Raw genomic sequence first — 64,449 nt, 5'->3', positions numbered from 1 at the left:
AGTTTGTCCTACTGCCAGTCTCATCCCCACCTGACATCATATACAGGGTTGCACCCCATATCTGAGACTGAATCCCACATTCTAATGATTATGTGCATTATGTCCTTCTTTCTCATTGTTTGATTTGCTTCATCTCTCTGAGCCTGTTTTTGTTTCTCTTTGTCTTACTATCCTTGGTCAGTCTTCTTTCTCAATGTCTCTTTCAGCTCTCTCTCTCTCTCTCCTTCCCCCTCTCTCACTGTAAGTCTATGTCTCTCTCCATCTCTCTCTCTCTCTCTGTGTCTCTTTCTTTTCTCTGTTTTTCTGTTTCTGGGTCTCTGTCTTGGTGACTGTCTCTATCTCTGTTTCTGTCTCCTTCTACCCCATTCTACCTACTTCACTGTTTTTCTCTTTCTCAATCTGTTTCTCTTTATATGTCTCTCACTGTTTCTTACTGGTTGGTTCTCTCTCTCTCTCTCTCTCTTCTCTCCTCTCCTCTCCTCTCCTTTCTCTTGTCTGTCTGTTTAGTTCTCTGTCTCTTTCTATCTCTGTTTCTAAACTTCCCCACATTTGTCTCTCACTCCACCCCCTTTTTCTCTCTCTGTGTGTGTCTCCTTCCAGCCCATTCTACCTGTTTTACAGATTTCTCAGTCTTTCTCTCTGTGCCCCTCACTTTTTCTTACTGGTTGACTCTGCCTTTGTTGTTATCTTTCTGATTCTGCCTATTTCTCCTTCAAGGTGTTCCTTTTTCACACTTGGTTTCTCCCATGCCTTATCTCTGTCTTCCTCAACTCAGACTCCCAGGCCCAACTCCCATCTAGGGTGCTGACAGTTGCCTCTTTGGGATGATGGAAAACAGACTCTGCCTCAAGCTATGGTAGGAAGGAGAAGGGAGGGCGAGTCGAACACCAGCTGCTGCCCACCCCAACACTCATCACCACTAGCACCTGCAAGGCTCCCTGGCGCCTCCTAAACTCCACCCCGGGGTGGGGGGGGTGTTCTACAGGCTGGTCTTCACCCTTTAGCCATTGCTCAGGAGTCCCTGGGATCATAATGATTTCATGGGGAACATAATGGATCTGGGAAATGGGACTTGATGAGGGATGGTGAGGCGATTTTCCTTCTTCATGGAATATGCTTGGAGGATAGCTTAAGATCTTGGGACCCTAACCATTTCCCAAGCACAGGTCAGAGAGACACTTGTTCATGTGTGGAACTAGGAAAGGAGCCAGGAGACCTGGGCTATGGTCCAGGCTCTGCCACTTTTGTCGTGTTAACTTGGGAAAGTAATTTCCCCCTCTTTATGATCTATTTCATTTGTAAAGCAAGGGGGTGGAACTTTTCTTAGATTCTTCCAATATTCTTTGGTTCTACTCTTCTTGTGCAGCATTTTGGGGGCAGGCGCTGCATGAGGTATGGGGGAAGAAGTCCCAGATTCTGGGGGTACAATAGTTGTAGATTCTGCTATCTGTGGTAAGTTGCAGGGGGTAGGGAAAGGAGTTCAGTACCAGACCTTAACCTATCACCCTATGCAAATCATCTTCATTTCAGTTAAGGGTGGAGGGGTTGGACAAAGGATGGCTTAATTAGGAATGGATGGGCAAGAAAAACACAAATATCCACCATCCTTCCCCACACTAATGATATATATGTGCCTTTTTCTTCCTTTCCTCTTTTTTCTTTCTCCCTCTATTTTCTCTCTAGTGCTGAATAGGGAGAAGAGATGAGAAATGAGTTTTCTCCAGTATCATTATTGAACTTTTCAACGAACTGACTCTATTCCTTCTCTGATGCTGTCTCTCAGCTTATCTGTATCTCTATCACCATCAATCGAAGTTCTATTTCTTCCCAGTCTCAGACTGAGTCAGGTGGATGCTGTGTGTGGGAGGTGACTCAAGGGAGGGGAGGTAGGAAAGGAAGTAGAGAACAGTACACCATCTCCCTCTGGGCAAGCTCCTGCTTTGGCCATTCTGGGGGAACTGGAAATTGTAATCATTCTCAGGAAACTTTGTTATTCATGGTTCCTGAAAGGTGTGGAGGGAGCTCTCTTCAATGCCCGTGAAGGCCAGTTTACATCTCCCTTTCACATCATTATGGTGGACCTGATGACTCCACGGACAAGTCATCACCATTCCCTGCAGCTGCAGCCTCTGAGATGTGTTGGGGTGGACCCCTCGGTGTGTCTCTGAGTTCCAGCTGTCAGGGAGGGAACTCCAGGGATTAGGAAACAGGAAAATATGACATCCCTCCTTCAGCCTGGGATAGAAGCTGAATTGGTGTTTTTTTTGGGGGGGGGGTTAGCTAGTGGTTACAGATGGCAGCTCAGGTTTTGTTTTCTGAGTTCTCACCAGTATTTCTCTGAGATCATGAGAAGGTTATTTAGATGTTTGATGAGTTCTGACCTCTGTTTGCAGTGTTTGTGTGGCTTGGATTTGAGGACTAATAATGTGAGATCTAAACTGAGATTAGGATCACAGAATTATGGGGTGTCTGGGTGGCCCTGACAGCTCCTGGTCCACTGCTTTCCTCCAATCTGATTTGAAGAGCCTTTCAACTAGACTTTAGGAGGAAAACGTCTCTCAGAATATATGAGGTTTAAAAATGTTGTATAAAAAACAATAAGACAAATTAGTGTGTGACAGGGAAAAGTTCTGCTTTCCTGGTGTGCCGTGGGTCTGTAGGTCCGTAGCTGCCTCTTCCTCCATGACTTTTTTCTATCTGTGCCTCTCTAGTATGTAGAGAGAAGGCTGAGCCAAGGGAGAGAGTTTAGAGCTGGCAGATCAAAGACTTTCCCACCCCTGGCAGCACGTCCGGGGCCCTCTGACACTTGGATCCTCTCCTGTTCCAAGTCCCTCCCCACCCTGGTAGAGGCGGCTGTCTTCTTCCTCCCCCACCAGCTAGCACCTTTCTGCTGAGGTTCCGAGCTGGCCAGGGAGCCCCAGGGTGACTGGCTCCACCTGCGGGTTAACTGCTACCCTCTCCCACAATCAGATGAGCTCCCGGCCACATGGGCTGCCACCCAGGCTGCCACCATCCCGGGACAGGGCTCTGGGAGCCGGGCGGGGCGGGGCGGGCGGGCTCTGGCGTGGGGAGCCGGATAGGAGCCGGATCTCGGGGAACAATCGACCCAGGAGAGAAGAAATTGGGGGCTGAGGGCAGAAGGAGCCCCGAGGGCTACACCGGCGCAGCTGGACAGGTGGGGCTCCGGAGGTGGCCGAGTGACTGGGCGGCGCTGTACTTCGGGGCAATGGTTTGCCCTTTGCTGAGAGGTGCCAGGCTGCGGGCTGGGCCGGGTGCCCAGTGTCCCGGGGGCGCAGACAGGCCGCCTCCGCCTCACGCGAGCCGAACGAACAAAACGTTCAGGTCCGGTTTGTGCGAGGGGCTCGGCGCGGGCCGGGAGCGGAGGGCCCGGGACACTGGCACGGCTCGGGCACGGCCCCTGCTGCGGTACCTCCGGTTGCTGCTGCCGCCGCCGCTGCCGCCGCTGGCCTGAGGGGTCGACTAGGGGCCCGGGAGGGGGGCAAGACGGCGGGTCCGATCGCAGCCTGGGGCCCGGGGCCCGAGGCGCTCGGCTGCTCTCACCTGCGTGGCTCCTGGGGCTGACACGTCGGCGAGCCGCCTGGCAGCCCAGGCAACAGGTGCGCCAGGCCCTGGTCTGCCAGAGCGGCCCCTCCCCGGCAGCCCCTCCCCGCTCCCTCCTCCCGCAGGCCGGCCCAACCGGCCCGGGTCCTTGGCCGGAGTCTGTGTGCCGAGTGCCCCGGCAGGCTCTTATAACACCCCGTCCGCCCCCACCCCCATCCCCCCGGCTCCCACACCCGCCTTCTATTCGGGCCCCCGCCCCCAGCGCGCGCGCGCGCGCACACACACACACACACACACACACACACACACACACACATTCTCTCTCTCACACCTGTCCGGACTGGCGCTGCGTTTACTCGGGGCAAATATTGATTCAGGGGAGGCGGAGCTGCCCCCCCCCCCACTTCTCCGGCAATCTGGGACCCTTCCCTCCTAGGCCCCCCCTACCCCCAGCCCACACGGACCCCCGGGACCCCTGGGACCTGGGGCTTGGGAGCTACCTGCTCGCCTTCCCGGGGGGAGGGGGGAGGAGGACCTGGCGGCCACTGGAACAACACCAGATGTCATTTTTCCACCCACCTGCCGCGCTGAGGGCGGGGAAGGGGGGAGGGAGGGCTGGGAGAGGTTCAAGGGAAGGGGGGAAGGGAGAAGCAGCCAAAGTGCTGGAGCTGGGCAATGCTGGGGCTGGACTGGGGTGGCGGCGTTGGGGGGCTTGGGCAGGGAAGCTCTCCCAGGCTTTGGGACCCCGAATTCAAGGACAGGTGTGGGCACCTTCGGCACCGCAGCCGATCTAGCAGTGGCATCTTTTATTCAAGCAACTTCCCTACGCGTCTGGGCCGAGTGCCTCAGTTTCCCCGGGATGGTCAGAAGGGAGAATCGGCGGCCGGAGCGTCCAGGGCCGGCGAGCGAAGGAAGCCCCCTCCAGCCCCGTCCTGCCACGCACAGTCTCGGGGGGCAGCTGGCGCTCGGGGCTGACCGGAGCGCCGGGCAGACCCCCGCCCCCTCTCCGCGGGCAGCTGGCCAGCCAGGCTGCATTCAAGGCTGCGAGAGGCCCTTAGCCCGGCGTCGGGCCGACACGTAGCGGCACCTGCCGGCAACGCCAGGAGGACCCGGGCTCCAGGGGCAGAGGCAGTGTCCCCCGCGCATGCGCCCCAGACTGCTCTCAGCCTTGAGTTTGGTTTCCCTTTGCCTTTTCCTCACCCCCAGCTCGCCTCTCTTCAAACTCTCCAAACTGCACCCTGCATTTATCAATCACCATCATCAATCAGTGGACACTCTCCAATCCCACTCTCCCAGGGGGACCTAGGAACCAGAAGGGCCAATTGTCGAGACACGAGGCAGCTGAATTCGAGGTGCAATTTTACTGAAAGGGCTAGAGGACCGATGAAGCTGGGTGGAAGCCTGGGGCTGGGGAGTGGCTCTGGAAATCCTTTCTCGGGAGAGCACACGACCCCCTCCCTGCTGCCGGACAGACGTGAAGACAGGTTGTCGGTCCTGGCTTTGGGGGAGCCTAGAGTACTAGCTCCCTGTCATTGGAGATGGATGTCTTCATAGAGATGTTGATCTGGGGTGTCACTGAGACAAAACTTCATTAACTGCTCCAAGGTCACTCCAAGGCCGAGTCCGGCCCACTGGAAGAAATAAAGTACCAGGGGCAGGTGAGTGTAGGGCTCTACTCCCTGATTCCTGTCATATGTGCCAGTGCCAGTCCTCTCACCTGGGCAAGTTCTGAACGGGGGGCTGTGGAGGAGGAGGGAGGGCGATGACTCGAGGCTTCGTGGTCAGCACTACTTCTCCACGGCTGGCCTCAATCATGATGTTCTGGATCATGTTTTCCAACACTGACTCTCGAAGATTCAGGAAGATGGGCAGCCTAAGAGTGAGTGACATAGGTTCAGATCACTGTGGCCAGGACATGGGGAAGGGGCTATTTATCAGAGGAAAGACTGATATAGTTCAGCTAAGGACAGAAAGAGTCTGCAGAGTGGACAGGGGACAGACAGCTAAAGAAGGCAGAAAGGCTCTCATTCTAATAAATGTAATGTGCATATCATGTCATCATGTATGTAACAACAATGTCCTCTTCAATTATGAAGGATGAACATCATCGATCAAGTTGACTTTCTAAGTCTCTAAGACATTTTAAGAAAAGCAGTATCCTTTAATGGAGAGGAACCTAGTTGCTCAGCATTAAGAGAGACTGTTTGGACAGGGGAAGTTTCTCCACTGTTGAAATTAAAGGCCTAGGATCCCCTTCCCAAACCTATGCTTCCCCTTGAAAACAATTAAAAATAATAACAAAAAAAAGTCCATTTGTTTTTTACATTAAGCTTGCAGGGGCTAGACAGACTTTGACTTGTCCCTTTGGTCTCTGGCAGGACATGCCTTCCTTCCCTCCTTTTGGAACCATCCTCTAATTACCCCTTCCTCATCACTCCCAAACTCACCTGGAAATAACCTCCTTTTCCCACTGGGATTTCTCTTCCGTCAGTATGCCTTTCAATTCTTCTGACAGCAACTGATCCAGAGTCTTCTTCTGTAGGCCACTTGGAGACAGACTTTTTTCCAGGGATTCCAACAACTTTCCCTTGTCCCAGGATTCTTCTTCTTCTTCTCCCCTCTCCTCCTTGATTTCATCTTGATTGGCATTCTCCTCTTCTCTCTCATATGAGGTGGAAACATCAGACACGTGACCTAGGCTACACTTCTGGTTTAGCATCTGAGTTGATTCCTCACTCCAGAACTGACTGAAGTAAGGAATGGGTTCCACCAGGGCATTTTCCACATCTTCATGGAACTTCCTGTCTTCCAGCAAGTCTCTAACAGGAAGACCAGAGTTATGGGATGGATCTGGCTGGGCCACTGCCTATCTACCCCCATATTCCCCTCTGGCCCTAGGGTCTATCTGAGGGTAACACCATACCTGGTGCTTCTAGAAAAGGAATAGAATAAAACTGAGGTTGGTCAGAGGCTCTTTTCTGCATTAGTTCCAGTCAAGTTTCTACACAGATCCTAGCCAAGATAGCTAAGAACTCATTCTGGTGAAGAGATCATATAGAGATTTTAGAGAAGAAAACATAGGTTTAGGATCCAAGGGGACAAGAACAAGTTTCCTGTGATAGCTTCCTGGAATCACTTAACAAAATTAAAAGAGTAGTTTTAGTGGCTACCAAACTGGCTTAGTTAATGGGATCCTTAGGTAGGAGGAGAAGCAATGGTCTTCATTGTTGGCACCCTCAAAGGCATGGGTTAGTCGCCCCCTAGGGGTGGGATTAGAGAGTGACTGGTTAAATTACTCTCGACAGTCTCTCTAAAGTTGTTTGGGGACAGAGACCCCATGAGGAAGAGGAGCAATGGAGATAGAGAATGACTTTATGAGCTGAATGTTGCTAATAGTTTAGGGTTCAATACCTGATAACTATGGTCAGAATATCTGTCACGATCTGCATCACCTGCTTAGGAAATATACTCTGGTCGGGTTCTTCTTCCACTATCATGGATTCTTGCTCATTTTTCTTCTCTTTGAGTGTCCTGAAAATAAGTGTGGTAATTTATGTAGCTTAGGTCCAGCCCATCCCTCTACTCAACCTCAACCTTAAGGAGTCTCTCACTACACTGGAGAGGAGGCAGATCTGGCCCTTTTTAGTTTCGTATCTCAATTCTGGCTGTCTTTAATCTGTTTTATACTGAGTAAAACTCTGATACCTAATCAAATTCCCCAAAGTAGTTATTCTGAAGCTCTTCCTCTCTCAAGCCACAAACCACACTTCAAATCCCTTTATACCCAACAGATAACCTCTTTTTTTCTCCTCTCACTTTGCTAGGTTGCTGGTCTCCATAACTTACATGTTTCACTCAATCCTTTTCTTGCCTCCTGCCACTCCTTGGCAAGGTAAATAATCCCATCTGTGTTTTTGAACCACTCCCCTTCTACTTCTTCCAGGACCTTGCTACAATAATCAATCCTTCCCTCTCTTGAATCTTCACTCTTTCCCCTCTCCACTGGCTCTTTCTTTTTCACCTAAAATATAGTCAGGTCTCCTCTAACTAAAAGACAAAAACAAAAAAACAGACTTCCTTGGCTGTTCAACAGATTCCATCTACTGGTCCATCTTCTTTTTCCTCTTCATCCCTAAAGTTTTATAAAGAGCAATCCAAACTCTTTTAACAATTTCTTTATTCTTTAAACCCTTAATATGTCACTGGTATCTGTCCCCATTGCTCTCTCAAATGCCACCCATGACTATCATTGACTTATTCAATGCAATTTTCTCCCAGTTCTTGTCTTAAATAACCTCCATCCTTTCTGCTTCCATGACAATGCACACACCTGGTTCTCCTCCGTCTCTGTCTGCTCCTCTAAATCACACAGTTTCCTTAAAGTTCTCAATTCCAAAGTTTGTTTCTTTAGCCATTTTCTCCTCTGTTTCTTAGTGATCTCTTCTACTCCTGTGGTTCCATTTGTCATACCTGTGAAATCTTTCTCTCCTGAGGTCTTTATCCAAGTTTCAACCTACCTATTGCCTTGGATTTTGGCAAGCACCTAATATTAAAATATACCTAATGGAACTCATCAATTTTATCCCCAACTTGCTTTTTCCCTTGATTTTCCATTTTTTTCAATTAATAGTACCACCATTTCCCCCATACTTAAAACCTTAGACCCCCTCCCCAACCTCTGATACCACATGCTGCAGTTTCAGGTCCTAAATATTTCTCTCATAAATACCATTCTTCACCTTCTCAGGTTACTAGGTACACTATAATCCAGGTCCTCACTATCTCTTTTCTGGGCTTTATTAGTCTTTAATATTTCTGTCTCCAACTGGTTTCTTCCCTAATCAATCCATCTCTCACACATGTTTTTGATCTTTGCAAAGCAATGGGATTAAATGACTTGTCCAAGGTCACATAGAAAGTAATTTATCACATGTCTGAGGTTGAATTTGAACTCAGGCTCTCCTGACTCCAGGGCTAGTGCCCTATGCACTGTGCCACCAACTTCTCCCATCCTTCACACTCTTGCCAAATTAATCTTTCTTATGCACAGGTGATGAGATCATACTAAAATAACAAAACTCAAAATTTCAAGGGTTCCCAGATGTCTATTGAGTAAAGTCTAGTCTTCTCAGTGTGATGTAACTACATACTCAAACCACAATGAACCTCCTGCTTTCCCTAACTCTGTGACTTTTTTTTCTTCCTTTTGAACTTGATTCTTCTTTCACAACACATTCAATCTATGCTTATCCTAGATGCAAATGTAAAGCCTGTATCAGAGTGTCTTCTGTTAGGGGAGAGGGGAGGGAAGGGAGGGAAGGAGGAAAATTGTAAAACTCAAAAATGATTGCAAAAAAATAAGATTGTTAGAAACTACCACTGAATTGGAAAACAGATAAAATATCTATAAAATATTCCCTTTGCTCATGATCTTTTCTATTTCCCCATCTCCAGGATCTCTCCCTCACCCCCAAACTCTCATACTTTTCTGTACATAACAAGCATGCATTTCTGAAGTGCTTGCTCTGTGTAAAGCTCTGATTCCTTATTGTGATGTTTTGGTTTATAACTCTTGTATATGTCCTAGCACTCCAACCCACTTCCCACTCCGCCCCTGGTGCTGCAGTTAACAACTTGAGAAGAGAGGCCACAGCTTCTCCTTGTATCTCCTTCAACACCTGCCATGGAATCACAACTGGAAAGAACTTCATGGTCATCTGGTTCAAACTTCTCAGTGTACAGATAAGTGAGGTTTCTTATTTTTTTAGTGGATATTTCTAAACTTCCTTCCCCCAGTGTAAGGGAGGGCCCCTGGCTCCTTTTTCATCCTCCCTAGGTAAGGGGGACAGAGCAGTGGCAAGACAACACAAGAACTGGGGAAGGCTGGAGATTCCTCAGGGCTCCAAGTTGATTTTCATCTAATGCTGTCCTATTCATCAAAGTCCCTTCAGTCCCTTTGTCCCACACTGCTCCCTCTTCAAGTATTCCCCGAAAGGTGAATCTGGACACAATGAGACAAGGTGGAGATGGAGGAGGGGATCCCTGGGAACTCACTGGTGGAGGAAGTAGTTGGGGAATTCAGAGAAGAAGTTTGCTGTGAAGTCATCCGTGTTATGGGCTCGGGCAGTGAGGCCCAGGTAGAGCAGGTAGGGCTTAGGTTCTTCAGGGCAGAACCAGATCTGCCCAGTATTGGGGCACCTCATACTCCAAGACACTGGTGGAGTATAGGGCACTTCTTTCTGGATGGGGGGCAAGGTCTGGGGAGAGGGAGATGTGCAAGTGGCAGCATTTGGAGTGCATCCCCATTTTCCTTCCCTACCCCTTAACCAGAGAGCCCAGAGTTCTGATTTTGGGGTCCTGTTCCCAAGAGAGAGCTCTCTATCTGAAGATTGGTGCTGCCAGCTAGCCCTCAGTGCTTCCCAACCCTCCAAAGTTCCTTTACCACCCAGCCCCACCCAAACCTCAGTGTGGTGCCTGTCTGGAGCCTAGGCAAGGTTCTTGGAGAATATTCCTCTGGGGAGATGAAAGTGGAGATTGGGGAGGGGGTGTATAATTACCTTATACTTCCTTCCACGATCACAGGCTGTACAGGATGGTTTGGATTTTGAGAATTCAGGTAGTCCCTGTAGAAGGGGAATGGAACCCCTGGCGAAGGGTGATGGGAGAGCCCCGAAGTGGTGACTCTCCTCCCCCACCATAGACCCTGAAAGGACTGAACACTCAAATCCTCTCAGCACCCAGACCTTGCTTTCATGGTCAACATTGGCTTCCCCTAAAGGGGATCTTGTTTTTTTCTCCCAACTCCCAAGCATATCTCATTTCTTCCAGGGCAGGGGGTGGGATAATGTTTATCCTTTGATCTCGAGGTGATGCCATGACAAGCACATGGATTGGATTTGAGTGAAAGAGTGCTGTGCAAAGTCACTAGTCTCACTTTCTCCTCTAGAACCACCTGGGTCCAGTGGCCAGCTAGAAATCAGGATAGCTGGAGGTGGTCCTGGATGTGAGGCAATCAGTGTTAAATGACTTGCCCATGGTCACACAGCTAGTGAGTGTCAAGTATCTGAGACGGAATTCAAACTCCCATCCTCCTGACTCCAAGTCCAGTGCTCCATCCACTCTGCCACCCAGCTGGCTCATAGGGGATGGGATGTGAGAGCCAGGGCAAATCATGCTGGCTTTCACCTTGTTAGAGGTGAAGTCTGCTTACATTCAATTTCAAGGATAACCTGGATGCCAAGGAGACATCCCAGAAAGGTTAATAAATAGCTAGAAAGGGAGACACAATTGCTGGGAAGTGAACAAGGGGACTCTGAAGAGGGGGAGTCACTCAAAATGCTTATTATCTGATAGGGGGAGAGGAGCTTTGGTCGATCTTTTTAATGTATTTTCAGCAGCCAAACTGAACCAACTCTATTGGCTTTCTGAGCCTCACCTCTAAATTCTTTTCTGTTATTGTAAACTCAACCTCTTGCCGGTGCTTTTCCTTTTCCCAGGCCTGCAGGTCTGCTTTGTACTGGGCCAGGGCTTTCTGTGATTGAACCTATGGACCCAAGAAAAGTGGGGCCAAGGGTGAGGGTGGTGTTGGAATTCAAACCCCTTAGTCCTGTCTACTTTCCCGACCTGTCTTCAAGGAATGAACTATATTCTTCAGGTACAAAGAGCCTTGAGATCACAGGATATTATTAGCTCCAAGTCCAGTTAAATGGCAGGAATATCAGGAGTCACCCTCCAAGAAGTGCTTTCTTCTACCTTTACCCTTTCCCAGGAGTCTCTTCCCACCTAGGGTTTGGTTAAGAGTGGCCATCCTGCTCTGAGTTCCTTACCTTGCAGATCAGGTCAAAACTGTAGAAACAGGGCTGGTATGAGGCCACCAAGGTAATCACACAAGGGATATTCTCCCCAGGAGCCACCAATCCCATCATGGGAGATATCTTCAGTACCTACGATGGATGGCAGCAGGGGAGACCAGTATGGGGGGGAGGGGATCCCTAGGGCTTGTCCAGGGAGAAGGACCAGTGGGGTTTGTTCAGCAGGAGTGGAGGTAGATTGGGGTTCAGTGGGATAGATTGAGAATGGGACTGGTGGAGTGGGCAGGGCTGAGACTGGCATATCTGGTGAGGTTCTTACCATATTCTTTATTATATTTGATGAGCCCAGGTCCCAGGAGAACTTGAAAGTCTCTTTTGCTGAGGCATTGTTGAGAAATATGAGTCGGCTGCATTTGGAATGTACCGGGATGTTGCCCAGGGAAATTCGGGATTGGGATAAGAATACAACCTGTTGGATGGAGATTGCTTAGCACTGGCTTATGACCATGAGAAGGAAGAATAAGAGACTGCAACCCAGAGCTAAGAAGACTTGCAGAGGCTGACCTTCATGCTTTTGAAAGGTTATTATGCAAGGGAGAAGGACCATCAGCCTTTAGAATAAAGCACTAAAACTTCAGAAGAAGAGATTAGTCCAACAGAATACCTTTCCAATAAGTAAAGAGACTGACACTGGAACATGCAACTGAGGGGCAGAGTTGTTTGTTTTTACTCTAGCTATCACACATCAACATCCATCTGGGCTTAAAGAGGGACTGGCCTATTTGAGCCTGGACCCTGGGATCAAGGATTATTATTAGGGATTCTTAACCTGGCTTCCATGGAAAGACATTATGGGATTCAGGAACTTGAATAGGAAAAAAAATTACATCTTTATTTTTGCTAATCTCTGACTGAAATTGAGACTTTTTTTTCTTATGATCACTAGCAACAAACCACAGGAGTATTAGGTCTTGTCAGATTATCAGCATGGTCCATGCTTCCAAAACAGGTTAATGACTACTCTTGGCTAATTCTCTGTTTTCAAACTATCTCTGAATGTCCCAAATAGATGGTGGGGTTGAAGCCCACTGAGAAAAGACAGGCAAAATATTCTCCTGCTATGTCAGTAAAGAACACTAGGTGGTGGCATAGCCTCATCTTTTTTACTCCTATTAACTAAAGACCATGCCTCATGAAGCCTTCCTATCACTTTACAATCTATTCTAAACTTTTATTTAGTTTTTTTTAGTTTTTTTTGCAAGGCAATGGGGTTAAATGGCTTGCCCAAGGCCACACAGCTAGGTAATTATTCTAAACTTTTAAAAAACATCTATTGTATGCGAAATCTTGGGTTATATGATTAGTGAGAGATGGAGACTAAAAAAAGGTTACTGTCTCTGATCTTCATCATTCACAAGTCAGTTAAGTATAAGATATATTCGTAAAGCATGTACACAAATAAAACTATTATATTGTAGAATTATAGAATTTAGAACTGAATAGATACTCCAGAGACCAAGATAAAATCATGAAGGGAGGCCCAGAGGAATTGAGTGGATTGCAGAGGGAAGAACACTGGAGTTGGGGTCAGGAAAGACATGGTGTGTGACTTAGTTTTCTGGTCTGTAAAATGGTGATCATTTCACCCTGTAGTAGCAACCTCATATGGTTGTGAAACTCAAATAAGATTCATATATTTAAAGTGTCAAATAAACTATCCAAAAGTGACTTTATAAGACTTATTAACTTTTAAGCACTGTCAGCCAATGCTCTAGTTCCCCATATAAAGCAATTAGGAAGCAGAGCTATGATTGTTCTGACTCAAAATTAGTAACCCCAAATGATTATTTAATAGGAGATAGTGGGGGAAGGAAGGGAGAGTTCACTTCTACTTGGGGTAATCAGAATAGGCTTCAGGGAAAAGGTGACATTAGAGCTGGATTCTGAAAAAGTATTTTGATGTGCAAATGAAGGAAAGTGGGAGACAACAAAATGAGATGGAGGAACCGTGATGAACAAGTTGAGTTTGACTCAAGTGTACAATGTGAGAAGGGTTGAATTGTGAAATAAGACTAAGGAGTCAGCTAGGTGATGCAGTGGATAGAGCACCAGCCTTGGAGTCAGGAGGAACTGAGTTCAAATATGACCTCAGACACTTAATTATTAATTATAATTGTTATAAACTATAATTTCATATATTATATAATTATAAAAGTATAAATATTATTATTAATAATAATAATTAATAATTACCTAGCTGTGTGATCTTGGGCAAATCACTTAAGCATATTTATTGCCTTGCAAAAAAAAAGATTGAAAAGATAAATTGGAACTAAGTCACAAAGGGGCTTGAACTTTATTCATTAGGCAATGGAGGTTCCACTCAAAGTTGTTGAGGAAGGAAGTGATATTATTCCATTAGTTCATTAGTGAGATTACTTTGGCAGAGTGTGAAGGATGATTAAAGGGGGGGGGGTAGGAATAAAGGCAGAAAGAATAAATAAAAATCTATCATAATATAGTCCAAAAATAATGCAAAAATGTCAAGGACCTAAACTAGTTATGATGAGAGTTATAAAAGAAGGAACAGAAACAATTAGAAGACATTTTCAACCTGACTTTTCAACTTATTAGGTGAAGGGGATTAAGAAGCGTCATAGATGGCAGGCTTCAAACCTGAGAGCCTGTGAGGATGGTATTCAAGAGGTCTGGTGAAGTTAAGTTGGAGGGCAGATTTGGAGGGAAGATGATGAATTCAACTCTGGGCTCACAGAGTTCAAGATATTAATGTAATATCCAGATGGAGATATCTAATAGTTTGTTGAAAATACCAAATTAGAATGCAGGGGAGATGTTTAAGCTGTCTCCTCCTCTTGTAACATTTCCCTAGCCTTTGTTCCCTAATACTAGTCATCTCACTGGCTCACCTCTTCCTCCTTATCTGCCCTACTTTGCCCCAATCTTCCCACCCAAGCCATTCCTTCATTCTTTTTCTGTTTTCCTTCTCCATACCTGGCCAGGAACAACCAATTTGGTGGTCACTGGAGTTGGATCATTGGTGGTGATAGTGTGGAATGGGGCTGTATCTCCCATGATGAAGCGGTCATAGCCCACACCTTCAAACCTGATGACAGCTGAGTTCCAACCCAGGATGTGGATGGGGACATCCACCTGTAGCATGTATGGTTTGGATGGGGCAACAAAAAGATCAAATCAGAAGGGAACTCTAGGGAACTGAGAATCCCCCCTTTTCTTCCCTCTTCCCTCAGGAAAAATGAAATTAGGGTAAAGAACTGGAACTGAGACTGGGGCAAAGGTTGAGTCAGCTTACAGTGTAGGTTTTGGCCTCTATTGGTGAGAAGACCCAGTAGACTTGAGTAGTCTTGCCAGGCTGGATTTCTCCTTGGGGATTGAGGCACTGGAAGATGGGATGCTGGAAATTTTTATTCTGGACTTCCCATAGAGGATCCAGTTGGATGTTATATAACACAGGCACTGAACCACCATTATATAGTTCATAAATCTGTGAGAGCATAAGAACATAAGACTTATTGAAGTGGGTCAGACTCAATCCATTCAGCCTAATCCTCTGTGTGGCATTGTTCTGGGAGGCTTGTAGGTGTTCTGCATAAAAACAAACTCAAAGGTTAAGGACAAGCCTGAAATTATGACTATTTTCCCTTTGGATTACTTTGCTATATATTTCCTATGACTATATATAAAATCATTTTTAAAAAAGCTACTAACATATTTCAGCCTTGACTTTCTAGCTGATGAGTTGTATAAGTTTTGTTACCCACTATGTAAAATAGTCTCTGGCTCTCTTCAAACTTCAAAGGATGACCTTGAAGGGTTTTCATGAAGTGGAATTTGTGTATATACCCTATCCAAACCTTTTGTGACTGAACAGACTTTGATAGCATTGACATTCTGATTTCAACTTCCCAGATATTGTACTCTTAAACTCATTAGTCTGTCCTCCTAAAGTCAATCCTTTCAGGGAAGAACATTTCTTTCTTTTCTTTTTCCTGGTAAGAAAGTGGGATTAAGTGACTTGCCTAAGGTCACACAGTACTAAGTATCAAGTATCTGAGGTTGGATTTGAACTCAGGTCCTCCTGACTCCAGGGCTGGAGCTCTAGCCACTGTGCTGCCTAGCTGCTTCAGGGCAGAACATTTCTAATCAGACTTCCTCACTAATGAGAGAGGAAGGGAGGAAAAAAGTCTGAGATCATCAAGTATGCATCCAGAATATGAGATTTGAAGGGGGCATTTGGTGAGAGGGTGGCAGGTAAGGCTGAACTGAGCCTCACCTCTGCTTGCGAAGGGTTGATGAATGAGCTCAACCCTTTGCAATCAGAAGTGGGGCTCAACTCTGCCTCACCTGCTGCCTCCTCACTCCATATCCCTGGAGATTGGAGGAAAAGAGAAAGTGCAAACTGGAAAAGTTCTTAGAAAGTCAGACTTCCTCAATTATACTGATGAAGAAATGGAGGCTTTAAGAGATAGACTTGCCCAGGATCACAAAGAAAATCAGCTATGTAATGAGGACAAATGGGATCCAGGAGGAACAATAATAATAGCTCTCATTCATAGAGGTCCTACTATGGTGCTGGGCACTTTACAATATTATCTCATTGGATCCTCACAACATATCTGTGAGGTAGGTGCTATTATCATTACTATTTTGCAGATGAGGAAACTGAGGTAGGCAGAGGTGAAGTGACTCACCCAGGGCCACACAGCGAATCTGAAGCTGAATCTGTCTAAATCCAGGCTGAGCACTCAATGCACAGAACCTCTAAGCTGACTGCACTAAAACCCAAATCTTTTGACTCCCAGTTCAATCCTAAAATTTCTACCATGCCATAGTGTTATTTATACTCAGATAAACTTCACAGGGTCACAAAGGAGACTACTGGTCTGGGGGAGTCCTTTGTCTCTTGGGAAAGGATTTCCTCACTGGTTGTCACTGGACAGATTCCCTTGTTTGGGACTTTGAGTCCCCAGATCAAAGAGCTCCCAGCAAGCACCTCAGCTAAGGATCAGAGCTGGTAAGTGAGTAGAAATCCAGCGTGGATTTCCAGGTTCTCAGAATGGCCAACCGTTCCCCTGGCTTCCCTGGCCCATAGACACAGGAGTTCCTCTACCCTGGCTCCTCCAGGTGGTGCTAGACTCACAGGTGCAGAACATCAGAGTTGCTAGGACAGTTTGTTTAGCGGAACTGTTTTTCTTTGTTACAAGGGAAGGTTCTTGGGGGGTTGGGAGGCTGGGAAAAGACCTGGATGTGAAGAGCCTTGGACGCTATTAGTAAAGCCTAAACAAAATAAAAAGACAAAAAAAATGTTTGTCCATAGCCTCTCCAGATTTTATTTCAGCACCAGAAATCTTTCTGATTCTAGATTTTCTCTAGATTTCTAATTCTTTTTAAATTCAAGATTAGGATTCATTCTAGATCTGTGTGTGTGTGTGTGTGAAGAGATGCAAGGTAAAGAAAGGTCTTAAGACTGGACACTAAGGCTGGGGTGGGGGTTGTTATCTGCTCAGAAGGCTTAGGGCATGGAAGCACAGAATTTAGAGGCAGAAAGGAACATAGATGAGGAAGCTGAGGCTTACAGAGGTCAAATGACCTGTCTGAAGTCACCCAGCTAGGAAATAAAATTTCTGGATTTAAACCCAGGTCATCATATTCCAGATCCAGGGTTCTTTCTATTGCTCCATATATTAGGTATTGAAACTTCTTCCATCTCCAGTCACTCCCCCTTCCACCCTGCTCCCAATTTACCATCCTGGTAGGAAACCAGGATTCTTGAGCTCTCGTTTGGTTAGTCCTTGGCTTAAAGCTGTGAGGCATTTTAGGCTAATTAATAATTGTTCTCCCTTGGTCATGTTCAGCCTTCATTCAACCACAGAAGCTTCATTTAAGATCTTAATTTAAGATGAGGGGGCAGCTTGGTGCAGTGAAGAGAGTACCAGCCCTGGTCTCAGGAGGACTTGAGTTCAAATGTGACCTCAGACACTTAATAATTGCCTAGCTGTGTGACCTTGGGCAAGTCACTTAATTCCATTGCCTTAAATAAATAAAATTTTAAAAAATTAAGATGAGTATGATAACTGACCTGATGTGAGGGAAAGGCAGTACCAATGGAAACTGGGATGAACCGATGACTGGTAGATGTGAAGTGGACATACTTCTCTCCTGCCTTTATTGTCACACCTATGAAGTTCAGCTGGAGAGAGAAAGAAAGAGAGAGAGAGAGAGAAAGAGAGAGAGAGAGAGAGAGAGAGAGAGAGAGAGAGAGAGAGAGAGAGAGAGAGAGAGAGAGATAGGTGGACTAGAATTCCTTAGTCCTGGATTAAAAATGCAGTTTTGGGGGCAGCTAGGTGGCACAATGATTAGGGCACAGGCCCTGGAATCAGAAGTACCTGAGTTCAAATCCGGCCTCAGATACTTAATTGCCTAGCTGTGTGACCTTGGGCAAGTCACTTAACCCCATTGCCTTAAATAAAAAAAAAATAAATGTAGTTCTCCAAAAAGAGGCCTGGCTAATATTGGGGCTGTTCCTGCTGTCCCAGGACAACATCTCATTCTACCTTAACAGTACTTTCCCCACCTTGCCTGGTTCCTTTGATGATTAAATGCTTTACCAGAATCTCCCGACCATGGGACACTTTGAGCAGTACAGGCAGGCGATCAGTACCAGAGAAGATGTGTCTAAGGAAGGGGGAATGGGGGGAAGAGACACAGAGGACCAAGAATCAATTTCCCATCACTGATGGGAATTAGGAGAATAAACAGACTTGGTTGAGAGCTGAGTCCTAGAGAGATCACAAGGTCTTAGGGAAGAATAAATCAAAACTATCTGTGCAAACTGAATGGTGGACTGTTACAGAGAAGTGATGGACACAGGAAGCAGATTCACAAACATACATACAGATACATGCTTGGTATATGACCAATATAGGAATGATTCTTGTTGGCTGTATATTTATTGTAAGAATTTTGTCTTTTTCAATTGGGGGGAATAGAAACATTTTTGCTAATATATTAATTTAATGTACAAAAAAAAAGATGATGACCACATAGGGTAATCTTGGTTCAAGATTAGACATTTATCAGACATTAGAAAAAGGACCTTGTTTCAAGGTCTTGCAGCTAGGTGACAGGAGCATCAGTGGCAAACTGGATGGAGTGCCAGGCCCGGAGGAAGGAAGACTTATCCTCTTGATTTCAAAACTGACCTCAGATATTTATTAGTTGTGTGACCCTGGGCAAGTTATTTAACACTATTTGTCTTAGTTTCCTCATTGTAAAATGAGCTAGAAAATGAAATGGCAAACTATTCTAGTCTCTTTGCCAAGAAAATCTCAAATGGGATCTAGAAGGGTTCAACACAACTGAAGAAAATGACTGAATATACACACTTGCTTCAGAGGAATTCTTTTCCCCCTGGGCTGGTATCACCTGTGTATGAGTTCCACTGTCTGCTCCTGACCAGGAGACAGATATCCTGACTTTGGGGTGGTGGAAAAGATCTCGTTGTCCTGAACCCGCATCTGATGCAACTCAGAAAAATCAAATTCCGTCTTTTCTGCCCAGAACTCCAGATCAATTTGCTGATCACTGGGGAAGAGGAAAGCCCTGCACAGAGGGGATGGGAGGAAAGAGTCAGATGATTTAACAAAAACAGTCTACCAATCAACATGAGATCTTGGCTATAATTATGTTAAAAAAAAGTTTCCCCACTCCCCTTCCCAATTATGCACATACTACCTCTCCTCCCTCTCCTTTTCCCTTATCTCCTTAGTAGACAAGTTATATTATAAGATGTTGTTAAAAAATAGGTTTTATAATTGCTAGTTTTATGAATCTCCACAAAGTCCTACTCTTCTGTCTCATCTGGGTATGAGTCCCCTGGCTTCTCAAAGACTCTTTGCCTTTGCCTTTGAGCAAATTCTAACAGCAGATTGTACCTTTGTCCCAAAGATAAGTCTGGCCAGGCATGAAAAGGCTCATTACCAGGCCTGAGGAAGAATTATTTGACTCTGCTAACAAACATGGAAGAGACAATATGACTTTCAGTTGTCTGTGGCTTCCCTCCACTTCACTGGGTGGGAGCCAAGAAGGTTAAGAAATACCTTTTAGATACTATAGAAACCTTGATTTCATTTTTTGGAATTCCACATGGGAAATTTTTGTCCAGGGACCAACACAGGTACATACTATTAGGGAAATTGAATTAAAGATATTTGGTATTCTCCATGTAAATGAAACTGGAAGGAAAAAGAAAATTGCTACCAAATGGAAGGATGCCTCACAGGGAATCCTTCTAGGAGAGACAATTAAAACTGCTTTTTTATTGTGTCTCCAAAAATAAAAAGAAGCAAACATTCATGGCATCTTAGTTATCTCATATGGTACCATTAATGATGAACATTTGTAAATGAAGATAAAGGTAGCATTCATAATAATGTAGGTTACAGAGGATAAAGATGTAAGAAAATTCTCTTTAGCCTTTAATAAGGTCTTCTACAATAAATTAACTTATATTCTTAATTACTTCAAAATTCAATGAGCTCAGTGCAAAAGTGGAAGTAAGGTTACAAGTAAGTTGGATAGGATAGTTAAGGATCAAGAAATGAGAGAGGCCCAAGTCTTGTGGGAAATATCAAAATGTCATAAATACTTTCTTGGAGTAGAAAGTCAGGAAACCTTGAGTATGACAATCATTAAAAAGCATCACACACAAAAAACTAGAAGAAAATATGAAATATCTCATTGGAAAACAACTGACTTGAAGAACAGATGCAGAAGATATAATTTTAAAATTGTTGGGCTACTGAAAGTCATGAACAGGAAAAGAGGCTTGACTTCATTTTTAAAGAATTTCTACAGAAAAATTGATCTGATATCCTAGAAGCAGAGGATAAAATATAAATTGAGGCAATCTACCAGTTTCCTCCAGAAAGAGATCCCCAAAAACATAACTACCAGGAATATTATAGCCAAATTTCAGAGGTCTGAAGTCAAAGAGAAAATATTACAAGCAGCCAGAAAGAAACAATTCAATTATTGTGTAGCTACAGTCAGGATTATACAGTACTTAGCAATGACTACAATAAGGGCTTGTAGGGCTTGGAATATGATATTCCAGAAGGCAAAAAAGTTTGGACTGTAGCCAAGAATCAACTACCCAGCACAACTGAACAGCCTCTTTTAGAGAAAAAGATGGATTGTCAATGAAATAGAGGAGACTTCCAAATTTTCCTGCTGAAACAACCAGAGCTGAACAGAAAGTTTGATCTTCAAGTACAGGACTGAGTTGAACCATAGAGGGGGTGGAAGGGAAGGGTTAATTATGAAGGACTTAATGACATTGAACTGCTTGTATTCCTGTTGGGAAGACAATTCGGATAACTCATATGAATCTTCTCATTTATAAGAGTGGTCAGAAGGAGTTTTTATAGATTCAACTCAGGAGAAAGCTGAATATAATGGTATAATATAGTATACAGATAGAATCAACAAGTGAAAAGGGAAGTACTAGAGAAAGGGAAAAGAAAGGCAGAATGGGCTAAGATATTTTACATAAAAGAGTCAAGAAAAATCTTTTGCAATGGAGTGGAATGGGGGAAGGTGAGGAGGAATTAGGAGCCTTCATTCTCACCAGAAATGGCTCAACAAGGTATAGAAATCTATCTTACTCTGGAGGGAAAAGGAGAGGAAAGGGATGGGAGAAGGGAGGCAAGGAGAGGGGAGGAGAGGTGTAGGTGATAGAAGAGAGGGAAGATTGTGGGAGAGGGTAGTCAGAGACAACACAGTTCTGAGGAGGACAGGTGAAAGGAGAGAGAAAGAGAAGTGGGGAGTGGGGAGGAATAGAATAGAGGGAAATACAGTTAACAATAGCAACTATGAGGAAAAATATTGAAGCAACTTCTCTGACGGACATATGTTAAAGAATGGGATTCATCCCAGAGACAGAGTTGATGGCATCTGAACACAGACTGAAGTATACTTTTTTCCTCTCTCATTTCATTTCTCTTGAGGTTTCTCTTTTTTTTTTAGGTTTTTGCAAGGCAATGAGGTTAAGTGGGTTGCCCAAGGCCACACAGCAAGGTAATTATTAAGTGTCTGAGACTAGATTTGAACCCAGGTCCTCCTGACTCCAAGGCCAGTGCTTTATCCACTGGGCCATCTAGCTGCCCCTATCTTTTGAGGTGGGGGAGGTTTATGTCTACTTTCATAGCAAGATTATTGTAGTAATGTGAAAATAAATATATTTTTTAAAAAGCCTCAGACACAAAATCAAACTGATTATGACTTTATAGACAGGAAACAACTGTTCATCAAGACAAAAATGATTTCCAAATCAACTGCCTGTGCAGCATATTACAGCATAGCCATTCATTTGTTAAATATAATTTAAAATAAAATAAAATTAGATCACATGGGTTCAATTAAAATTAGTGATGCCAAAAAGGGAGGAAGAGGAGAAGATGCATAGAAAAGTAGAATGTGACATAGACTGTCAAAGCCATAGCTAGGAATTCTTGTATCTGAGACAAGGAGGACAAAAACTCCCTCATTTGGGTTGAAAGGAGAATAAGCGCCTTAGCCCACAAACACTTGATCTCTTTTCTTAGGAGAAAGATACAGCAGTCAGCTGCAGCATCACTTTAGAACGTCAGTCTATTTGTGAAAATCTTATGGAACAGGATGGAGGAAGAGTGTGAAAGTATTACAAAACAGTTCAAAATTAAGAAGAAAAGTTTAAGAAAGCTTGGAGACCTAATGAAGCCAGACCAATCTAAGAGCACTTAGTAAAGATGAAACTTTGAGGGAAACAAGCAGATCCAAAATGGAAAAGGTAAAAATAAAATTCTTTACCTATTAAACTTGAGCTACTGGGGTGACTAGGTGGCGCAGTGGATAGAACACTGGCCTTGGAGTCAGGAGTACCTGAGTTCAAATCTGGCTTGAGACATTTAATAATTACCTAGCCTTGTGGCCTTGGGCAAGCCACTTAACCCCATTGCCTTGAAAAATCTAAAAACAAACAAACAAACAAACAAAAAAACCTTGAGCTACCATGAAATGTGCTGAAAATACAAAATTGAAAAAAAAAATCCTTGTCTTAAGAGTTATTACATTCTACTGAGAGGCTATATAGAAGACAAATGTGGAAAAATCTTAAAAAGATTCATTTATATTTGCCCAGAGAGCATACTTGATGAAACTGGAAACAAACAAGTTTTTTGTAATCAAATTTCTCCAACAGATCACATCTTTATGGTCATACAATTGACTGAAAACTGTATAAGACAAAAAATTGTGTTGTTTATTGTAAATTTAAAAAAATTAATTTTATGGAGCAAAATATCACCATGGTATTTAATCTATCTGATAATCAGATCTAATTAGATCTAACCAGTCTAATAAATCTATTCATGATTCCTTGAAAGAGCCAAGAAGAGAGATAATTTGGTTTGAGAATATAAAGTGAGGCATAAAAGTAGCAGCTTTATACTAGTCACAGCTTGCTGTAGTCATGGAATATCTCCCAATCCAGAGTGTAAATGGAAGAAGGCTTCCTTGATTGATGAATCATCTAGATATTTCCATTTTTGAATCACTTTGTGCTGATGGCTTCAAGCCATAAGACACCTCAGAGCTTACTAAATGAAATAGATAATCACTCGTAAGAGTTGTCCATCTGCACAAGTGAATAAAGAATACTTCATGTCCATCTTGTGATATGAAACTCTTTAGCCCATGGACCATCAATATTTATCTTCACATTTGTATTGCCAGTAGACCTAGGAGACTCTGGAATAGTAAGGCTGATAGCTTTGCACAGCTCTGCCTCACTGTTTTTTTGTATTATCCAATTCACACAAAAAGTCAAGTGACATCATCTTCAGGATGTCATTGGTCTCTTTGAGAATGAAGGATAAATAAAAACATTTTGTACAGATACCACAGGAAAATATATCAAACCCAACTGAATAGGAGGAGGGCAGGCTGAATGGCATTTGAGAAACTGCTCAGAAATTTCAATAAATTCTAAGTTTCACCAGAAACATTTTGATTTCTTGGTTTCCAAAGAATTCAAATTGACAATTCAGAGGTACCTGGTAATCATGAGTAGACTTGAGCATTGTCACTGTGAAGAACTGTTACAATAGTTATAGCCAGAGACATGAAACATTTGGCGGGGGGGGGGGGGGGGGGGGTGAAGTTTGAAAGGCAGTGGGGTTAAGTGACTTGCTTAAGGTCATACAGATAGCTAAGTATTATGTATCTGAGGTCAGATTTGAACTCCTGTCCTGACTCCAGGGTCAGTGCTCTATCTATTGTGCCACCTACCTGCTCCAACATGAATCACTTGAAAAGGAGGGTGGACAGACTCCATGCTCCCTTACTACCCATATTATGTCAAGAGACTTTAGAAACCCCTATAATTAGGTGGAGCAAGTGTTTGAGGATTTGGGGGAGGAGAGTCAAACAAGAGGAAGATATATGAATGCCTTGGGAATTGCAACAACATAGAGAATATCCACACACAACGATCCCTTAAAGAAATGTATTTGATGATAGTCTAGAAATGAACAGAAATAGTCAATTAACATTTATTAAGTACCTTAGTATGTGACAGGATACAAAAGGATACAAAGAAAAACCAAAGACAGTCCCTAGTCTCAAATTCACAGAGCAATGAGGTCATGGACATCTTGGTAACAGAGGAAATCTAGTGTAATAGATGGGTTGGTGAAGAGGACAAGGAAATAGTGACCAAATATCAACTCTTTTTTTTCTTTTCCTTTTCTGTCTCAATTTCAGAATTTCCTTTTCTGTCTCAATTTCAGAATTTCAGTTTCTGTCTCTGTTAGTGAAGCTGTCTACTAGGTACCTATTCTGATCTTGGGAATGGGAGGTTCTTAGTTGGCAATAATAAGATGATCTTGTGGCAGAAACAAGGGCATGCTAAAGTACCTAGGTAATTTGTCACTGAAAATTGGCTTGGGTGCCATCCTTGGACAATATGCCATAGAAGGCTAACCTCTATGGTTTTCATACTGGACCAGAGTCATTCCTGAACCCAAACCCAGTATTCCTGAGGATCACAGCTAATTAGAAAATCTGATTATTGAAAAGGGTTATAGATAAAGATATCATAGCCCTACTAAGCAGAATCCAAAGCCAGATAAACACATGGAACATGCCTAACTACACTTGCATTTCTGAAACTCCTCACACTAAAATTATGCAGACATTCAAAAACCAGAATATTGGAGCTGAACTACTAGACATCCAGGTTATCACATACCAACTGAGGTTCTCTATTAATTTGTGGCAAATTTTTACCAATTTTATTACCAAAGTTCCTTCCTTATTGAAAGTTATAAATAAGGGGGTGGGGTGGAGTGGAGAGGGAATCCTCTTCCTTTTCTGTACATCTTGCTGCCATCAACTTGACCTTCTTTCTTCCATTATGCTCCCACCTCTCTGTCCTGAAACTTGTAGAACTAATTCATGGGGCTTGGTAATGGTAGAGAATTTAGAAATTTAATGTGGATTATAAAAATATATATTAAGATATGTAAATGTATGATATAATAATATAAAATATATAAATATATAAAGTAAAATAAAATAAAAATATATTTAAAAATATGAATTATAAAAAAACTTATTTAGTCCAATCCTACATTTGTTGTTTAAGAAGGTGACAGGGCTATGTCTAAAAAACTCATTAAAGTTACCCAAAAAAGACAAAATGTTCTAAGGCAGATGGAGAATCTGGGGAAACATCTTGCTGAGGATCCCCTAAAAAGTTTCATCATAACAACAATGAGGTTACTGTCCTTTTAAGCCAGCCCCTCTATTTTTCCATTGTTTAGTATCACCACCTTTTTAGATTCCAATGTAGATCCTCACTCTTTGTTTCCCTAACCCCGGTTTCTCAGCTGCTTCCCCCAGTTTTGACCATACCAGTTTAAGGGTATCACACCACTGTTCTTCAGTAACAGGACCACCACTGAGGGCTCAGATCCAATGGGTGAAGCCCCAAAATTGAAATCAAGCATCAAAGGGGTGAAGATGGAGGGAATCCTTTTTGTGCTGTATTGGGGGAAGAAGTTAGGAAGTCATGAAAAGAGGATCAGGAAAGTTTAGTGGGATCATTGACCTGAGACTCACATGGCTAGCTTATCTATGGGGAGACCCCTAGAAACCAAGCCAGAGACTGGGTCTCCCTCTATCCTACTGGAGTTGGTGAGGGGAGATTCCTGAGCATGCTTAGTACTAGTATGAGAAGACTGTGGCTTCTTACAAGAGAACAAGAGGAAGCCTACAAGCAACTATCAAGGATTTCATCTTGGATATTCATGGGAATGGGAGACTGAGGAAAGTTCTCTGGAAATCCCACATTAATCCTTTCCCCACTCTGTATTATCTTTTTTTTTTGGGGGGGGGTGCAAGGCAAATGGGGTTAAGTGGCTTGCCTAAGGCCACACAGCTAGGTAATTATTAAGTGTCAGAGGCCAGATTTGAACTCAGGTACTCCTGACTCCAGGGCCGGTGCTTTATCCACTGTGCCACCTAGCCGTCCCTTCTGTATCATCTTTTACTTCCTCCCTAGGGGAACCCTGTTCTTCCACTTCTGCTCCGGTAACCCTTCCCTTACCTGTGACGAGTGGGCACCTTAAAGGTGAGCTCCTGAGGGGTGGGGTCCCGATCCAAGTAGCTGTTGAGAGTTTCTAAGTTGAGGAGCTGCCACAGATGCTGGTGAGAGATTCCTCCCGCACTGCCTGTTGCACAGGCATCCAAAATTGAGAGGGTTGGGTATACACCCATCAATGTTAGCTTGCATAGTACTTCCCGAGTTTCAGATTTACTTTCTGAGGAAGAGGAGGAGTAGTTGAGGGGATGTATTTAAGGGTGAAGGGTATGTCTGCCTAAAAATAGCATGTAATGTCAGGAGACCAGTATCCTAACCTAGTTCTGATTCAACTACCTACATGATTATGGACACCTCTTTTCTTGGGTCTTAGTTTCTTTATCAAATGAAGGGGTTTTATTAGATCCTAGATCTCTGAAGTTCCTCTCAGTTCTGTATTCTTTTCTTTTCCTAGTAAATCCTTCAAGAGCCAAACAGCTTTGGTTCTCATACCTAATTAGTATACCCTCTGCCCCTCTAATGAGAAGATGAAGAAATGAACCCAACTTCACTTAAGGAAGGGATGCAGGACAAACATTTCAATTCCTACTCACCTGAATTTATTTTGGACTTCTTGTATTTCTTCACCAATCACTCCCACACATACCCTTTTCAGCTTTCTTGTGTCTTCCTCAATCAATCACAAGTGCTTAGTATAGTGTTAGGCAAAAGCAGGTGCTTAATCCATGTTTCTTGAATATTAATGGACTAGCAATCTGTATAGTCCACATTCCCCATATTCTACCCTTGAATGTGAAAGTTAGTACTCAAGATAAGAAGTATATCTTTCATTTGTTTAAATTTTTTACCCTTCAAAGCACCATAAGCTATTATCTCACTTGATTTTCCATACAATTCTGAGAGATAGATATTGTGGGTATGTTTAACCCCATTTTACAAATAAGTAAACTGAGAGTTAGAAAAGCACTTCCTAAGGGGGAGAAAGTTAGTGGCAGAAACAGTCTCTTGCCTCTGACCTATGCTCTTTTTATCTCATATTACAACATCCCATGATCACTAACTAGGCTTCACAAATATGCCCCAAACATTTTATTTATACCTCCTCCCACACTTTGCTAATCTGAATTCTGGAAAAAGCAATATAAGTGCTTGTCTCTCTTACTTCTTTCCTCCCTTCCTCCCTCCTTCTTTCATCATGACACTCAATATCCAGTACCTTTATGGGTGAGGATGGAGCAACTGATGGTCCAAATGTACTGCAGGCGACAAGTAGGGTAGGCAGTGAGGCAGATGGTTTCTTGTGATCGGGCAGGCAATGTCCCCTCCATTTTGTCCATTTTCAGAGCTGCTCAGGATGGGAAACAGATATGGGCTAGGTAGCCCATACATATCCAAGGCTGCTTTTCCTCTTCCCCATCCCATAACCAACAATGACCACACTTCTTTCCTCTTCCCTACTACACACCCCCACAACTAGGGACCAATAGCAAACTGGAGAATACTTCAATAGAATTATGTGGATTCATGTGTATACTTCCAATACAGATTGCAAACCATCCTCTTTTTCTTATCTTATCCAACTCCTATACACATCATCCTAATCTCCTATAAATCCTGCACAGAAAATCTATCCACTGTGCTGGAGTCTCATTCCTTGAAACTTGTACATTTATCTACCACCGTGGTTATAGTACAAATATCTGTGTGGAGTCTTGGGATTGTGGGTAGAATGTGGGGAATTTCTGTCCACCATAACTCAGGTGTTGGTATTTTGAGATGATAAAGTCTTCAAATGGCCTGCCAAATCAGAAGACCTAATGACCCAGGAGAGCCAGAACTGCATGTCCATACTTCCCTCTGTGGCTATGAGGCAAGACTATTTTTGAGAGCCTTTATGAATCAGGTTGAGGTAAAAGTGGCTTCCCTGTTTCCCATCCAGTCATAGTAGCTTGAGAGCACATGGACATCTGTATGTGACTATTTAGTGTGATGTAAGGAAAAACTTCTGATTTATCACTATTTCAAAGTTTATAGATTATCTCAGGAAGTGCTGGGTTCTTCCTCACCGGAGGACATTAAGCAGAGGCTAAATGATTATTCATTGGATGTTATCATTCATGTATAGAGTAGAATGAGAACCTCTCAAATTTCTTCGAATTTCCAGATTCTCATACCATCAATATGTTTATGGACTATTTTAAATCAAATATAATACTGGGGATACAAAGATAGGCAAAATATAGTCCATGTCCTTTTTTGTTCTTTTTTTTTTTAGGTTTTTGCAAGGCAAATGGGGTTAAGTGGCTTGCCTAAGGCTACACAGTTAGGTAATTATTAAGTGTCTGAGACCAGATAGTCCATGTTCTTAAGTAGCTCACTAATCAAAATGTAGTAGAAATGAGAAAGTAGGGAGTAATGATTGCTATCTTCTTGGTGACCTTTATTTGGAAAGTAATATGGTCCATATTTTTTCCTAATTATTCTTTCACATACATCGAGAGCAAATCCTCTTGCTTGGTGTTGTTTTTCCCTCCAACAATTTGATACTTGGACTGGTTCAATTCCATTTCCAGTCTTTCTTTTAATGTGGCTTTTATTTCTTCAAGTATCAGCTTCAGAGTTAATGGTGTTAAAAGATCAAATGTTATGGCTTCACTGGCACTGATAGAGGAAATAGTTTGTTATAGAAATGTTGACCAATTTTTTCCATTTTTCTTTTGTTGTCCTTCCAGTTTCATTCTTAAATACTTTGATATAAATGGTTCTCAAGCCAAGGCTTCTATAACTTGAATTTTCCTTCTGACATTTCTAGGCATATTGTGATACAATATTAACTCATAATTTTCCACTATTTTCCAAAATATTTTATAAACAAGCTTATATTCAAAACTGATATTGGGCTTGATTATCACATCTCACCTCTTGGCAAGGAAATCAAGTGTTTGCTGACTAAAGTGAATTTGAGTCTCTTGGTTTCATTGTGGTTATTTACAACAATGAAACTTTAGGAAATGGTGATAATCTGGGCCAACATTTGCTCTTCTACCCATATCCCATTTTAGAGTAAACAGTTTATTTAAATAGGTCAGGTTATGGTTACTTTAATTGCATGCCACATTGTCTCATTTTAACTCCTCCTACCCAATTCAATATTGATTTTGATCTGTTCAACAGTGTATTGTATACATATGGATGACTTGGAAATGATTTCCACATTGATAACTAGTTGTTCCTGTATATTAAAAGGTAATCAGAGAACAGAGTCAAGATGGCAGCGAAGACAGGAACTTCCCTGGGTTCTTCCCAGCTTCCAATGGTTACAATGCTAAATCAAGCCTCTAAATGATTCTGGAGAAACAGAACCCATAAAAAGAATGAAGTAATTTTCCAGCTTAATGTACCTTGGAAGGACTTCAAGGAAAGGTTTGTCTCACTCAGATGGAGGGGGAGCACAGCCCAATATAGGCTTTGTGCAGGGAAGCCAGGGAGAAGCTCTTAACCACAGATAAGCAACTGAGGCCCCTGGGTCTCAGCTCTGCAGGTCAATGGCATAGCAGGACAGCTGTGAGGGCATCAGTCCCTCAGAAGGCATTATTGCTAACCCCAGATCCCAGCACAACAGTACAACTAGGTTGAGCAACCCCAGTGCAGTGGGCAAACCATTAACACTTAAGGACCCAGCATGAGAAGTCAGTGACCAGGGCCCTGGCCCCCAGCACAAGAAGCTTGGGACAGTGCCCCCCAAACCCCAAGAACAGAATTCAATTTTAAAAACCATGAACTAGGCTAAAAATGAGTAAGCAAAAGAAAACACCCTGAACACCAAAAGTTACTATGGCAAAAGGACAATCAAACACTAACTCAGAAGAGGAAATTGGGAAAAGGCCTACATGTAAAGCCTCAGAGGGGAGTATGAATTGGTCTCGAACCCAAAAAATCCTCTTGGAAGAGCTCAAAAAGAATTTTAAAAATAATGTAAGAGAGATAGAAGACAAGTTGGAAAAAAGAAATAAGAGGTAAAAGAGAGTCAACAGATAGAAGGAAGCACAAAAATTGATTAAAGAAAACAACTCCTTAAAAATACAATTGGCCAAATAAAAAAGAAAACAACTCTTTAAAAAAAAGAATTAGTTAAATGGAAAAGGAGATAAAAAAGCTAACTGAAGAAAATAATTCCTTAAAAATTAGAATTGGGAAAGTGGAAATTAATGACTATGAGATATGAAGAATCAGTCAGATAAAATTTTTTTTAAAATGAAAAAAAATGTTAAACAGCTCATTGGAAAATCAACTGATCTAGAAGAGATAATTTAAGAATTATGGGACTACCTGGAAGCCATGATCAAAAAAAGAGCCTGGACAAAATCTTTCAAGAAATTAATAAGGAAAACTACTCTGACATCCAAGAACCAGAGAGAATCCACCAATCACTTCATAAAAGAAATCCCAAAATGAAAACTCCAAGTAATATTGTACACAAATTCCAGAATTATCAGACCATGGAGAAAGTACTATAGGTAGCCATAAAGAAACAATTCAAATATCAAGGAACTACAGTCAGTATTACATAAGATTTACAGCTTCAATATTAAAGAATCAGAGGGCCTGAAATATAATATCCCAGAGGGCAAAGAAACTTAGATTAAAACCAAGAATCATTTACCTAAAACATCGCTTGTACAAAAATATTCATAGCAGCCCTGTTTGTGGTGACAAAGAATTGGAAATTGAGTGAATGTTCATCAATTGGGGAATGGGTTAATAAACTGTGATATATGTATGTGATGGGACACTATTGTTCTATTAGAAACCAGGAGGGATGGGAATTCAGGGGAGCCTGGAAAAATTTGCATGGACTGATGCTGAGCGAAATGAGCAGAACCAGAAGAACATTGTACATGCTAACAGCAAGATGGGGGTGATGATCAACCTTAATGGTTAAATTATACCAACAGGGCAACAATCAAGCACAATGTTGGGATATCTGCAATGGAGAATGCCATCTATATCCTGAGAAAGAGTTGTGGAGTTTGAAGACCAACGACTATTACCTTTAATTTTTTAAAAAAAAGTTATCTTATTATGTAATTTTGCTATCTGTTATACTTTATTTTTTTCCTTAAGGATATGATTTCTCTCTCATTACATTCAACTTAGAGAAATGTATATCATGGAAACAATGTAAAGACTAACAGACTTCCTTCTGGGGGGGTGGGGGTGGGGAAGTGAGGTTAGGGAAAAAATATAAAATTAAATATAGATAAACAAATTTTAAAAAAAGAATCAATTACCCAACAAAATTGAGCATTTAGAGGAAAAGATGGACATTCAATGAAATAGTTGATTTTCACTTTCCTCATGAGAAGATCAGAGTTGAACAGAAAATTCAATGTACAAATACAATTCAAGAAGTTCATAAAAAAAGATAAAAAGGAAAGAAAAAATGTTATTCAGTATGATTAAACTACCTGCATTCACACAGGAAGGTGGTACTTATTACTCTTGAGAATAGGGTTTCTATTAAGAGTATACTTAGTTAGAAGGTATGGGTATAGTTGATTTTGAAGGCATGAAAAAAGGCATGAAAAAATGATTGCATTAGGAAAAGAGGAAAGAAGAGGCAGAACAGGGCAAATTACATCACAAGAGGAGGCACAAAAAACCTATTTCAATAGAGGGAAAGAAGGCAGGATGTGAGAATCACTTGAATCTTACTCTCATTGGATTTGGCTCAAAGAGGGAATAACATACACTCAATTGAGTTTAGAAGTTTATCTTATCTTACACGGAATTAGGAGGGAAAAGGGAAGGAGGGTCTGATAGATGGGAGGGTAGAAAAGTAGGAGGGGAGAGGAGAAAGAAAAGGGAGGGAAGATTGAGGGATGTGGTGAGGAGGAATAGAGTGAAGGGAGAGAGAAAAGTATAAATGAGAGGAAAGTAGGATGGAGGAAAATATAGAGTTAGTAATCATAACTGTGAATGTGAATGGTCTGAACTCTACCACAAAATGGAAGTACATAGCAGAGTGGATTAAAAACCAGAATCCTACAATATGCAATTTAAAAGAAACATATCTGAAGTAGAGAGACTAAAGGCAAAAGACTGGAATAAAATATATTATGCTTCAGCTGAAGTAAAAAGAAAAAACAAGGGGTAGCATCCTCATCTCAGACAAGGCAAAAGTAAAAATAGGTCTAATTAAAAGAGATAGGAAGAAAACAAATCTTGCTGGAAAAGTACCATAGACAATGATGTAATATCATCACTAAAGATTTATGCATCAAATTCTTAGAGGAAAAGTTAAGTGAATTACAAAAAGAAATCAGTAAGGGGTGGCTAGGTGGTGCAGTGGATAGAGCACCAGCCTTGGAGTCAGGAGTACCTGGGTTCAAATCTGGTCTCAGACACTTAATAATTACCTAGCTGTGTGGCCTTGAGCAAGCCACTTAACCCCATTGCTTTGAAAAATCTAAAAAAAAAAGAAAAAAGAAAAAAAGAAATCGGTAGCAAACTATACTGAGGGAGTGGGGGACCCCAAACTCCCTCTTTCAGAACCAGATAAATATCACTACAACATAAACAAGAAGTAAGGAGGTGAAAAAATTTTAGAAAAGTTTGATATGATGGACCACTGGGAAAATTAAATGGGAATAGAAATACACCTCAGTGGTTCATGGCAGCTACATAAAAATTGACCATGAATTAGGGCATAAAAACATCACAATCCAAGGCAGAAAGGCAGGAATATTAAATGAATCCTTTTCATATAATGGTGGAATAAAAATTGCATTTAATAAAAAGTCATGAAAAGATAGGCTAAACATTAATTGAAAGCTAAATAGCCTGATTTAAAAAATTAAACAACAAATCATAGAAATAATCAATAATTGCGGGGTGGCTAGGTGGCGTAGTGGATAAAGCACCAGCCTTGGAGTCAGGAGTACCTGGGTTCAAATCTGGTCTCAGACACTTAATAATTACCTAGCTGTGTGGCCTTGAGCAAGCCACTTAACCCCATTTGCCTTGCAAAAACCTAAAAAAAAAATCAATAATTGCACCCAAGAGAGTGACAAAAATGAGGCAAATAATAAAAGCAGTCAAAGCAATTCTTAAGGGAAATTTTATATTGCTAAATGCTTACATGAATAAAATAAAGAGGAGCTCAATGAATTGGGAATGCAATTACAAAAGCTAGAAAAAGAACAAATTTAAAATTCCCAATTAAATGCTAAATTAGAAATTTTGAAAATCAAAAGAGCGATCAATAAAATTAAAAGTAAGAAAACTATTAAACTAATAAACTAATCTGAGTTGGTTTTATGAAAAAAATAAAATAGATAAAACTTTGGTTTATTTGATGTTAAAAAGGAAAGAAGAAAAACCAAATTACCAGTATCAATAATGAAACAGATGAATTCATCACCAGTGAAGAGGTAATTAAAGTAATAATTTGGAACTATTTTGCCCAACAAACTGCTTGATTGCATCTCATAAATAAATTTGGCCATCTAAATAAGTATTTACAAAAATACAAGTTGCCTAGATTGACACAAGAGGAAATAAATACTTATGTAGCCCAATTTTATTTTAGGTTTTTTTTTTTTTTTGCAAGGCGATGGGATTGTGATTTACACAAGGTCACACAGCTAAGTAAGCTTTAAGTGTCTGAGGTAAAATTTGAACTCAGGTCCTCCTGACTCCAGGGCCAGTGCTCTATCCACTGTGCCACGCATCTGCCTCAATAATAATCCCATTTTAGAAAAAGAAATTGAACAAGCCATTAATTAACTCTCTAAGAAAAAACTCTAGGGCCAGATGGATTTACAAGTGAATTCTACCAAACATTTAAAGAATAATTAATTCCAATACTATATAAACTCTTTGGAAAAATAGATGAAGGAAAACTACCAGATTCTTTTTTAAGACACAAATATGGTGCTGATACCTATACCAGGAAGAATCAAAGAAGAGAGAGAAAATTATTGATCAATTTCCCTAATCAATATTGGCATACAAATTTTAGATAAAATGTTAGTGAAGAAATTATAACATCTTAATCACCAGGATAATACACTATGATCAGGTAGGATTTATACCAGGAATGCAGGGATAGTTCAATATTACGAAATTTAAAATTAGGAAATACTGAATTGATCATATCAGTAACAAAACAGAAATCATGTTATTATCTCAATAGATGCTGAAAAAGCTTTTGACAAAATACATCACATTACCCATTCCTACTAAAAACACTAGAGAGTCTAGGAATAAAGGGAATTTCCTCAAAATGATAAACAGTATTTATCTAAGAATAATCAGCAAGCATTATATGCAATGGAGATAAGCTCTCAGCATTCCCAATAATATCAGGGGTAAAACCAGGATGCCTATTATCATCATTATTATTCAATACTGTACTAGAAATGTTAGCTTTTATAATAAAAGAAGAAAAGAAATTGAAGGAATTAGAATAGGAAACGAGGAAACAAAACTATCACTCTTTGCAGATGATATGATGGAATACTTAGAGAATCCTGGAGGATCAACTTGAAACAACAACTTTTGCAAAATTACAAGAAAAATCCCCACATAAATCAACATTTCTACAGATAATCAACAAAATCCACTGCAAGAGATATATAGTGAAATTCTATTTGAAGTAACTACAGACAACATAAAATACTTTGGAATCTACCTGCCAAGACATATCCAGAAACTATGTGAATACAATTACAAAATACTTTTCACAAAAATAAAGTCCGATCTAAACAATTGGAAAAATATCAATTGCTCATGGGTAGGTTGAGTTAATATAATAAAAATGAAAACCTATCTACATTAATCTATGTATTCAGTGCTCTATGAATCAAACTACCAATATTATTTTATATATTTAGGAAAAATAGAAACAAAATTCACCTGAAGGGATAAAAGATCAAAAATTATCAAGGGAATCAGTGGGAAAAAATGTAAAAGAAAGTAGCCTAGTTGTACCAGCTCTAAAACTATGTTATAAAGAGGCAATCACCAAAACTATTTGGTACTGGCTAAGAAATAGTGATAGATCAGTGGGAAAGTTAGGTTTACAAGACACAGTAGCAAAATAACTATAATAATCTACTGTTTGATTAACCCAAAGACTACAGCTTCCAAGGACAAGAACTCACTATTTGACAAAAACTGCTAGGAAAACTAGAAAATAGTATTTCAGGAACTAGGCATAAACCAACATCTCATATCCCATACCAAGATAAAGTTGAAATGGGTATGTGATTTAGACATAAAGGGTGACACCATAAACCAATTTAGGAGAGGAAGGAATAGTTTAACTGTCGGATATGGAGAGGGAAAGAATTTATGACCAAACAAGAGATAGAGAACATTATAAAATATACAATGAATAATTTTGATTACATTAAAAATAAAAATAAATTTTGATTACATTTTGCACAAACAAAACCAATGCAAACAAAATTAGAAGGAAAGCAGGAAGTTGGAAAATATCAATGTCTCTGATAAAGGCCTCATTTCTAAAATATATAAGGAATTAATCAAATTTATATGAATAGAAGTCATTCCCCAATTCATAAATGATCACTGGATATAAACAGGTAGTTTTCAGACAAAGAAATCTATAGTCATGAAAAGTGCTCTAAATCACTATTGATTAGAGTAATACAAATTAAAACACATCTCTCAGATTGTCTAAAGTGACAGAAAAGAGAAATGGTAAATCTTAGAAGAGTTGTGATAATTCAAACATTCTGGAGAGCAATCCTCTACTAAATGGCTATTAAGCTGTGTCTATTTGATCTAGCAATACCACTACCAGGTTTGTATCCCAAAGAAATCACAAAAAATGGAAAAGAGTCTATACATACAAAAATTATACCAGATCTTTTTCTGATAGCAAAGAATTGGAAATTGAGGGAATGCTCATCAATTGGGGAATGACTGAACAAGTTGTGGTATATGAATGTGATCTGAAGAATTCATAAGCAGGCAGATTTCAGAAAAACCTGGACTTATATGGGATGATGCTGAGCGAAGTCAGCAAAACTAGAAAATTGTACACAGATTTAGTTCTTCATAACAATACTATGATCAAAGACAATTCCAAAAGACTTGTAATGGAAAATGCCATCCATATCCAGAGAAAGAACTGTGGAGTCTGAATACAGTTCAAAACATATTATCTTCACTTTTGCTTTTTTGGTTTTCTCCCCATTTGTACAAATATAACCCATATCAGATTACTTACTGTCTTAGGGAGGAGGGAGGAAAGGGAGGAAGAAAAATCTTACAAAAATTAATATAGAAAACTATCCTTACATGTAATTGTAAAAAAAAATCAATTTCATTTTTTTTGGTATATGATGTGGTGGTCTTCATGTCCAGTGCACTCCCCCACCCAAGATCATCTCTTAATGAAATCATTCATGATCTTAGGGTTTTGCACAGTTTTTGGCCTTTTACCTTTTTTTTTAAGTCCAAGTCATATGACCAGCATATTTTCTCAGTCCTTTTCAAGGCCCAGTCTTGCATTAAATTTGTTGAGCATTAATGTATATATTGTATAAAATATGTAATGTATACATTTAGAGGGTCTTACCAAGTTTTGATTTCCCTACCTTTTCATTCTTTGCAATAGGTATTGACACATAAGTGTATTGTTGTGGACTTTTTGTGTATTTTTGCTCATTTGGGGACCAATAAAGTAAGATAACCAAGTGTTCTATTAAATTTCACATCTTATTTCCTTTGGAAGCACAATAAAATCAAGTGTGACTTTTTCTTATTTCCTTCTTTAAGGTAAACCATAACCTCCTTCCATTTAGCTGTAACTTCCTTCTATCTTCTGACTTCATTTATCATAGGTGAGAATGTTAAAATGAATATGATTCAAATACTCCAGCAATATATTAATTAGAATTCAAAATATAGTCATTAGAAAAGTATTTCAAATTTAAAGTTCCAAGAGATTAATATTTATAGTTAGTGGGAAAAAATGGTGATTCTTTCCCCTTTTTATTCCTAGCCTGAAGCAATAGAAGGGGGAAATTTGGGGACTGAAGATTATTTTGTATCTTTCTTGGTTTGCCACGGCCAAAGAATTCCTCTCCCAGTGACAAATCTACTGGTGCTGAGTCACTCTACACAAAAATGTCTTGAAACCATTTTATCACATTAGAAACAGGAAGAGCTTGAATTCTTTCAGTGTATAAGTTTTGGGATCCTTGGGGTATCTCTAAACCATTACAAGGTAATCAGGGTAGGTAACCAGACAACCAGAGGACAGAAGCTCAAAATGAACTCTCTGTCTCCATTTCTCTAAAATGGTGAGAACACCCCTTCATTTTTAACCCCTGTGGAAGAGGCAAATGGGCTAAACCCCCCAGATTAGTGGTCTGTGCTCTGTAGACAAGCACTGCTGCTCCCTTCCCACTCAGTCACCATGTATTGTGCCCAACCCAATGGAATTCCTTGTGCAAGGGTGTGTTGTGGTCCTTAGGTCTCCATACCAATTGGCTCATTGTTCATCTCTTCAGGATCACAGGGCCCTTTCATCATCTGCTCCACAAACAGGCGGTAGTTAAGGGTGCAGTTGCCATCATTCAGGAGGACCAGATCTTTCCTCTGTTCACTGTTCACGAGCACATTCCCAAAGTCTATCTCTTTTTCTTTTGCCTAGGGCCCAAACCCAACCCATACAGAGAATTCCTTTAGTAAACTTGGGGCAAGTTTCCAAGGGAAAGAAAAGCCTTTCTGAACAGAGAGATAGACAGCTCTCTCCCACCCTCATCATCTCCTTGGAGCAGGGTCTACCCAAAACAAGAACATAGCAGCCATGCCTAGGGCTATCTTGAACCTCCTACCTCAGAAAGCAAGATAGCACTGATGATGTGTGAGTAACCAGCCCTCAAAATTAAAATCTTACCTTGAAGGCAGGGTTATAAATAATAACTCCCACTTATCTACTATTTTAAGGTTTACAATGTATTAAATGTATCATTACAGGTAGGAGATAGGTAGGTGGTATAGGCTTGGAGTTAGGAAAACCTGAGTTCAAGACAAGCCTCAGGCATTCCCTAACTATGTGACTCTGGGCAAGTCACCTAACTTTTGTTTACCTCAGTCTTCTCATCTGTAATAGGGATGATAATAGCATCTTACTCCCAGGGTAGTTGTGATGATGAAATGAGATAATAATTGTAAAGCACTTTACAAGCTTTAAAGGGTTATAATATTAAAATTAATGAACAATTGATTCTATATAATTAATAATTATTCATAATAATTTAATAGCAGCTAGATATTATTACATCAACATAGGCATGATTTTACATATGGGAAAACTTGGGTTTGCTAAGACAAAGTGATTTGCCCAAGATCACTTAGCTTAGGAAGTATTAACAGTGAGAATTTAAGGGCTTTTCCCACCTTTCCCACCTACTTCTTTGGTTTTTCCACATCATCATCTTTAATATATGACTAGCTTGGGGAGCAGATGACCTGAAGTAAAGTGCCTCCCTCCTCATACTCCTTCCCCATAGACCTCAATGCAGACTAAGAGAATCAAGAGAGAGAAGGTGAAGCCAAGATGTCTGAGCTCTCCTAGATTTTCCTTCAAATAACTTAAAATAATGCCTAGCAGGTGGCTAGATGGGGCAGTGGATAGAGCAGCGGCCCTGGAGTCAAGAGTACCTGAGTTCAAATCCAGCCTCAGACAATAATTGCCTAGCTGTGTGGCCTTGGGCAAGTCACTTAACTCCATTGCCTTGCCAAAAAAATAATAATGAATCAAAATGAATCCTGGAGTGGGGAAAACCAACAAAACGATGGAGGAAAACTATTTTCCAGCTCAAGATAACTTGGAAGGTTTATAGGAAAGGTCTGTCTTATTGATGGGAGAGTGGAGCTTAGTCCCATGTAGGCAGCTTAGGCAAGCCAGCAGTAGGGTTTGCCCCAGCAAGACCCTGAACCCCAGCATGAGCCAATAACAAAACCATATCCTATTGCTCTGCACCCAGGCTTGAGTCAACAGCAGACCTTGCTGTAGCAAAGTCAGTGCAGACCTTGAGGGCAGCTCCATCTGTGATAGCAGTGACTTCCAGAGCTCTCAACCCCCAGATCATATGGGTGCCAGACAACTGATCAGAAGGAGATTACAGGGGACACTTTGCTGGTAGATGGTGCAAGACTCTTGCATTGTCCAAACAGGGATTCAGATCACAGATCTGGGATCCAGTCCCAGGATGAAAAGGAGAGCTAGCACACTTAAAGCATGTAGCCCCAGGGAAATAGGGATCCTGGTCACTAGTCCAGGATAGGAAAAAAGTCTTTGTGGTTGTTCACAGACCAATGCAGAGGCCAGGAGAGCAATTTCCACACCTCTCTTCCTTAGATCCTATCACCTTGGAAGCACTGAAAACTAATAGAGCCCTAGAATTAGCTCTAAAAGCAATTGCACCAAAACACTCTGAAGCTAGGGACAGTGCCCCCTCCGCCTCAGCAGCAGGGCCCAATTTGGATATAAAGTCAAAAGAAAAAAATAATCTGGAAAAATGAGCAAAAAAAAAGAATTTAGCCATAGAAAGTCACTATGGTGATAAGAAAGATCAAAACACAAACTTGTAAGAGGACAGTACAGTCAAAATGTTTACATGTGAAGCCTCAAAGGAAAATGTGAAATAGTGTTAGGCCAAAAAGAACTGGAAGAGTTCAAAAAAAATTTATAAAAAATTCAAAGAAAAAAGAGTAATGCAAGGAAATCATGAAAAAAAGAGTCAATAGCTTGGTAAAAGAAGCACAAAAATGGGGGGAAATGTAAAAAAAATCACTGAAGAAAACAACTCCTTAAAAAAGTAGAATTGGTCACATGGAAAAACAGATACAATGATCAATGAAGAAAATAATTCCTTAAAAATTAGGATTGAGCTAGTGGAAACTAATAACTCCATGAAAAAAATCAAGAAACAATTAAATCAAATTAAAAGTATGGAAAAAAATAGAAGATATTTCATTGGAAGGATAAATTACCTGGAAAAGAGATCATAGAGAAATAATTTAAGGACTATTGAACAACCTGAAAGCCATAGTCAAAGTAAAACTGTACTCATATCCTAAAACTAGAAGGATCCACCAACCATGTCCCAAAAAAGATATCAAAATGAAAACTCCCAGGAGTATTAGAGCCAAATTGCAAAACTCCTAGGTCAAGGAGAAAATACTTCAAGCAGTCAGAAATGAACAATTCAAACAGCCAAAATTAAGAGGGATTTAGCAACTTCTCTAGATTAAAGGCTTAGGGAGTTTATAATATGATATTCCAGAAGGCAAAGAAACTAGAATTACTCCTAGAATTATCTAACCTTCAAGGAAAAATATGATTATTTAATGAAATAGAGCACTTTTGAGCATTTCTGATAAAAACTAGAGCTGAACAGAAAATTAGATTTTCAAGGATTAGACTCAAAAGAATCATCAAAAGGAAAACAGGAAAGAGAAAACAAGGGATTCAATGAGGCCAAACTATTTGCATTCCTATATTGGATGGTAATACTTGTTACTTTTAAGAACTTTATCAGTTTTAGGGTAGTTAGAATGCATATACATAGACAAAGGATGAGGATGTGAATTGGTCCAAATGGGGTGATATCTAAGTAAACAAAATTAAGGGGTAAGAAAAAGGGATGCTCTGGGAGAAGGAAATAGAATAGGGGAAATAATTTCACCTTAAAAGACAGGAGAAAGAGCTATTACAGTGGAAGGGAAAAAGTAGGAGGCAACTTGAGAGAGGCAAAAGAGGAGGTATACTCTTTTGAGGTATACTCAAAAGGAAGAATACTCACAGTAATGAAGCCCCTAATGCCCTCCCCAATGACTCTTAGTACATAGTGGGTTGTTTCAGAAGGAGGAAGATCAGAAGAGGTTCCTGCATCCCATCCCCACAAGACTGCTCGGATCAGGTACTTGGTCTCCTTGCCAGGAGTGAAAGTCCATGTATGAATCTGAAATTACAGAGATGGCCACATGCAGATAGTTTCAGTCTTGGAGTCTTTCCCAATTGGCCCCAGAGATCTTTCCTGCCTATTGTCTAAAGCACTTCACACATTGGTAGCTAATTTTAAAAAAATGTAGTTATGTCCCATCTCCCCTTATTAGATTATAATCCTCATAAGAGCAGGGGAAATATTGGTCTTAATCCTCTATGCATCACCACAACTTAATACTATATAAACACTAGTAGATGATTGAGAAATGTTTGTTGTTATTGACTCTGGGGACTCAGATTCCCTGGCTGAAGACCCCTGTCATGATAAAATAAAGGGCAGAAGAGGGAACTCTAACTGGTCTTGCCTCCAGAGTCTCTCTACCTTTCTTCCCTCATCCGTCCTTAGCCAACTGAAATTCTTGTGCTCTGGTCCTGCTTGAGCTATCCTCCCTTCCTTCTACAGCTCATTCCCACTCCTCATCTCCAGCTCTCCAACCATATTCTAAAATAGAATAATGCGTAAAAGTGGCCTTCTAGACTGAAGTCAGTTTCCCCAACAGTCTCTCAAAAGCAAAGAGACTGACCAGGACTTACCATAACCTCGTTGGGCAAGATGATCCCTTTGATAGGCTGGACAGACACCACCTTACTGTTATGGTAGGCGTACTTCCATTTGAATGACAGAGGCAGGCGTGTGGTATTTTGGATGGTAAAAGGACTGGTGGAGGAGCCTCCCACACTAGTGGGTTTTAAATAGAGGATTTTGCTAGGCTCCAGCTGAAGCTGCAGTGGTTCTTCTCGACTCATCATTATGATTTCCTAGTAATACAGGAAAAATACAGGGTGGCTAGGGAGCTCCCCATTGCTGGTACTCTGTCTGTAGGTCCAGCAGTCCTATAGTAGGGAGTTGGTCTGGGGTTCCCCTGCCATCCCACTTCTTAGTTTCTGACTCAGTTCACAGCTGAGGGTTAATACTAACAAGTTGCAGGCCCCTTGAAAAAGATTAGGATATGGTCAATATGGGAATTGGTTTTACTTGACTATAAATATTTGTTATTCCCTCTTCCCCTTCTTCCCTGTATGTAAGAATAAATGCTTGTTAACTAAATAAAACATTAATTTTTATAAGTGCTAAAGGGCTATAATAAAAGTGTAAAGGCTCATAGATAGTGTGCTAATTCCCATATGAAAAGAATTGCATAACTGAGTTATTCTGCATCCTTTATTCAATTCCAGGATTCCAGTTATATGTGATGAAGAGAGTCTCCCATACCGTAAGTGCCCTTTCTTTTGTCTATTATGTAAATGTAGGGGTGGGGTGGGGTGAAGAAAGACTATAGACAGAATGTCTGTTTGCTTTGAGACATAAAGTGATTTCTGCATGTTGGTTATGTGGACACTGGTTACTTATAGAATGTATTTTTGGGCAAACTTAAGTTTGAGTTCTCATTCTGGGTCAAACTAATTGGGAACATCAGATAAGCCATTTCATCACTGTGGTTCTCTAGTTTCTTCATGAAATGAAACAACTGGACTAATGACCTCTAAGGCTCTCTAAGCTCCACCACATTATGCTTTATTCTACTTTGGAAATTGAGGACTGGCAGAACAGAAGTATACATGGATGGAGAAACAGGCCTGGTCAGGCAGCAGATTCCAGTCCCCCCATTCCTAGACCTTACCTTCATATACATGGGACAGAAGTTGAATTGCAGTGTAAACAAGTGCTGTTTCCAGGTGACTCCCTTGGGGCAGGTGGAAAGGAGGAAAATCTGGCAGGCTTCTGGAAGGATGAAACCCGCGGTGGGTCGGAATGTGACATCTGGGCTGCTATTTGGCATCAGGTTGAAGGTGAACATCAGAGATCCTCTATTGCAGAGTAACAAGGTACGGTAGCTCATGTTGTTGGAAGAGACAGCAGGGAAGAGCTGAGAGAACAGAAGAAGGAAAGTGGGGGTGTCTCGAGAACATTCTTTTTTTTAGGATTTTGTAAGGCAAACGGGGTTAAGTGGCTTGCCCAAGGCCACACAGCTAGGTAATTGTTAAGTGTCTGAGGTCAGATTTGAACTCAGATACTCCTGACTCCAGGGCTGGTACTCTATCCACTATGTCACCTAGCTGCCCATGAGAATGTTCTTAAAATATGTTATGATCCCTGCTCCCTGCATCAGGGATTGCCCCTTTCTCTCTTCCCTCCCTTGGGAGTGGGCACACCCTAGAGGTTGAAGGAAAATTCTGGCCCAGTACTGGTGGGAACCAGACCTACCAAGGGCTGCCCAGATTGCCTGGGGGCCTGCTTCTTTCGCAAATGTCTGATTCTCAGTACCTTTATATGAATGTACTCTACCATACACATATTTCAATTCTTTGAAGATCTGGAAGTCTACCAAATCAGGGATTCCACTTACAGGTATAGTTTATAACCTTCTTTAAATAGTGTTCATGAGTGACTGTGTTAAGAGCTAACATTTCTATAATACTTGAAGGTATATTTTTACATATATTATCTTATTGGATCTTCACAATAATCTTGGAAGACAGCTGCTGCTGCTATTATTCTCATTTACAGAGGTGAAAAGTGAAGCAGAGAGCGGTTAAATTGCCCAGTATCCCATGGCAATTAAGTACCTTACAGGAGATCTGAACTCCATCCTTCCTGACTCCATTACTACCTAGGAACATGGACTAGCTAGTCTCTTGGGCTTGTCTGAAGGTAACTATCCTGGTCCTCAGAAGGCAGAAGTCTATATTCAAATCCCTTCCAGCTTGGTAGGAGTTGCTAGGGATTGAACTTCATAGGCATAGCCAGGGTCACCTGGCAAGTTCATAATACACAATCATTGGACTCTGGATTGTGTGAAACATGGGACCAAGAAAAGGAGGGAAACAAGGTCTTGGAAACAGAAGCAGAAGGTGGGGCCCAGGGAAGTTATGGCAGAATGGTATCTCAGAAATGTGAACCAGGATTCAAGCTGTTTAGAGTTGAAGGAAAGAAGGAACCAAGTACCTAGATCATTGTTTTCCTGAAATAGATCTGAAATCCCTTGGATCTCCCAGGAAACCCAGGAGGAGTGACAGGGTCTCAGCCTGGGAACTTCTCACAAAGAATACAGCTCTAGAAGTTAAAAGCAGAGGTACTAGAGGAGGCTGGCAAGCTGAATTGTAGGAAATTCAGGAAAATCTAGGAAATTTTCAGAAAGGGGTTTGTGTTTCCATAAATTCATAATTCAGGCTAAAATCAGAGGCTTAGTCCCACCTTCTATGGCTTACTACTTACCTTAGGGACACGTAAGATATATTGAGGGAAACGAAACTCTCTGTCTACTTCATAAGTATGCCCCATGGCCTTCAGTCTAAGGCACCAAGATGGACAAATAGTACAGTCTTCCTCTATGTTATGATAGCTCCTTAGGACCTGCAAGACAAAGACCAGGCTCTAAGACAATCTAGCCACACTTTCCAGGTACTTCTCTGGTCCTCCTAGGGTTCCTGACTTAGTCCTCACAGATCTTACACAGAAATCTCAGGTGAAGATATGGAAAAGGACTTTCCTCTCTGCTAAAATGACCTCATTATTATAAATATCAAGAGTTTCAACGAGGTAGAGTGGTCAAAGGATAGACACAAGATATTTTTCTAAAAAAAGAATGTCCAACTATAAATTACCATTTGGAAACATGTTCCAAATCACTAATTGGAAGAAAGGTTCAAATTGAAACAAGTGTGGGGTTTCACTTCACACACTGAAAATTGACAAAGGTAACAAAAATTGGACACAATAATGTTAGAGGAATTTAGAAAGAGAGGCATAATTAATACAGGGTGGTGAAGCTGTGAATTGATCCAACCATTCTGTATATCAGCTTCGAAAACAAGTGACTAAATTGTCCATAGACTTTGATCCAGTGACCCAATTATTGGATGTTTCCATTGTCATCAACATCACTCAAATTAATTCAGTGTTTCAAAGTTTGCAAAGTACTTTTTTTACATGATCTAATTTGATCATATGACCTAAAGAAGTAAAAAGACAGGAAAAAATCCAATATCTACCAATATATTCAGAGCAGCACCTACAAAAGCAAGCACATGAAGAAAATGAAAACAAAATGCTTTTCAAATAAGTGGGGGGAAGGGATGGAAACCTCAAAACTAGGACATATGAATACAATGGGATAAAGTATGATGAATTCAGAAAAATATCTGGACAAAGATCTGGACAAAAGATGTATAAATTTCATCAGAAAGACCTCAATAGCTGGAACAATGATGGAATTGTTTCATTGTTCCATTGTCCCATTGTTCCATTGTTTAACCTCCCCAATCCTGCCCATGACAAACAAGCTAAACTGGAAAGAATCAACAGTCACAAGGGTAATAGGGAAAAATGCAATATTAACTAGCATTTGGGTTTTGCAAAGCTCTAGACATAGTCATCTGAACCTCACAAAAACCTGGGAGGTAGGTGTTACAAAGAGGAAAATGACACAGAGAGAGGTTAAATGACCTGCCCACGATCACTCAGTTGGTTAGTGTCTGAAAAAAAGATTTGAACTCTGGCCTTCAAGACTACAGATCAGCATACTATTTATTCTCTGACCGCCTATATAATCTTTGATAAAGAATCAAGAAATGGAAAGGAACATTGACTATTATATGCAGCTAGCATGAGAAAACTGGGGGTTAAAGAAACTGGTTGAAATTCACCTCTTAGGGGGGCAGCTAGATGGCTCAGTGGATAAAGCACCAGCCCTAGAGTCAAGAGGACCTGAATTCAAATATGGCTTCAGACACTTAATAATGACCTAGCTGTGTGACCTTGGGCAAGTCACTTACCTCCATTGCCTTAAATTAAAAATAATGTTTAAAAAGAAATTCACCTCTTCAAGAACTGAGGGATGTTCAAATGTCTGTCCATCAACAGCCACTGTATCATACTTTCCTTTTTCTTTTTTTTTTTGTAAGGCAAATGGAGGTAAGTGGCTTGCCCAAGGCCACACAGCTAGGTCATTATTAAGTGTCTGAGACAGAATTTGAACCCAGGTACTCCTGACTCCAAGGCTGGTGCTTTATCCACTACACCACCTAGCCGCCCCTTTCCTTTTTCTTTAACCAAAATTTATGTAGACTGAATTTTGTGTCAATCATAGAGAGACCAGGGTTAGCTTGTGAACCAAACATCTGCCTAAGTGTTAGCAATCTCTTTAATTGCAGACTTGAGAAAATGTAATTGTATGCCTAACTTTTCATTTGCTATAAACTCCATAAGGTATCTGGGGAGGGAATCACAGGAACCTGAGGAGTCATTGTATTGAGCTAATCCTTGAAACAAAGTATATCTAAGAGAGAGAGAGGCAGGTGAAATCTTCTCTACAGCAGCATCTGTATCCATTGGTGTAACATGAAGAAGTTCCTAAGGATGGTGAAGTCTTCCAGACAAACCTGTTTGCTGATAATACTGTACAGATAATTCTCCTCCACTCACTACTACTTTCCAGAGGAACATTGAATATATTGAAAATTTTTTTCAATGTATTGATCCATTTTGCTGAAATTTTTTCTTCCACTTTTTTCTTAAAATTTTTTTGCTATAAAGAATCATTCTCTAAGAATGGGGTAATGGAAACAGGGAAAATCTTGGCAATATAAAAGAAAAGATAAATTTTTAAAAAAAAACCTATTTTGTATTTAAAAAGTATTGACCTAGGGAGGTCATTGTCAGAAGTAAAGTCCCCACACAATCCAAGTTTTTTGGAACAACACTTTTTGTGATGTTGTTTGTAGAAGATCAGTAACTTCACAGGGTAACATCTTAACTTGTGGGTGAATTGGATTTAAGTGAGGCAGAGTTGCACAAAATCATCAGCCTCACTTTCTCTTCAGTCATTAAAATCCAGTGGCAAGACAAAAGTCAGAACAACTGAAGATGAGCTGGGATATGGTGGATGACCTTGACTTCATTGTCTGACCAAGCTCTAAGCTCTCCACAGCATCTGCTTCAGCCACCTTCATGGCCATTGGAACAAATTATTCTCATCTGCCCATTCTGCTAGGGGAGGTCTTCACATGATGGCAGTAGACAAGCCCCTAATTCACCAATGGGTTTCAGTCCTGTCAATTATCTTCAAGCTGGTTTAGCCAACTGCCAAGACAGTTGACTGGGGTGTGCCTGTTGTTCATACTACAGCTTCTTGGAGCCACAGGTGAGAGTTGAGTGCAAGGTGGACACAAAAAGTGGATGAGTAGCCCTCAGAAGGTACTGGCAAGCCCTCACAAGAGAAGTACTAGTCCTCCCTGAACAACCTTTACAACACCCCTAAACTATTATTCTGGTTAATAAATTAGTTTCTTATGATTTTGGGTATCTGACTCATTTTCCTAGAACCTTAACACTCCATTGGACAAATGGATAAAAGAAAGTTTATTAGCCTGCAGAGTTGAGGATCAGACATGAACTCTAAAGTGATCCCATCAATATGTACTGAGTCCCTGTTCTAAGAAATTTGCCATCTGTTCTCTCTCAAATTATAGTGACCACAATACAACTTGCTAAGGAATGAATAAATCCCCAGAGCATGGACCTATCCAAATCAAACACACACAAGGGGTTTGCAAGAAACTAGCACAAAGGTATAGGGAGGACAGAAGCTATAAGAGGCACAAAGAGAAAGAACTCCATGACCTTTAAAGAGAAATGGGTCATGGTAGCCACCCTTTGAACTATCCACATGCATCTTAGTATACAATGAGAACCCTAGTGTGCATTTCTGTCTTTTTTTTCTCTGTTCATCTTTCTCTTTCTCTGTTTTACATACACATACATATATGTGGTACATTGGGCAAACACACTCACCTTGTAGTAGGCAAAGGCTTCGAGTTCAGCAGCATAGACTTTGTTGGGGTACTGAGGCTGGAAATATAGGCGGGCAGCCATGGTCTTGAGTGGGGGGATGTCAATGACATTGGGCACCACCTGGAAGGGACTTTGGGGTTTATAAGTCCAGACGACTGTAACTTTGCCCCTGGTGTGATTGATCAGGCAGAGCGGGGAGGGGTTGGTTTCCTCAGAAATAGAGCACCTGTCGAAGTTTACTACAAGGGGTTCTATGCTGACCATTGGAGGGAAGATGGCTGTCTCACTGGTACCATCGAGGAAATATTCACTCAGGGGTGGAATTGATGGATATTTTATAGGGAATGGATCCTCAGAGTCCTGTGTAAACAAAGAGAAGGGGGGGGTCCAGTACATCCTTATAGTTTATTGGGAAGGACCTGGTCCCACTTAGACCTATCTCCTACCAAGTATTTAATCAGTGGAAGTATAATTAGCCCTGGTTCTGACACCTCCCTTTTTTTTGTCTTCTACCCCCAACTCCTCATAGCCTCCTCCTTCCTATAAGGTTCTCAAGAATTGTCCAGATGATGCTTTGATTTCAAATGACAAAAGGAATCAGTACATGTAAAATGGGTTAGAGATCTAATCTGCCACAGAAGACTGGCTACCTTACTGGATTGTGGGGTACCAGGAACAATGCTATGGTGGTATCATGGGGGTGGGAGTCAGGATTGGTACCTCATGGCGCAGCATGAGTGCTCCCTCCTCATCCCTTTTGAGCTTCTTCTCCCTTAGCATGGTACCCAATACATCTGGTGAAAACAGTGTCAACCCCCGGGCCGTGTGGGTACGATACCACTTCAGGTGCCGGGGTCTCAGGACAGCTGGTTTGGCATCATAAGAATGGCAGGTTCCAATGATATCCAAGAACAATGGTTCCTGCAACACCCCAAGTGTGACCATGAGAAGTGGGAAGAGGGTCCTGGTAACTATGAAGATTAAAAGAAATTCTAGGGGCAGATATTAGGGATTTAGAACAGGACTCAGAGACCATGAAGAAGAGGGGAAAGTAATTAAGGGCAAGGACAAGGGAAGGGGCTGAGAGTGGGGACAAAGAAAAAGTATAGGAACAGTTGTATGCTTTATGAAGAAACTAATGCTCTTTCATGACACCTTTGTCTATATTTTTTAAAACATTAAAACATTTCAGGGGCACCTGCATAGCCTGGAGGACAAAAGAGTCATAATGACCTGTGGGACCTGGGTCAAATTACTCTGGGCTCAGCCACTCTAATCTCACAATGTTATGAGGATAAAATCTAGTTAATATGAACATCTAGGGCAAGGGACAGGGTTATGGAAAGATGAAGGGACAGACCCACTTAACTGATTGGAACTTAGGAGACCCTTTAGTCCTTTTTTGCAAATTAAACTCTCTTTCCCAAGTCACAGTTCAGAAACTGAAGCAGGTCAGACTGCCCCAAATCACAAGACCTAAGACAACTGCCCCTTATCTTCTATACTAGAAGGCCAACTTTGCCAGTGGATATTTCAATTAGGAGCCCTCTACCTTACATTTAATGAGGTCATAGAATGGTCTTATTTATAGCTGGATCTTAGGCCATTTGGTAATTATCCTCTTCCTTTTACAGATGGGGAACCTGAGGTCTTGGAGGGGAAGCAACTTCCCAAAATTAGCTACTATCTGTGTCAATCAGTCAAGGGATTAAGTTGGAACTGAGGTCTTTTAGGCACATTGTGACCTTCTTGGGAAGGAGCAGTGGGGGAGAGGCAATGAAGGTGAAACAGGCACTCAATCCATCATAGTCAGCAGAGAAATTCAGGGACATGTTTAGAGTTAATAGTGCTCAGTGGGCTCATATTGCTTCACTCATCCTTGCCATACAAAGATGGTGGCAGCAGATGTTAATGTCCATAGGCTTGTGGAAAGGAAAGCAAGTCATTCAGTAGATCCCAGAAAATTAAGGGCAAAGCTGGGGGGGGAAAAGGATCTTATTTCCTTTGGGAACTCTGCTCGTCAGATGTGCTCTCTCTCATCTGTCCCAACATTTTCCTGTTCTCTCTTTAAGTACTAGAAAGAACTGTTGCCTTTACGATTCAATCCTGCTCCTTCCCTAGCCTTCACTATCAACCTATTCCCTCCATCCTACCTGGTGGTGGATCAGACATGCCACTCTTCTATAGCAGATGATAGGATGGGTGGGCTGGAAGGTGATGATCAGCATTTTCTGCTCTCTACCATCCAGGAACCCACTTTGAGGCTCCAGGGAAAAGACACTCTCACGGTTATCAATCTCAAACATGAAATAAGCTGGGCAATCAGAATCATTTTGGATCATCAGAGATTTCGTGGAGGACTCGCCCAAGTTGATCCAGTTGAAATCAACACAGTAATGCTTAAAGGATAAAGCAGGGCCTAGGCACATAGGAAAAATGACTGTTGATTTGGGTAAGCTCACTTCCACCCACCCTTGACTGCACTTCTCTCAGTGGATATAGTCTCAAGGTACTGACTTGGAAAGAGTGATGGGAAATAAAAGAGGGCTTAATAGGAAACCATCCATAGGGGCTTCCCCTTTATAAAAGATGAATTTCTGTACCAATCTGTAATGATACAGAAGGAAATGGACTTTAATGGAGGAGGAGAGATGAAGATTAGACATTAGGAAAAATCTATGAAATGTCAAGGATGTAAGACAGAACAGCATCTAACCAAAAGATGAAATGAAGTCTTCTTCCCTATTTTCTATTCTAAGAATAGGAAAACCCTGGGTCAGTCTGGCCAGAGGGAAGTGAATGGTCCCATTTGAAGACAAAAGGATAATCAGACAGTTTCCAGAAAGCCTCCTTAGTCTTGTATTCTCTGACAAGGCTCTGATATCACAACATTGGTATCCTGTTTATTCTCCTCACCCTCCACAAGAGTTGGGAACCCTTCAAAACAACTCTCTCCCCAACTCCAGCTGCAGCTGAATAAATGTTATTTTTATGTTAGGCCACAAGGGGGCTTCAAATTATCTACTTGAAATTTATGGAGAAAGTCACTCATGAGGGTGAATCATGAGGGGCAATGGGAGTTAGGGATTGAGGTACCTATGCATAAACCAGTTATTTTGATGGAGACTGAAGAGGTGTTCCCAGGTAGTAAAATTGTAAGGTAGTCAATGCTCTGAAGGCCCACATTCTGGGGCTGGAATAACAGAGGTAGCCACATCTTCTCCCCAGGGGACACCATTCCTCGTATGACTGGGCAGCTGAACACTCGGTCATCTTCATACAGGTTCCTGTTGGTCTCAATCTGGAATGGGGCATTCATCTACAGAGGCCAGAATTGGACAAGTAGGTCAGTATCAACCTAGGAGGTGGCCACATTCCATCTACAATTGCCAAACATTCACTCACATTCTATGAGGCCAAAGAGCTAATCTGAGAAATATTTCAGAGTAAGTGGGGTTGGAGCTAAGAAATTAGATACTCTGGGATTTGGAAAGATGGGGAGAAAAGAAGGGAGGGAATAACAGTAATTATAGTAACTGATGTCTAGAGATCTCTTTAAGTATTTCAGAGAATGCTCCATAAATGATCATATTAGAGGGAAGGAATTTTGAGGGAAGAACATAGGCTTGTATGAAGTCTGGTCCTCTGTGGATCAGAATTCACCAGGGGGAGGGGGTGAAGGAGGCATTGGTTAATACAGACAGACCCTTGTTCCCCATTCCCTGGACTATACCACAGTTGGGTTAAAGAGCTGGATGCATTTCTTCATAGTGTAGCCCACTGGGGAAGGACCAAAGTTCACCACCTTCTGGAAGGATTCCTGATCAATCTCCTCAGCCCCTTCTTTGTTTACATATACCAGTAGCTGGGGACATTTTGCTGGGGGGAGAAAGGAAAGGAAATGGTGGCAGAACTTTGGAAGAAGCAACTTGAGCCCTATCCTGGGGAGAGCCTAAATATTCAACCTTCTGGATGCATGAGAAACCTGAAAGGCAACTCTTTCAAGGCTATTTATCTGATTTTATGATAGAAAGGTTATGAGGAAATGGAGTCTTGGAGAGGCTGGTCTAGCCAGCTTAACCCAAGACTGAGAGAGAAGAGGAAAATAGAGAAAATTTTATGTGGATTAGTTGGGGAGTAGGGGAGGAGAATGTCAGTAATTAGAATCAAATCACTGAGTTCAGGTTTGGGTCCAAGGAGGCTTGGTACATCTCCATTTGAAGCAGCATGCTAAAATGGAAGGAGACCCAGAGTCATAATCTGGGTCTTCCACTTACTGACTGAGTAAATGGCTGATAGGGAAAGTCAATCCCTATCTAGGCCTCGGGTTTCTCATTTGTAAAATGAGTGTGTTGGACTAGATATCCCTTCAATTTTTAAGATTCTAAGTGTCTATGAGCCCCATCCCTAGAGGTCTAGGTAATAGGAAGGACAAAAAAGATGGAGGTCTTACCCACAGCTTGGAGTTGGATGGTACTTTTCTGTTCACCTGTGTTTCCATACCAACAGGTGGCCTGGACATCATAGATGAGGGCAACAAGAGGCTGGAATACTACCTTCATCTGGCAAAGTGAGCCTGGCTCCAATAGCCCCGTGGTGGGGATTCCATGAAATGGGTTGGGGAAATCCCATGTGAAGAAGGTAGGTAGGTCCCTATGAGGGGAATGTCAGAACTAGGAGAGCTCCTTCTTGCTTCTCACTTTTCCTGTAGTCTCAGTCCCAGTTCTCCTTTCCCTGGATTTGCTAGGCGGTATGATGAAGAACCCTTCCTTCACAGAATCTTCCAGAAAGTCACTCCCCTGGATCAAAAGGGGGGACTCCCAGAACCTCTCTGACTTTGCTATTTTCTAGTTTCTGAGGGTAAAAGATTTCTTGGAATCTTGAAAAGTTTTCCCCAACCTTGGAAAGTATGGTAATTGTCATACTCAACCTGCCCCTGGCTGAAAGAGCTGGAGGGTCAAGCATGGGAAACCTAGGAATGGATAGGCAGGTATATACAACAATGAACTTACCCCACATTGCATAGATTAAACCGGGCCTCTGTAATATCAGACACAGCACACAGAGGGAACTGCAGGGATGGGGGAAAGTACAACTGATGACTAGGCAGGATGGCCTTGAGCTCCACCGAAAACTCGCCTTCTGCCATTACAAACCATAGGTGATCCACATACTCCTTCTGTGGTAAGAAAGGCCATGAAGTAGATGAGTGAGACTTGAAGGGGGGGTTGGCATGGAGAAGAGGGCAGGGAGGCAGTCATGGTTTTCACTCTGAAGTCTCAGGATAGAAACTCCCAGGTGACATGTTGCCCCACTGCTTGGTCAAGATAACTAAGGGACCAGAGATGGACAGGACAAGGAAAGGCAGGTCCTAGCAGATTTGGGGAGAAGAAGGTATAGTCGCTAGTGCCCAGCAAGTGCATCCATGGCTTAGAATAATATAGGAGATTTCCCTTTGGTAAAGGAGGAGGAATTTGGGGTCTTTCTAGAGTAGGAGTAGAGAATCATTTTTCTGACATTTTTCTAGATATTTAAAACATAAAGCATATGAATGCAGGCCATATTTAGTCAAACATTTAATTAATCCACCCATAAAAAACTACTAGATTTATTGAATTTCAAGACCTGCCTGCAGTTGCCTTGGCAAAGCCAGCCTAATATGGCCCAAGGGCAAGAGGTTCCTGGCCCCTTCTCTATAGGGATCCAGGAAATTCTGATGGCCAGAATGTTTCTGGAGTATTACTCCTCGAATCCCCTATTGCCTCTATTCCATGTATTCTGAAGGAAACCTTTCCTGCTTCCTCCCCAGGCAATAGCAGATTCCAGGTTGAGAAACTAATTTCCAGGACTCCTCAAGTAGAGGATTCTACCATAAAAAGAGTTGAGAGAAAGTCATCTTTCTAGCAAGTCAATTTTAGGACTACTGCTGTGGAGTCCCTCCCACCTTCAACATGCCCTTGGACTAACCCATACCTCTTTCAAGGGTCGGAAGGTTACAGGTAGAGTAAAGGACATCCCAGGGCTCAAGAAGATGGGTTGTGGGTACACTGTGAAGAAGAACTTAGTGCTGGGAAATCTGTGGATTGGAGCCAGGGAAGATAAACTTCAGAAGCAAACTCAATGAGCCAGTAGTGTTTGAAGGACTGAGCATCTGAAAAACTAGAAAGATTTGGCAACCTGAGGAGGGTTAGGTGATAAGAAGAGGTCATGGCTAATGGTTCCCTATATGAGGACATAAAAAACATAACATTTTTTGAGGTAATAAGGGTTAAGTGATTTACCCAGGGTTATATAGCTAGCAAGTGTCTGAGACTGGATTTGAACTCAGGTCTTCCTGATTATAGGGCCTGGTGCTCTATCCATTGTAGCACTTAGCTGCCCCAAATGTAGTATATTAGCACACACACACACACACACACACACACACACACACACACACACACACCCTTCTGGACTACACGGTCTCCTTCATGTAATTCTTTGACTTTGTCTCAATGCTGCCATCTTCAGAGGACAGAGCTCTGACCTAGTGACTATAAATGGAATGGTATCCAGGGAGATACTGGTGCTATAAGGATTATCATGATGCCTCTGGGCACAGTCCTTAATTTCAGGAAACTCTCCTTTGGTGGAAAATAAAAGAGGGAATAATTGTGACAGGGGGGAAAAGACCTAAAGATAGTCTCCATATGGGATATGTGACATGGATGTCTCAGGAGCGGTTAGGGCCTGGATGAACAGATTTTTAGGGAAAGGATTTGGGGGAGGGGAGCACTTCCCTAGTATACCTGTATTTCAGCTTCTGGGCTTTCATGTTTAAATTTTTCAAAGTCAGGTTCTTAGTGAACTCTTTGCCCAGCTCCCAGTTCTTCCAAATCAGTGACTCAACTACCTGGATGCCCCAGCAAACCATCTTCTTCACTTTGCCCTGCTTCCGCATGCATTGTTGGGTCCCTAGACCTTCTTCTGGCTGTCTCAGTGGAAAGACACAAGGAGGAAAAGTAAAGGATCAGCAACAGTTCAACAACTCCACTCTCCCCACTGGAACCCTCTCCAATCTATCATCTGCAAACAAATCTAGGCTCTTACCATGAGGCCTGCCCATTTCAGGTAAAACCACCTGACTCACTCCTTCTTTATTTCTCTTCCCATTAATTCTCTTCCATTTCTGGGTAATTTTCACCAAATATTTATTCTGTAATTATTGACTCTCTGCCTCATTTTTTTCTCACCTAGCTTTAATCACTGAATGGGCATTGCCTCAGTCAAACTGAGACCTTAGCTTAAAAAGCCAAGGTCCCCCACTGTATCCCATCCTGATCCACTTGATCCATATCTGGCCACTGGATCCAGATGAGCCTAGAGGTGGGAATGAGGCTATTGATTTTGAATAGCCATCCCCTCACTTAAATCCAATTCACTTGCTTGTAATTGTGAATCACTCCCTGATGTCACGGTCCTCTTTGAGAATGAAAGACAAAACAACACTTTCTCTTTGCCCAGTAAAGCAGCACAAGATCAGATCTCCACTCCAGCTCTCTCTCTTGAGTGACCATTTAAGACCCATCTTCCTGAAAATGAGAGACTAGGCTTAGAAACCCAGGATGTCTGGGTTCTATTCTTAGTACTGCCCTAAGCTTTGTTATATGATATACACCATACCTCAGTTTTTCATCTGTAACAAGCAACTTAAAAGATATCAATATCTTCTATGAGATTATGAAAAACTCCACAGGGGCAGCTAGGTGGCACAGTGGATAGAGCATCAGCCCTGGAGTCAAGAGTACCTGAGTTCAAATCTGGCCTCAGACACTTAATAGTTACCTAGTTGTGTGGCCTTGGGCAAGCCACTTAACCCCATTGCCTTGCAAAAAAAACCCAACAACTCCACAGAAGCTTCATAGAAGCTCTCCAAAGTATGGTGAGCATCCCAGAGAATAAAGGAAAACCAAACCTGGAACTTCCCCCTGTCGTCATTTCTATTCTTATCATTAGCTACATTCTTCCTATGAGGATGACAATATTACATAAGATTAGTAGAGTCAGCCTGGCATAACTGGGTCCAAGTCTCACTTCTGAACCATATGGGCTGTGTGGCCCTGGACAAGTCACTTTAGTATTCAATACCCTGGCAATTCTTTAAGATAAACTGCAGAGGAGATAACTATATTGGTAGAGGTCATTTCCTCACTCAGGAAGTCCCACACAACTAAAACCATTATATACTGCCACAATGGGAGTGGAATACAGTATACCTACAATATTCATATTTACAGACATGAACATAATATTTTTCATCCAAGTTGCCAATGTGTGAAAAGGATTCATTTGGAAGAAAAAGAATAACTCAAAATGTGTCTCTGACATAATGACAAAAGCATAACCAGTATTGGAATAAATGGGGGTTTTCCTCAGTGTTGACATGGAGAAAGTCCAGTGAATGACAGCTAACATTGTCTCCTCACTTTGTGGACCTCTATTGTACTTGAAAAGCACTATACAGCTCAAGTGAACAGACATACCAGGGGAAGAACCAGACCAGCTCTTGTCCCAACTGGGATTAGATGTAAAAGGTTGAACTACCCCCTTTCCCTATACAACTTCACTGAAGATTGGAGTACTCCCTCTTCAACTTGCCTACACTTCTACCTTGCCCCAGGAGACAAAACTCCTATTTTTAATTCTAACAACGATATCTAAGTCACAAATGCACAACACAGGAGTGACCCCTATGCCACTCTCCCACTGTATACAATCCATCCACAATAGCATGCCTAGCACTGTGCTAGCCAAGAGGAGAGCTGGCCACTGCCAGATCCTGGCTCTTTCACTCAGCCTGCTAAGGTTGGCCTTTCCTCACCTGGACACTAAAGCTAGTGTTGGTCCAAGCACAAATGCTTGAAGAGCTGCCAGTTGGACTAGGCTTGCTGGTGACACTGAAGGTAGGGCTGGAGATATTGATACAATCCAAGCTGTCACTGGGTTTCTGCAAAGATTCGGGGCTCAAGGCCCAACTCTTCACCTGAGTGAGCATTGGGAACCTGAAAAAAAATAACTCATGTTAAGTGAGATTTTATTTTCTGTTTGATCATTAATGTAAAGAGATTCATGACTGGGAAAGGGAATGGCAAACATGGAAGGAAACTAATGGAGAAATAACAATGTGTGTTAAAATGAGTTAAAATGAGGAAAATCAATTAAAAATGAGGAAACAGAAGAAGAATTAAGGAAAATCTGACCTATAATTGAAATACTGATAGAAGATCAGACAATGGTATCATTATATCATGGAATCTTAGAAACATAGAATTTTTAAGTAGATGAGAAACTTTGAGACCACTGCAACTGCTTTGTTTCTATGGGGCAAACAAAACCAAAGAATAAGGCTTTAAGCCCAAGCAAGGCTCAGAGGTAAGTGAGCTTCTTCAGTCTTGTCACCCTACTGTGTTCTTTGTCCATCATTTAGTACTTGGGTTTCATTATAACTTGAATTATCTTTGATTTATGTTCTCTAATTGTTGTCTGTATTGTTCCCTATGATCCACCTTGCAGCAAGGTGACGCAGTGGATAGTGCACAGGTCTTGGAGTCAGGAGGGCAGGAGTTTGAATTCACCCTCGAGTGAATTGACACTTACTAGCTGTGTGACTTTGGGCAAGTCATTTAACCCTGACTGCTTCACATCCAGGGCCATCTCCTGTTGTCTTGATCCATATCTGGCCACTGGACCCAGATGGCTCTGGAGCAGAAAGTGAGGCTGGTGACTCAGTACAGCCCCTACTCACTCAAATCCAATATATGTTCTTACCATGGCATCACTTTCCCTGTGATCCAGTATTAGTTTAGCTAGCACAGGGTCTGCATTTTCTTTTTTTTTTGTTCTTTTCAAAGGTCTTAGGACAAATTCTGTGCAATCAGTCAATACTCTGCTTAATAAATTTCTAGCAATCTTCCCCAAACTAACTTGGTCACAGAATATTTAAGGTCTTAAAAGTGCTCTGGGACCCCTCATGATACAGAAATCTATCAGAATAAGGGGCAGAGATCTGGGGAAGTTTTAGAGTGAAGTAGAGGAAGCTATGTTTGTTCTGAAAAAAAATTCCTGGACAAAATAAGCATTTTTATACCCACATAATTTAATGTTTAATATTTAGAGAAGAAAATATTATCAACATTAACATTTTCTCACAGAACCCTTGGTCATATCAAATACCAGGATTCTATGGAATAGTTTGGGAAATACTGAGTTCATCAAACTTCAGATTTTCTAAAGTCTATTTTAGAATTTCATTTCCTTGGAGGAGACAAGAGAATTCAGGGGTAGTTTTTTACTCTGCATGAAATAAATTGCCATACACAGTGGCATCTCTAATTAATTGAGCTCAGAATTCGATCTCTTATAATGATATAAGGGATGACTTTTAGGCTTCCCTGGTATCCACCTCAAAAGTTTAAAGTTTTATATACTTCAAATATTCCTAATTCCTTTTGGGAATTTATGGGACTCTTATTCATAAATCTTTTTGGAATTACTTACATTTTTAGCTGCCCCCCATTTAGAGTAAAGAATTATATAAATTTATTAACCACTATACACTTTTTTGTTTGCCCTCTGAATTATCTCTTTCAGTCTTTGTTGTGTGTTCCCCCCTCCAGTTGTAGTGCTTAAATATTTAGTTTACAGGTCTAACTTACTCTTTTTTTTAGGTTTTTTTTTTTTTGCAAGGGGTTAAGTGGCTTGCCCAAGGCCACACAGCTAGGTAATTATTAAGTGTCTGAGACCAGATTTGAACCCAGGTACTCCTGACTCCAGGGCCAGTACTTTATCCACTATGCCACCTAGCCGCCCCTCTAACTTACTCTTTAAGATTTTAGATTGCTATGTACTCTCAGCCATCTTCTTTCCAGGCTAAAGAATTCTAGTTTCCTAGAGTCTGTATTCAGCAGTTCCTTCTTTCTGCTGATCAAATTTACTTGCCTTGCTTCTTTTCCTCCCTAAGTATTGAATATCTATACAAATATACTTATATATTTTTTGAATCTCTCCAGAGACCTTGAATAGGAATAAAGAGGAAGCGTGGGTACATTTCAGTCTAATTACTGAACAGAATATAAGTGCTTTTCCAGAGATAAGGGGAGGAAAAGGAGAAGGAATGATATTCCAAGAGGATGTAATAGAAGTTTGGGAATATGCCGACTATATTGAAGGGAACTATCTTAGAATGAGGGGAAAATATTCAGAAAGACTGTAATAAATACAAATCAATAAGGTGTGACCCTGGATTCAAACCCACTCCCACTTTTTTCCTTTTTACTCACTCAAAGGGTCTGTACTGTCATTCATTCCCTTGACCCCCCCCCCACCTTGGGGGATTTGTATGGTTAGGAACTGATGACCTCTGCTTGGTACTCCTAAGGTCATTTTGAGTTATATCCCTCTGACAGAGCTCTTTGAAATGCCAGAAGGGTTCAAGGTTGGGGGGGAGGGAGGGAGATAAAAGTACTATCAGGGAATGAGTAGAGCAATTGAGAGGAATCTTGGTTATACTGGGTCTTCTAGTTCAGGGCTTGTATTCTGCCCAATCTACTGGATTTGGTCAAAGTCAAGACCTCTTGACTTGACCATCTAAGATGGCAGAGTGGAAAAACTACTTCTCTAAGAGTGTAATGATTTGAATTCTTGCTCTTCTGCCACATGCTAGCCACTGTAACCCTGGACAAATCATTTTATCATTTCTGGGTTGAAATTTCCTCATCTGGAAAAAAAATAGAAACAAGAATACAGCACTAAGATGCTAGAAGGATTCAAGAAATCTAGTATCAGAATTCAAAGCACAGGGTTCTTAACATTTTTGCATCATGGACCCCTTCTCAGAATGTTTTGAAATGCATAAAATGAAATATATAATATTGCAAACTAATATAGAGGAGTAGCTAGGTGGTACACAGGCCCTGGAGTCAGGAGGACCTGAGTTCAAATCCCACCTCAAACACTTAATAATTACCTAGCTGGTGATCTTGGGCAAGTCACTTAACCCCAATGCCTTGCAAAATCTAAAACCAAAACAAACAAAATACAAACACAAACTAATATAGAAAACTATATTGAAATAATTATCTAAATATTTTTAAAATTTCAGCCATCCCAGGTTAAGAACCCTAGAGGTATATAAAATCTTCCAAATCAGTTAGTCAGTTGATTTATTTTGCAGAAAAGAAATATACACATAAATATGCACATACACATATATACATTTAGCTTTAGATTTTCTATCTCTATATTTATCTATGTATCTATATCTCTATATTTATCTTTATATATCTAACTATATAGCTATGTAATTCTATCTCTATCTATAATTATATATATATATATAATGTATATTCCTATCTCTATCCATACCTGGTTATCTATTTCTATTTGCTTGTCTCTCTATAGCTATTAGTTCCATCTCTATCTCTATCTCTATTTATTCATTCATTTATTCATTTATTTATCATTTATTTATTCATTCATTCATTCATTCATTTATTTGCTTACTTACTTATTTACTTATTTATTTAGGTGTCTCTATCTCTATTTCCTATTCCACCCCGAGTGGTCGTTCTCTCTCGTCCCCAGGGGAAACTTGGGTCAGTAGGAGGGTTGTGCAAAGAGGCAGTGCCGCGCTGGAAGAGTCGGGGAAGCCCGGGGTACCTGGTCTGGCTCCTTCACCCCACAGCCCCTGCACCCTCACATCTCGCCGGCCTGAGGCAGGCTCTTGATCTGGAGAAAGTCGCAGCAGGACTCGAACCCCCGGGGTCAGATACCTACCTCTTCTGAGGTTCCCCTAGATTCCCTGGGGCAGGAGCTGGCGAAATCACCATAGATACAAATACACTCTGAAGTAGCGTCTTCTGGTAGCCACTAGCAACGACGGCGACTCGCTAGGGCCATGCTTTGTCTAAAGAAAGTTAAAACTCTAAGGAACCTGGAAGAGATTGGCTTCCCTTCTGTTCTCCTGGAGGATCACAGGACTCAGAGCAGGAAGTAACCAAAAAACAACAGCAGCAGCAGCAACAACCAAAATAACATTTATTTATATAAGACTCTGAGCTTTTAGAAATATTGTCTCCTTAGGGTTCAATTACAACAACTTTCTCATTTCAAAGATAATACTGAGGTTCAAAAACTGAATCATTTCCAGAGTTGGTCCTCATTCATTAATTCATTTATTAATTCAACAAACATTTATTAAATGCCTGTTGTTTGCCAGACATGGGCTATGTACTGGGCATATACAGACAAAAACTAAGCTTTCTCTGCCTTCAAGGAATTTATTTTCTATTGGATGAAAAACATTATCTATATAGATGAGTAAATACAACATATAGGAAAGGAACTAAACTTGTGATTTCATCGGTATAAGGAAGTCCCAGATGAGGAAACTCCATAAATACAACTCCATAACTTCTTAAAATAGTCTCAGACTATAGATAGATGTGAACCACATAAATGAAAACTCTTTGGTTTGAGGAGTGTTCTCAGTCATTTTTAAGAGTGTAAAGAGGGGGAGGCTAGGTGGAGCAGTAGATAAAGCACTGGACCTGGAGTCAGGAGTACTTGGGTTCAAATCCAGTCTCAAACACTTAATAATTTCCTAGCTGTGTGGCCTTGGGCAAGCCACTTAACCCCATTTGCCTTGCAAAAACCTAAAAAAAAAAAAGAGAGTAAAGAGGTCCTTGATCAAAAAGTTTGAAAATTTGCTACCATAGAATCCTTTTCCATGAATTTATCTTAGAGAAGATTTATGGGATGGGAGGGAAAGATCATTACAAGAATTTGAAAGACTGACAAATAGAAGAGAGAGATTAGATATGTTCTGCTTGGTCTTAAGACTGAGAATTTAGAACAATATATGGAAATTTTAGTGAGGTAGATTTAGAGTTAATTTAAGAAAAACTTCCTAATTCAAATTTGGACTGGTAACATCTAGAGAAAATGCATGCACCCTCCTTAAATATCTTCATTTGAAAGCTGGTTGAGCCTTTGTCCTATATGTTATGGACAGTATTCCTTAGGCTCCTTAGGCAATGATTCAAAGAAATGGCTCCCAAGATCTCTTCCACCACAAAGATCCAGTAATTCTATTTATCTACAGTAATAATGTTTGTTCGTCATTTTTTAATATTTTTTTATTAAAGATATTATTTGAGTTTTACAATTTTCCCCCAATCTTGCTTCCCTCTCCCCACCCCACCCCACAGATAGCACTCCGTCAGTCTTTACTTTGTTTCCATGTTGTACTTTGATCCAAATTGGGTGTGATGAGAGAGAAATCATATCCTTAAAGAGAACAGAATTCTCAGAGGTAACCAGATCAGACAATAAGACATCTGGGTTTTTTTCCCAAATTAAAGGGAATAGTCCTTGTTCTTCATTTTTTGAAGAAGACCACAACATCAGGCAAGTGATGCCATGTGAAAAGCATGTGAATGGGATTGTGTGAGTTGTGTGAGTGGATGCTGTACTAAATTACCAGCCTCAGCCTCACTTTCTCATCCAGAGTCATTTGGGTCCAGTGGCCAAATATGAATCAGCATGACTGGAGTTGGTCCTGGATGTGAGGCAATCAGGGTTAAGTGACTTGCTCAAGGTCACACATAGCTTGTAAGAGTCAAGTGTCTGAGGCCAGATTCAAACTCCTGCCCTCCTGACTCCAAGGCCAGTGATTTTTTCCACTGCACCACCTAGCTGCCCCATCCTCAAGAAGGCACCTGACTCCAGGTCCAAGGGGTCCGAGTTAGAGTCCTGGCCAGTCCAGCCACAGAGAATGCTTCTTTAATCTAAAATAGTCAACAGTCAATTAACATATCAGACACTGTGCTAAACTTTGGAAACATCCCAAGAAAAGTAAGAGACAGTTCTACATCTCAAGAAGTTCATAGTTCAATGGGAGCAATTACTTGCAAACAATTACCACAGGATAAATTGGAGATAATCAATAGAAGGAAGTCACTACAACTAAGGGAGACCTGGGAAAAACTTCTTGCAAAAAAGGTGGGATTTTTACCTGGGACTTCAAGGAATCAGGGTAGTCAGGGGGTGAAGATGAGAAAGAAGAGAACTGCAGGAGACAGTTAATGAAAATGAAGTCCAAAGGCAGAGTGTCTTCTGGAAAGAACATGAAGGAGTTCACTGGATCAGAGTACATGTAAGGTGTAAGAAGATTGAAAAGAGACAGCAGGCTATGAGTGACTTTGATTGCCAAATAGGAGATTCCATAATTGATCCTGGAGGTGATAGGAAGCTATTGGAGTTTATTGAGTAGTAGGTGCTTTGTGTCATGGTTAATCTTGCACTTAGGAAGATCACTTTTGTAGTTGAGTGGAGAATGGACTGGAATGGAGAGAAATTTGGAGTAGGCAGATACCTAGTTATATTCAATGGTCCAGTTGTGAAGTGATAGGGGCATATGCCAGGATAGTTATGGTATCAGAGTAGCGAAGGGAGGATTTATGAGATGTCATGGAGAGACAATAAGCAGACCTACCCAGTAGATAGGATATGGGGGAATAAGAGAGTAAGGAGTCAAGAGTGATATATAAGTTGTTAGGCTAGGTGACTGGGAGGATGGTGATACCATCAGCAAGAATAGAGAATTTAGGAAGAGGGAAGTTCTATTCATAAAATAATTTATGATGTCTTTGAGATATTGTTCAAGGGGGTGGCTAGGTGGTGCAGTGGATAGAGCACCGGCCCTGGGGTCAGGAGTATCTGAGTTCAAATCTGGCCTCAGACACTTAATAATTACCTAACTGTGTGACCTTGGAGAAGCCACTTAACCACACTGCCTTGCAAAAAACTGAATGAGATATTGTTCAAGGTCTCTTATAAGGCAATCAGAGACTTGAGACCAGAAAACAGCTGAAAAGTTAGGACTGGATAAGTTGATTTGAGAATTATTATCATCAAGGTGACCATTGACTCTATGGGAGCTGATGAAAGAGGAGAAGTGGTCCCAGGAGAGAGTCCTAGAAGAAGACCTAGTAAAGAGGAAAATAAGAATGGGGTAGTGTCAGGAAAACTTGAGGAGAATATTGAGGAGAAGAGAGTGACAAAGGTTGCAGAGAGAGATAAAGAAGGATGGAGATTGAGAAAGGTCATTAGATCTGGCATTAGAGAGACATTAGTAATTTTTGTTAAAGCTTTTTTGAATAAATGATGAGGTCAGAAGTCAGATTCACAGAGTTAAAAGGAGAATGGGAGAAAAAATAAACACTATAATAGATGGCCTTCTCAAGGAGTTTTGCCATGAAAAGGAGGAAAGGCATGAAGTGATTGCTTGTGGGATAAAGGGATCAAATGATTTTTTTAGGGTAGGAGAGACATGGGCATGTTAGTAGTAAATAGGGAATCAGTCAATAAACAAGAAGAAATTCATTAGAGAGTAGTAATTATAGAGGCAATTTACTGGGGGAGACAGAACATGCTCATAGGAGTTTTGCCTTGGCAAAGACTTGGGTTACCTCCTTATGAGAGAGTTGCAGTGATGGAGATGTGGTAAAAG

At 41.2% G+C, this 64,449-nt stretch overlaps 1 protein-coding gene and 1 long non-coding RNA gene across 9 annotated transcripts; one reads left to right on the top strand and one right to left on the bottom strand.

Moving 5' to 3' along the window:
• Positions 1-4,695: 4,695 nt before the first annotated feature.
• On the top strand, positions 4,696-12,403 carry LOC141490927 (uncharacterized). The gene is made up of 2 exons (XR_012469398.1): positions 4,696-5,219; positions 9,149-12,403. It is a non-coding gene; the product is annotated as an uncharacterized LOC141490927 (long non-coding RNA).
• On the bottom strand, positions 4,908-60,797 carry CFAP65 (cilia and flagella associated protein 65). Of its 8 annotated transcripts, none has more exons than XM_074191335.1 (33): positions 60,714-60,797; positions 56,761-56,941; positions 54,689-54,870; positions 53,874-53,976; positions 52,913-53,079; positions 52,354-52,553; positions 51,634-51,779; positions 50,997-51,219; positions 50,054-50,319; positions 48,621-48,821; positions 47,901-48,260; positions 44,325-44,462; positions 42,730-42,975; positions 41,642-41,866; positions 40,905-41,063; positions 37,575-37,740; positions 27,269-27,397; positions 26,059-26,272; positions 25,365-25,493; positions 18,837-19,013; positions 18,020-18,086; positions 17,491-17,601; positions 14,704-14,895; positions 14,385-14,543; positions 11,692-11,841; positions 11,388-11,504; positions 10,997-11,104; positions 10,119-10,184; positions 9,616-9,818; positions 6,973-7,092; positions 6,009-6,380; positions 5,279-5,434; positions 4,908-5,192 (listed from the first exon to the last, which is right to left on the bottom strand). In XM_074191335.1, exons 1-33 carry the CDS (start codon positions 60,764-60,766, stop codon positions 5,168-5,170), a joined length of 5,511 nt encoding a protein of 1,836 aa, XP_074047436.1. In that variant the 5' UTR covers positions 60,767-60,797; the 3' UTR covers positions 4,908-5,167. The 8 variants fall into 8 exon arrangements, 5 of the variants coding, with proteins under 5 accessions (XP_074047436.1, XP_074047437.1, XP_074047438.1 ...); XM_074191336.1 differs by lacking the exon at positions 60,714-60,797 and adding an exon at positions 60,445-60,703; XM_074191337.1 differs by lacking the exon at positions 60,714-60,797 and adding an exon at positions 59,905-59,955.
• Positions 60,798-64,449: the final 3,652 nt, after the last annotated feature.

The sequence above is a fragment of the Macrotis lagotis genome, chromosome 6, assembly GCF_037893015.1.
Source record: "Macrotis lagotis isolate mMagLag1 chromosome 6, bilby.v1.9.chrom.fasta, whole genome shotgun sequence".
Lineage (NCBI taxonomy): Eukaryota > Metazoa > Chordata > Mammalia > Peramelemorphia > Peramelidae > Macrotis > Macrotis lagotis.
Note: the sequence above shows the minus strand (reverse complement) of the source record. Positions and strands in the feature narration are given on the sequence as shown.

Excerpts from the sequence above, each read along its gene's own strand:
- CFAP65 (XM_074191335.1), bottom strand. The coding sequence starts at position 60,766 with ATGGTGATTTCGCCAGCTCCTGCCCCAGGGAATCTAGGGGAACCTCAG. Across the intron at positions 27,398-37,574 it reads GATGAACAATGAGCCAATTG|CTCTGAAAATGGACAAAATG; the intron begins GTATGGAGACCT and ends CATCCTGAGCAG. Across the intron at positions 26,273-27,268 it reads CTCCATCCTCACCCATAAAG|AAAGTAAATCTGAAACTCGG; the intron begins GTACTGGATATT and ends CCTCTTCCTCAG.